Below are 53,410 nucleotides of genomic sequence, written 5' to 3' on the forward strand. Positions count from 1 at the left end.
TTATGCTTTAAAGATGGAAAGCCGTGATCCCCCCCCAAAAAACATGATCATCAGGTACTATGATTATACTAGGATAAAGTAAAAAAAAAAAAAAAAGAAAGTATACGTTTAGTGTAAGTTTTATGTGGCCACACCCACCAATTCATTAAGTATGCCCAGTTTTCAGGTGAACTGAACAACAGTTGTTGTTGTTGTATATGATAAAGGGGAGGGGTTAGGGGAGGGGATGATATTGTGATGTCACTATAACGTGATGGTATTTCAATTGGGCCTTTTGACTCAAAGGCTATCAGTTTTCAGGAAGAAACCAAAAAGTACACAGGGAAGACATATTTTAATGTTATAACCACACCAATGCAACTTATTGAGTCGCAATGAGTTGTAATGGTGTGGTTGACCTTAAAACAGTTTTGTCCCAGGGAGTCCCTATACCGGTGTGGTTTGGGTCTTTAAGTAATAATTTACTTTAGCTACTTTCCAACACTGACTGCAGGAATACCACTGAAAGTTAAAATGTCCAGATGTAATCAGGTACAGTAAGAAGTTATCATGAGCTTTATAAACCTTTCAGCTGTTTAATAGATTGTAAGCAGTCAGTTATGTGCACACATTCTGGCTAATATACACTATCTTACAATGTCACTATATTACACTTAAATTAGAAAGGTTTTCCTTACAAAATATTGTTTGTGAAGTTGACCAGCAAACTATTTGTTCATATTATGCTCTAAAAGAAATATCTTTCACTAAATCCCATCTCACCAGTGTCTGTATTTGTGATCTGCATGTAGCTGAAAACTTGTAAACCATGGGATGTCCTTCTCTATACATTACAAAACTGTAACCAGTGCCATCCGGTCTAGAGCCCACTCAGCCCACTTATATTAATTTCAAGGACATCCAAAATGTATTTGGGTGCAGATACCCATCTGAAAAATATTTTGTTCCATTTTGTTGAGTTAAGATTTAAGTTTAAAAAGATATATTAAAAGATCTTCATGAGTTTGAATGACTGTGTGCATAGTGTGTGTGAACGGTATAAGCGAATTGGTTCCATCTGCTGGATAAACACAGCACACTCTTATATGTATAGACCTATACTGTGAATTTCTTATATCACGGTTATTTTAGAAGCAGCTTGACTTGACTAAACAACTCCAAATTCTATGAAAGTGTTTCAAATGCTCCACACTACAGTGTGGAGGAAAACATAAGCTATTGAGACAATCAGATGAAAATCATAGTATTTATTGTTTCAGGAACACCAGACAAAAAGGTTAATTATAAAGGTTAATTAAAGCTCAGCAATTGTCCTTGTTGTGACTTCAACTTCCATCAGGCTCTCCAGTGGCATTTTCAGAGAACTACAACCGTAGGTGTAAAAGTGCTGTAAACACAAATACTGTCAACTGCATCCTATCTCTCAAGACCAAAATTGTATAAATTCTTTATTTGTTAACAAATTAGTTCCCAGATTGACAGCACCCCAATGTTTAGGATAGCAGATTCCTCCCTCTGGTTTGAGACTAGGATTACTGACATGAAATGGGATGATGGCAATCTAAATCCTAAATTAAATTGTAATCAATTTGGTAAGCATTATTAGGTCAGTCTTGGCTTGCTAAGTATTTTTTACATTTTCTGAGTAGTGTCAAATGTGACCTTAAATAAACCCACATCTGGGCCTGCTTAAATAATCAATGTAGACAGTAGAACTTTGCACGTTTTTATATTATGGATTTAGAAGCTTAGCAGCCTATTGGGTCCTCTGAGACCCAAAAATCTGTGACAGAAGCCCTGATGGCTCTCTAGTGAATATAAGACATAGGAGGAAGAGACACCTAACTGTATACGGTCCTCCAGGGTTTCAACCACATTCAACCCGTCATGTCTCAAATCATGAAAAAAGTTGAACTACAAGCTCATACAGTAGTGTGTGCAGTGGTGTCATGCTCGTAGAACGCAGTACTACGCCGTGGTACCAGGACGGAACGGTGCATGTGCGTGCACGCTAGAATGCGTCCCCTATAGATTCAAGAGAAGACGCACCAAATCAAGCTCGCGTCACCACCAGACTTTCCAAGACGCACTAAGTACCCAGTGGTGCGTGCACATGCGTGCGCACGTGGCGTCATTAAAACACTGTGGTACCAGTAAAAAAAAAAAACACCATGACACCACTGAGTGTGTGCAACTGTGCATAATATGAAACTTTATACGAGTACTACAGAGTAATCTTTTTCCACTATAGTAAAGGTCTTCGCTTCAATTTCAGTATAGCTAACTGCTGGTCATGAAAAGTAAACACTGGTGCAGGGAAGCACTTATAGCCTTAGCACCTGCCATGGGATACAGCTAATAGAGCCACCAGGCACAGGGCCAACAGGCAAAGATTGTTTTTGTCAGGAGAAACAATACAATCTAGAACATATAAAGGGTTTGTTTATTAAATATGTGGTCTTCAAACTTCTCCATGGACATGTTTTATGTGAGAATTACAAATGAAGACAGCATTTAGCTAAGGCAGAACAAAGCACACAATTTTGTGCATGAATATTTGACAGATTGATGGTGGGTTCAGTTTAGCTGAATTTAATTTAGACAATTGTACATTGCACAGAACTGTGTTGGTCTTAACTGTATGTCAACCACTTTTAATAGCGGTTAATAGCTTTTAATACTACTTCCTCCAAACATTGCCATATTTGTTTGGGAACAATACACATCATTGTGTAATGTCTGTTTTCCGTATATACTTCCTCACTCAATGGTGAACATGTGCAAGGATCCCTGCACATGAATAGAACATGTAGATAGTTCTATTAAAACAAACAATATGAGGTCCACAACCATTACTAAATGAAAAAACGTCGACTTCATCCAGACAGCTGAAATTGAGAAACGGGTTATTTCTCAGCCAAGGTCGTCCTGCGATGACAAGAGTTTCTAGAACCACCACAGATGGTGATAAAGGTAAAGGCTCTGATAAGAAGTCCGTTGGAATAGGATTGTCAAAGGGCACTGCTTATAACCGAGGTGACCCAATCTGTGTGTGCATGTTTGTTTGCACAACTGAGTGTAAAAATGGACCCTAAACATAAACTAACACTGAGGCTTTAGCTGTGCACCAGTTTTAGAGAGCAGGCATGTATTTCCATACCACCAATGGGATTCAGTGTGAGGCTGCGTGTTTACAGGGTATGTGGGCTGTTGATTCATGTGAGTTCTGGTGTGCGTGTTGACTCTACCACAGAGTCCACGGAGGTTGCTTGAGGGGGAAAGAGGCCAAAGAAGAAACGTTGACAGGAATGGAGATAACAGCCCATGGTAGTGCTTGTCTCTGGAGAGACCGTCTGATCATCAGCCTGGAACAAATGCATATGAAAATCGACATGAACATCACCAAATGTGAAAAGGTGATTAGTGTTATATTATTATACGTATGAAACCAGTAACGCATCACTTTTCAAAATAGCCAATCACTGTGGCACCAGACACTATCGTACAATACCACTAAGTATAAATCAGGGTAGTGTTCATCTACAGTATGTCAGGGTGTGTGAGAGTGGCTGTGTATCTCTCTTATTACCCGTCTCTTCCCAGTAGGAACAGTGCAGGTATGCTGGGTCTGGCTGTGCTCCCATCAGTAACCATGTCCAAATACTGGCTGTCGTTATCAACTGCATCATCAGCAATCAACACTGCTTTGCCCCCTGCCTCCTCCACTAGTCGAGCCTTATGGACAAAAGAACAGCCCCTGCAGTTCATGCAGATAGAAGAAAACATTAAAAAAAAAAAATTCAACATGTGTGAGAATGACAGGAAAGAAGTATGTAGAAAACATCTTCATGGTGATACACATTGACACATGTTAATAACAAAATCAGCATTTTCTTTCATCAGGAGAGTTCCTCCTCGTTGACATTGATAATGATAATCATCATATGTGTTGATCAAATGCCCTTTTCACAATTTTACCAGTACCAAACTTTTGGGTAGAGCTAGGATGAGAATGACATCAAGATTCTGTCTTAACACAAACATTAAATGCAATTTAAATTTACGTCATATGTATCTGAGCAAATCGGCTGGCGGTATGCGTATGTCGGTGGAAACCCTTAGCCAATAAGGTACCACCATTCTTGGTGACTAAGTAGCCCCACAAGTCAGAACCCAATGGTACTGAAGTTTCTGACATTTTTGAGACCCAGTACCATGGGGTCCTATTCCACCGCTACCCTGCTACCGGGTACGCAAACATAAATAAACATAAATACCTTCGGATACGTCGTTTCTGCGCCGTTTGAGTGCTTCTGTTCGTTTGAGTGATTCTGATTCTAAGAGCTATAAGTTACAACGGATACCGCTGCGAATTCTCCTGTGCCGTGGACGCCGTTAAGTATTTTTAATCTTTGTTTAACCGATTTGGTCGCTTTGATTCTTCTCTTCCTTCCTTGTTTATGGACACCTCATTGTACCGCCTATCTGGCTAGCTAGTGGCTATAGCTATGACAGAGCAGATCAGAGGCAGGAACGTAGCCATGCACAAGCCAACACCGCAGCGGGAGGCGGTACAATAAACGGTAAATAAACAAGGAAGGAAGAGAAGAATCAAAGCGACCAAATCGGTCAAACAAAGATTAAAAATACTTAACGGCTTCCGCGGCACAGGAGAATTCGCAGCGGTATCCGTTGTAACTTATAGCTCTTAGAATCAGAATCACTCAAACCAACAGAAGCACTCAAACGGCGCAGAGACGACGTTTCCGACGATATTTATGTCTGCGTTCTATCATTTACATACGAAAACACATCAACACACAGGGACCCCATGGGTCAGCCCGGTTCGGCACGATAGATTGGGCTGACCCAGAGGGTTCCGAGAGGGGCTAGTGACTAAGGTATGTTTCAAGGTTGGTATAAGGTCAATAATTGATTAGAGCGCCCTTCACTTCACACAGGTGTTTCAATATGGAATTAGCTTATGTAAAATCAAATGTATAGACATGAATTGTTCCTGGATATCATTTACTTTACTAATTTGCTACAAATATAGCACATGCATTGCACACATAATTACCCTCGTTCCAGTAGGATTACTTGTCCCTGAATTAATTCTCTGTTCCTCATTTCTGAGCAGCCGTCTGCTGGCTCTGCTGGCACAAGTAAAATCTCATCATAAGAACAAGTCTGGGTCCCAGATGAGAAAACAGAGAAGTGCCGGAGAGGATGTAGGAGGTAATGAAGACCAAAACACAAACAGAAACGACCAAAGACCACCACCGAGAAATGTGAGGGAGAGATAGGAGAAAAAGATCGAGCATTAGTGGGGTATGAGGGGCAAGAGGTCAGACACTTTCTTTGGTGAATAATATATCCCAACAACAATTAAGTACAGAGTAATATTACTTACAAAATCTCCACCAAAGTCTTTTGCAGGAGCTGCACTGAAGATGTAACCTATGTCCTCAGGACTGAGAACTCGGAAGTAGAGCAATTCATTGACCCCAAGACCTGGAACAGTCCAAATTGGAGACACGTCAAAATAAATTGATGTTCACTTTATGCATAAACTGCATAATGAATGATGACGACTCGACGAGTCGAGAAGGTAAGTGAAGTTTACGTTATTATATAAACAATCGGCCAGTCATTCAAAATAGCTCAGTGTATGTAGCATTGTAGCCTGTGTTACAGATCACCTACTGTGTATGCTAATGTTTAGGCTACTAGCCATAATATGCAGACGTTGGCTGAAACGCAGCCATGCACCCGTGCCTTTCTCACCTGATATGTAACTAAAATGCATGAGAATACTCCACAGACAAATAATCCACGATGTTTCAGTCATGTTAGCCATGTTGAATACATTTGCAGCCGCAATGTTCTGTACATACATTGATATGGAAGGACCAGTTTTAAGTGAGTAATAATAAGTGCAATTTCCGGTTGTGTATTTCAAAATAAAACCCTATGGATAGGTCCAGCAGAGGGGGACGGTCCCCAGGCCCCAGCATAGAGTAGGGGGTACACAGGTCTTTGCATTTCGTGAACTAATTACATATATACAATGAAAATGTATTTTTTTTATCACTATTATTTCATAAAATGCTTTTATTTTGATGGCTAACTCGATCTCTACTTGCGTTACCGCTGTGGTTGGGTATGCTGTTTACGCATGCGCGCTAGCCACCAAAGTACTTATTTTTTTCCTTTATTTTATTGACAAGAAATATGGTACAGAGAATTCAGAGAATTAATCAGCACCAAGTAACACCAGTGTTATGTCTCACTGACAGCTGTTCGATGGTGCTGCGCTTATTGCATGTTCCTGCATGCTTGTGATGATTGGGGGGATTTCTGGGATCTAGTACTTCAGTCTGATATACAAGATGAGTGTATGATGTTGCTGCTTCTCCGTTTGTATGATTACTCTGAGTTTGAAAGTAAAGAAGAGTTGTGTTAACCTGTGTCATGGTCCACTGATTCACAAACACAATAACCAGATAAACAGAAGAGTATACTCTATGGTCTAGAAGACTAACCTTGCGTCACCAGACTTTCCACCTCGGAGGAAACTGCATGTCTTCTAGACTGATTGATTGATTGATTGAAATATTTATTAACAGTTTGTAGAATTTACAGTACATTTTAAGCACAAACTCAATACAAAGACTGTCAACTGTGAGTGGACGACCCAATTAAGCATTACACTTGCTTACAACAGGGTCCACATTGTTCAATTCATCAAAACATTTAAAGACATACAAACATTTAGAGACATACAAATAGACATTTCTATGTAGCTAAAGAACAGAACAGGAATTCATCATATGGGAAGCAAAAAAGGGAAAAGATACAATATACAGTGAGGGAAAATGGGGGGGGGGATTCAGATTTTACAGAGGCCAGTTTCGAATTGCAGCCATCCGTAGGTGCCCTTTGAGAGCGGTTTTGAAGGAGTCAAGGGATTCACATGTCTTAATGACTGTTGGTAGGGCGTTCCACATTTTGGTGGCATAGGAGCAAAAATAATTTAGTCCCTTGTTTGTGCCGAATCTGGGTTGCACATGGTTTGTTGCACTCCCTCTGGTGTTGTGGGTGTGGACTTCGTTTACATTAAGGAAGTATTTAGACAGGTACATGGGTATCTTGGTGGTGTATCGAATCTTGTGGACCAGACCCATTGCAAGATGCTGTACTCTGTCGACGACCCTAAGCAATCCCAGCCTGTCAAAGTGGGCAGGGGTGAGGTGGGTTCGGGGGGTGAGGCCAAGTAGGAGCCTGACCAGTTTGTTTTGGGAGGTCTGGAGCCTTGTTTTGAGGGCCTTTGAGGTGCTGTGGTACCAAGAGGTGGATGCATAGTCAAAGAAACCTTGTACGAGGGCTCCTGTTAAGGTCTTCAAGGTGTTTTTGCTGACCAGTGAGGAGATCCTGTAAAGGAATCTTGTTCTTTGATTGACTTTTTTGATTACGTTGGTGGCCATTTTATCACCGGAAAGATTGGCCTCCAGGATGGAACCTAGGTAGGTAATTTGATCTTTTCGTGTGATAATATTGTCACCCACTCTAACCAAGAAGCCATCTGCCTTGTTGAGGTTACAATTTGATCCGAAGAGGATGGATTCAGTTTTTCCCAGGTGTAAGGATAGTTTGTTATCAGCGAGCCAGGTGCAGATTCTACCGAGTTCAGAGCTGAGGGTCTTTTCAACCTGCAGTTTGTTCCTGTCCGAGACCAGCAGTGCTGAGTCATCTGCGAGACTGCGAACAGGAACAAGTTGCAGTCACAAGCTGAAGTCATGTCGTTAACATAAATTAGGAACAGTAAAGGCCCTAGTATGCTTCCTTGTGGGACGCCACACCTCACTGGGAGGGGAGGGGACAGTGTTCCGTTCACCTCCACCATCTGTTCTCTCCCCTCCAGGTAGGATTGCATCCAGCTCACTGATGTGCTATCAAAACCAATAGCTTTAAGCTTGTTAACCAGTATGGAGTGGTTCACGGTGTCAAAAGCCTTTTGGAGGTCCAGCATGACCATGCCGCAGTATTTTCCAGCATCCACCTCGTGTTTGATGTGATCGCTCAAATAGAGGAGGCATGTGTCAGTGGAGTGGGATGTTCTGAAACCAGATTGGAACTCGTACAGCAATTTATTAGTGGCAAGATACTTTTCAACCTGTTCATAGACTATTTTTTCCATCACTTTCGAGATGGAGCTTAGAATAGAAATAGGGCGGTAGTTGCCGGGTTCTAATTTACTCCCTTTTTTGTACAAGGGGGTTACTTTGGCCAGTTTAAAATCTTGGGGGACCTGTCCCTGTTTGATGGAGAGGTTAACTATGTGGGTGATGACTGGAGCTATGGAAAAGGCTGAGTCTCTGAGAAATTTGGAGGGAATATTGTCATGGCCAGTGGCCTTGTGGGGTTGGAGGGCACTCAGTTTTTTAAGTACCTCCTCGGTTGTTACCATTGCCATTTTAAAATCATCTTTACAAACACCAAGGTTTTTGTAGAAGGCTTTGATGTGCTCTACACCAAAACGCCCAGAGTGGGAGGGCAGTTTGCTAACCAGCTTTGTTGCAATGTTTGTAAAGAAGATGTTCAAGTGGTTGGCTACATCGAGTTTGTCAGTGATGAGGGTGTTATTCGATTTGATGTTTATGTTAGTAAACCTGGTTTTAAGTTTCCGACCACAGCCTAGTTGGTTGTTTAGTAACTTCCATAGCTCCCGAGGATTGTTTTTGATTTCCTCTGCTTTATCATTGATAAAGTTACATTTGGCTGATTTGGTCATGGCAATTACACCGTTTCTTAGCTTGTTACACTGGGCTTTTAGGTTGCGCAGTTTGGTTTGGAGATCACTGTCGAAGCGCTTGCACTTGGCTAGTTTGGACTTAAGTTCAGAGCATTTGTTGTCTCTGGCTTTCATTGCAGTCAGTATGTCCGAATTCATCCATGGCTCCGAGCGGGTTTTGACCCTGACGGTTCTCAAAGGAGCCATGATGTGCAGTACTTTCATCCGACGGAGCATTGGTCCGAACGACAACCTACCTCCTCCCTCACCCTAGCCCTAACCTCCCCCGGGGCAGACACCTAAACCTAACCGCAACCCTCTCCCGACCCGCAGCGCACCTCGGAGCAATGCTCTGTCGGATGATAGTATGCCTCCCCTTCTGGACTAGAGATGTTGAAATGATGAAATCAAATTAATCAAAGCATTTGCAGCCTTATCCTCTACACGTCCCTTACTCCCTTTTACTATTATGCCCAAAGCATTTAACCAATTGACAGTAATATTAAGTAAATGGAGGGAGTCTAGGGAAAAATGTTTTTGGACAGATTTATTTCTTTATTTTATAAATGCGTTAGCGAGCTGTAGCCTACGATAATATCTGAATTCCCAGAAGTTTCTTTTCAAGCACAACTCAATACAAAACAGTTAACTGTGGACGATACCATAAACAAAGCATTACACTTGTTTACAATAGGTCTACCGCATGTTCAATTCAACATAACATTTAGAGACGTACAAATATACACACCAAAAAACAGGAAATCATCATAGAGGAGGTAAAAAAAAGGGGACATATAGTGACTGTCAGTGAGGGGAACAGGGTCAGGGTACTAACGTATAATTTGTTTTTCTCTTCAAAATAAAATTGAGAAAACAAGAAAATATCACGTTTTATTTTTAAACCTAAAATGAAACAACAGAACACAGGCCTGTTTTTCGTTATTCTGAATGTCTGTAAACATTGGAAATCAGCGCCAGGTCCACGTTCGTGTTCTGTTTTGTTGATTCAGAATGGAAAATAGAAATATAGAACACAGGTTCAGTGTTCGAAGTTGTGGACATTGAAGTGATGCACATCAGCGTCGGAGAGGAACAGGCACTGTCAGATCAGTTACGCAACTTTTGGGAAATCGAATCCCTTGGAATCCACATGAAAGAAATGCATTCGTGCATATCCACGGATACAGTTGAGTTTTCAAATCAGCCTCATGGTGATTACAACAGGCCAAGTTGCGTCTCTCACACACACACACACACACACACACACACACACACACACACACACACACACACACACACACACACACACACATACACTGTATTTTTAAAAGAGGAAATACATTTTCAAGAATTTCACCATTCTCTTCACCTACAGAGTAGCCTCTCCTCGATACCCAGGCTTTCATTTAAAACAGGGGTTTTCAACTGGTTTTGATCCAAGGAACCACCATTCTGACTAGCAGCAGCCTGGGGACCACCACTGTTGTCGGGTGGGTTCATCGTAGATCTAGGATGGACCCACCCGACACAATAGTGGTGGCCCTGGTGGGGCATTCATGCACCATGGGTTAAGATTGATTTTGTTTTATTCTTACTTGTTACTCACTAATCACACTATCACAGGCTACATTCATGAGCTGGACAAAAAAAAACTATGTTTCAAAGTATTTTATTATCAAAAGTTTTACTAAAGTGTTTTTTACTTGTACTAAGCAGGACTCAAAATAAGTCTCAAAATAATAATCCATTTCAGTTAATCACCCAAACACTGAAGACACATTTGACACTTGGTGCATTTGACAGTCACAGTATATAGGTTTGTTTCTGACAACCCCCCCCCCCCCCCACGCGCGCACACACACACACACACACACACACACACACACACACACACACACACACACACACACACACACACACACACACACACACACACACACACACACAGAGAAACAGAATATATAATTTTATCTTATTCTATTTTAATAATCTTCTCTTTATTTTAACCAACCTATACAACCTGCACTACATTTTACTAGGGCCTTATACAGTACCTTTCTAACAGACAGAGGGAACTGTTCATTGTGTACCGTCACTTTAAAAGCGTAATGTATACATCGTACGACGGTGTCACGCACCAAAAATAGCCAATCTACAAGCTCACACCGGGGCTCCACCGGGCGCGTTGCGCCTCCGTCGTGTGCGTCAAAAAACGAACCGGCCAACCGGGACAATTTGAATGCATTTGAACGCAACACAACGTGGGCAGTGGAGCCACCCTTCATTGATTAAAACGGCAACGATAGACTGAGAAGTTGCACATTGAATAGTGAATACTAGTATTATGTGAGACTATTCAATCGATCCGCGGCAGATATTATAACTCTATGGCAGGGAGATTTGACTTTCCCAAACGTATTATTATGAATTGAATGAATAATTTATGGCAACGTCTTACCGTGCTTGCCTTGGGCAGCAAGCACGGTAAGCATGCATGCGTTGGGTGGAAGAGCAGGATGGTTGTTCCGCTGGCAGCTGATGACTCCGTCAGCTTTTCTTTGGTTTATTTGACACCTTGAGCACTTGACCTTTTGAAATGTTAGATTCGACTTAAGTTATTATTATTATTATTTACAAACAAGTAAAAAGAGTGCAAATAAGTTTTATATTAGAAAGGTAAAAAAAAAAGTAAAGAAAAAAAAGGCAAAAATATAACTTTTCTGAATGCTTGGCTGCGGACCACCAGCAGTACCTCCGCGGACCACCAGGGGGCCGCGGACCACCGGTTGAAAACCCCTGATTTAAAAAATGAAACCTACAGAGTAAACTAAAAAGTCAGTCTTTCTAAGACAAAAACAAAAATAAATGTTACCATTCCATCATTTTCTGTACTAATAATAAAATTTGTTTAAATTACTCCTAAACATTTTGCCAAACATCACACATTCTCCTATCCTCCTGGTGGAGACCTGTGCCCAGAAGGGAACTTTTTCTAGTTAATTTCTGCATCTCGTAGGGGCCGGTGTGGGTACCGGATCTCTTTTGCATTTGGATGGCAAAAATGACAGATCTTCAAGTTCAGTGTCTTGAATGAGATGTGCTGTGAGTTTGCATATCTGCTATTTTCCAGCATAGGACCGTTGCACAGTGAAGTATAAACAAGGCTTTAGGATTTATAAATCGGAAAGATAAGGAGGGATTTGGAAGCAAAAGGAATGCCCATAGTAGATGTACTGTACCCATCACCATCATAGGGATGGATGCAGTGGAATTAGGAGTCCTAGCTGTTTTGTTGATTCAGAATGGAAAATAGAAATCCAACCCTAACGTCCCCGTCGTGAGAGGTGGAAACAGGTAAAGCTGGCTAATAGGGAAATGGTAAAAAGCACTCATGGAAGAACAAGAGAGAAGAGATGCGACCCGGCCTGGAGGAAGCCCGGGGCCCCCCTCTGGAGCCAGGCCCGGAGGAAGGGCCCGTCAGCGAGCGCCTGGTGGCCGGGCTTACCACGGAGCCCGGCCGGGCACAGCCCGAAGAAGCAACGTGGGCACATCTTCTCCGCCACGTGGGCCCACCACCCGCGTCAGGAAGCAGTGGGGTCGGGTGCGCTGCCAGACGGGTGGCAGTGACACTGGAGTGTTTGGACGGACCAGACCTGGACAGCAGAGGCTGACTTTGGGGACGTGGAACGTCACTACACTGGTGGGGAAAGAACCGGACCTGGTGCGGGAGGCTGAGCGCTACAGGTTAGACCTGGTGGGGCTCACCTCCACACACAGTAAGGATTCTGGAACCAAACTCTTAGACAAGGGGTATACCTTGTTCTTTTCTGGAGTTGCCCAGGGTGTGAGGGCTCAGGCGGGTGTGGGGATACTCACAAGCCCCCGTCTGAGTGCCACTACGTTGGAGTTTACTCCGGTGGACAAGAGGGTCGCTTCCCTCCGCCTTAGGGTTGGAGGGGGGAATACTCTGACTGTTGTTTGTGCGTACGCACCGAACGAGAGTTCAGAGTATCCGGCCTTCTTGGATACCCTACATGGGGTCCTGAATGGGGCACCTGTGGGGGATTCCATAGTCTTACTGGGGGATTTCAACGCACACGTGGGCAATGACAGAGATACTTGGGCTGGCGTGATTGGGAGTAACGGTCTCCCGGATCTGAACCCGAGTGGTGGCTTGTTATTGGACTTCTGTGCTAGTCATGGATTGACCATAACAAACACCATGTTCAAGCATAAGCATGTACTTGGTACCAGAGCACCTTAGGCCAAAGATCAATGATCGATTTTGTAATCGTGTCAGCTGATCTGAGGCTGTATGTTTTGGACACTCGGGTGAAGAGAGGGTCTGAACTGTCAACTGATCACCATCTGGTGGTGAGTTGGTTCAGATGGCGGGGGAAACCTCTGGACAGACCTGGCAAACCCAAGCGTGTAGTGCGGGTGAACTGGGAACGTCTGGAGGAGACCTCTGTCCGGAAGGACTTCAACTCCCACCTCCGGCGGGACTTCTCTGGCATCCCTGTGGAGGTTGGGGACATTGAACAGGAATGGGCAATGTTCAAAGCCTCTATTGCTGAAGCTGCAGCTGTGAGCTGTGGCCAGAAGGTCATAGGTGCCTCAAGGGGCGGAAACCCTCGAACTCCCTGGTGGACAGCGGAGGTCAGGGAAGCCGTCCGACTGAAGAAGGAGGCCTACCGGGATATGTTATCCCGGGGGACTCCGGAGGCAGTTGCAGGGTACCGACAAGCTCGAAGGGCAGCAGCCGCGGCTGTGACTGAGGCAAAGCAGCGGGTGTGGGAGGAGTTCGGGGAATCCATGGAGAAGGAGGCACCAAAGTTGTTCTGGAGGACCGTACGACACCTCAGGAGGGGAAAGCGGGGAACCATCCAAGCCATGTACGGTAAAGATGGGACTCTGCTGACTTCAAATGAGGAGGTCGTAGGGCGCTGGAAGGAACACTTAAACCCAATAATATCAGACCCACCCTCCCTGACAGGAGCAGAGCCTGAGGATGATGGGGGATCGTCGGAAATCTCCCAGAAGGAAGTCACTGAGGTAGTTAAGCAGCTCCACAGTGGCAAAGCTCCGGGGGTTGATGAGATTCGTCCAGAAATGCTGAAGGCACTGGGTGTTGAGGGGCTGTCTTGGTTGATACGCCTTTGCAACATTGCGTGGAAGTCTGGGGCAGTGCCGAGGGAGTGGCAGACCGGGGTGGTGGTTCCACTGTTTAAAAAGGGGGATCAGAGGGTGTGTGCCAATTACAGAGGTATCACATTACTCAGCCTCCCTGGGAAAGTCTACGCCAAGGTGCTGGAAAGGAGGGTCCGGCCGATAGTCGAACCTCAGATTCAGGAGGAGCAATGTGGAACAACTGACCAGATCTATACTCTTGCAGGAATCCTGGAGAAGGCCTGGGAGTATGCATATCCGGTCTACATGTGTTTTGTGGATTTGGAGAAGACATATGACCGGGTCCCCCGGGATGTCCTGTGGGAGGTGCTGCGGGAGTATGGGGTGAGGAGGACCTTATTGAGGTCCATCCAATCTTTGTACACCCAAAGCGAGAGCTGTGTCCGTGTGCTCAGGAGTAAGTCCGAGTCGTTTCCGGTGGGGGTTGGCCTTCGCCAGGGCTGCGCTTTGTCACCTATCCTGTTTGTGATTTTCATGGACAGGATATCGAGGCGTAGTCGTGGCGGAGAGGGTATTCGGCTCGGTGACCTAAGGGTTGAATCACTGCTTTTTGCAGATGATGTGGTCCTGATGGCACCATCGGTCCAAGACCTTCAGCTCTCACTGGACCGGTTCGCAGCCGAGTGTACGGCGGCTGGGATGAGGATCAGCGTCTCCAAATCTGAGGCCATGGTTCTCAGCAGGAAACCGGTGGATTGTGCAGTCCGGGTAGGGAATGAGGCACTACCCCAGGTGAAGGAGTTCAAGTATCTCGGGGTCTTGTTCACGAGTGAGGGGAGAACGGAGAAGGAGATCAGCCGGAGAATCGGAGCGGCAGGGGCGGTATTGCAGTCGCTGTACCGCACTGTTGTGACGAAAAGAGAGTTGAACCAGAAGGCAAAGCTCTCTGTCTACCGAGCAATCTTCGTTCCTACTCTCACCTATGGTCATGAAGTGTGGGTCATGACCGAAAGTATAAGGTCACGAATACAAGCGGCCGAAATGAGTTTTCTTCTACGGGTGGCTGGCATCTCCCTTAGAGATAGGGTGAGAAGTTCAGTCACACGAGAGAGACTCGGAGTAGAACCGCTGCTCCTTCACCTGGAAAGGAGTCAGCTGAGGTGGTTCGGGCATCTGGTTAGGATGCCTCTCGGGCGCCTCCCTAGGGAGGTCCTCGACGCATGTCCCACTGGGAGGAGACCCCGGGGCAGACCAAGGCGCAGTTGGAGGAAATACATCGACTCACTGGCCTTGGAACGTCTCGGAATCCCCCAGGAGGAAGTCACTAATGTTGCTCTGGAGAGGGAAGTCTGGAGCTCTCTGGTGGAGCTGTTGCCCCCGCGACCCAACTACGGATAAGCGGTTGAAGATGGATGGATGGATGGAGAATGGAAAATAGAAGTATAGAACACAGGTTCAGTGTTCTGTTTTGTTGTTTCAGAATGGAAAATATAAGTATAGAACACAGGTTCAGTGTTCTGTTTTGTTGTTTCAGAATGGAAAATAGAGCAATAAAAATAAAGCAATTATTTCTTCACTGTTAAACATTCATAATTAAATATGTCAATTAATACACAAACATTTTATGAAACATTTGAGTAATTCAAAGTGATGATTTCATATTAAACTTATTGAGCTAAAAATTAGGTGAGGGCTGGGATATCATCAGCTTATGATGCCTCATAGTGAGACAGACACATGGTGAATTTGAGAAATTGACATGGCGATGAAAGAAAGAGTTGAGACAGTAAATTTACATTATGACATAATAGTAGAAATGCAAGTACAAGTAGATATCCAGGGGCTCCACTTGCTCCAAAGTCTGACCATCTGCAGGGAGTCTCTGGAACGTGCTCTCAGTTTGGTAATTCCCTTTGGTATATCAGTCGATGTCGAGTGCCCCGTCTAGAGTGAGAGAGATTGCATAATTAAGTATACCCAGTAGAGAAACAGTGGGTGGAAGAATGTCAGAGGACTATGTGTGCACGTGTGTGCGTGCGCGTGTACATATTTGCGTTTTCATGTGTCTTGCTGTACTGTACCTTGCCGTTGTCCCTATACACATATTCTATCTCATGTTCCAGGCTGAAGTAGCTATGAGGGGAAGACCAGCTGGATGCAGGAGTTATATTCACTTTCAGGTTCTGTCCTGGCATTTCCTGGCAGGTCAGTCTCTTGGGAGGGTCTGGCTGGACTGTAGGGGTTAAAAAAAACACCACAGTTCTATTGTGAATCAGCACCATCAAAATCACAATTTATATTTATATTGTTTGTCATGTTCAGACCAAAAAAAAGATCACCTGAAATACAGTACTTCAAACACTGTACTGTACTGTACTGTACTGTACTGTACTGTACTGTACTGTACTGTACTGTACTGTACTGACCCCTCAAATTATTTTGGGGGGTCCCCAGACGATTAAAAATAATAGTGAAAATAGTTTTTATTGGCAAATGACTTAAGATATAATGTAATTTTGTCTAGCAAAAATATTGCAGCCAGTGGTGTATTGGTGATTTATTTCCCGGCGGTACGGCATTTAGATTAAAAATGCAGCCCTTATTTGACAGTGAATTAAATTAGAATTACCAATCTCTCTGAGATAAAACCTCTTGGTAATCTTGAGGTAAGAGTAGTGGTTGATGGCCTCTGCAGTGACTTCCAGCTTGTTATTTTCCTCTTTGCATGGGTCGAGGGAGTGGGTTATTTCAAACTCTAATCCCCCATCTGAGTGCTGGCCAGTGATCCAGGTGCAGGACTTCTCACCGTCAGTGCTAGAGTTGCATTCAATAACATTAACAAATTAAATTTGAAATTGGGAGTCGACCAGCCCCCTGTCTGTTATGTAGATATACTGTATCTCTAGCACAAATGAAATAACAGAGGTTGCCTCTTGCCAGTGACTGCTGGCTTATTTGAATCGGTCTGTAGGAAAGTGAGAGTAAACAGTAACAGGAGAGAAGGTGCCAGAGCAATATCAAACCAGCAATATCAGACCAGCAAGGATACATCCAGAGGAGACCAGACTGTTGCCTATTCATGCAGTAAATTGTCTTACCAGGAATAGCCCAGTCCCAAGCGTACTGCTGTGAAATCACTATGACTATGGTTCCATTTGCAGCTGAAGTTACAACTATATGATTTTGCACGGCAGTGCAAGGACCCTACAAACACAAATATGGTAATCATTTATCACAAAACGTGCATTTTTGTGATTGTTTATTATCTGGGATATGAAGTGGAAATAACACTACATTTCATCTCTGTAAGTTATTTAGCACAGTAGGCCTACATTTCAGGCCTGTTCAGTTGAGCATTCAGTGTTCTCTGCCAGCCATTAATGAAAGAAATGAAAATAGACAAGATAGTTTTCCAGACATTAAGGGCTTTGTTATAGTTTTTTCTATTTATTAAGAATTATGCAAATAATGTTGTCTGCTTTTGGTTGAGAGGCTCAATGTAACATTCTGTGTATCGACAAGACAACCGGACAGTCGGCCTCATGCAGTTCAGTGCAGCAAATGCATTCTGATTGCAGAATATTGATCAGTCATGGACCATAGGCTTCAGCTATCATACACATTCTAGTGTTAAGTGTACCTGTTTAATATTGCACACAAACAAATATCTTACCGTATTCCTCGTCGACAGCCTCAAACCGCAGATAGGCTGATGATAGCATCTCCACTCCGTTCCAACAGCTGTATTCTCCCAGCATTGGAACATCCACATCACTCACAGTCAGATTGAAGCCATCGTGATTATCTGCTACTTCCTCGTCCTCGCCATCTGTCGTAAACCTCCATGTGACTGGTCCGTTAGTCTTCACGTTACATGGTATTGTGACTGAGTTATGTTGTTTAGCCACCACCACTTTAGACACAGACACAAACCACAAACACATAGACAGACTAGAAAAAGTGCCCTTCCGGGCACAGGTCTCCACCAGGTTATCCACAGATCCGTGCAGTTAGAGGTAAAAACACTTTTCGGCCAGTTATAGCGCCACCTTGAGGCTGAGTTGAAATTGTTCATGTGGCATTTCGTCCTCGGCCTAGTGGGAATGTGGGTGCACAATTTCACGGAAATCATGCGATGTGTTCATGATTTGCAGCATTTTGTTTGAAACTGAGCACTCCTGTGAACTTTGGAAGCCAATCTTAACCAATCAGGATGGAGTCTGATAAATGTGAAAGACCCGTTTCGTTGAATGGCTCTAGAGAGACTGTGTACCAATTTGCGTGATGTTTGGACAAAATCTGTAGGTGTACTGTGCAAAAACTTGTTTTGCACAAAGCGGCCTCCTGGTGGCGCTATAACAGGCCGTTCTGGAAAGTTTGGGGCAGAGGTTCATCGTTGGCATCCAGGGAGTGTGTGTGCAAAATATGGCATCGACCGGGTTAACGGTGGCCGTTTTGCACAAAGCGGCCTCCTGGTGGCGCTATAACAGGCCGTTCTGGAAAGTTTGGGGCAGAGGTTCATCGTTGGCATCCAGGGAGTGTGTGTGCAAAATATGGCATCGACCGGGTTAACGGTGGCCGAGATTAGCTGTTCACGGACACACGGACGGACACACAAACGGACACACAAACGGACGGACGGAGTGCAAAACATACTCTCCCCACATGCCTTCGGCCTGGTGGAGACAATAAGGAGTATGCTAATAATTCAGTACATGTAATCAGAGACAGCCTATACAATATAGTACTATGCTCTCAACGTTGGGTCCAGGGTCCCTGTGGTCCTTGAGGGGGTTCCAGGGGGTGCCCAACTAAATTAGTTTAATATAACCAAATGGGTTTTTATCAAATCGGGGTCCGTGGCCTAATGCATACCAAACTGGTCCTTGAAGGTTGAGTCTACAAGTGTAATTAGTGACAAGTGTGCTATTATTAATGTACTTACTGTACATACATACTATTTCTCACCTTTCTACTGTGTATATGTTGAGGGACCAAAACCAAATAATTTTGCTCGTGTACTTCTGTACTGTTTATGAGATATAACAAATCTCAAATCTTATTATGAAACTTACCAGTGTCAGGAAATGTGCTATGTCCATACGCTACTGTGAGGCTGATAAGGAGTACGACGACGGATGATGATAGAGTCTTCTGAAACAAAGAGTTAAAGAGAGAGGGGTGGTAGAGAGAGATATTGAGATCTAATATTCACTGATGCTGTCTTTAAAAACAATATTAATTGTTATGAACGGTATTGCATCTACTAGTAGTAACAGAGGAACAATATTCCTCTGCTACAGTGATCATGGAGCACTTTCATTGGATGCATTAATTTTATTTTACCTCTCTTAGCAATGTGAGTTAATAGTAAAAAAGAAAAAAAAGCAGTACTGATCAAAAACAAATAAGTTGACAATATATGCCTGTCTCATTATACCCATGTCCCAGAGAAATAAAAAATAATGTAAACTTCCATACCAGTGACTGTAAAATAAGATAAGAAAATAACCAGAGGTTATACATTTTTCGTTCAATAATCATTCATCACCTCACTTTCACGTACCATTTTGTAGACTGCGATGTCCCTTTGAAAAATCTTTGCCCAGGCTTAATACTCCTGCTGACTTGATGAAATGCCTCGTTGGACTGCATCCTTTAAATCTTTTGAGAGGTGGGTGACTTGTTCAAAAAACAAACCACATATCATCATACCCATGTGGGTAGAGAAAGAGTGGATGGGGGATATGGTCATGGTACTCCCCCCAAGACTGTCAGAAGACTGTGTGTGTGTGTGTGTGTGTGTGTGTGTGTGTGTGTGTGTGTGTGTGTGTGCACTTTATTTCAAATATAGTATGAAGAGAGGCTGCAAATTTGTGAGTATATTCTTTTTACTTGAAATTCTTTTTTTTGGAATACCCCTTGAGATACACTATCTCGTTTTCGAGAGGGTCAATGTCAGTGTGGCCATGGATTGTTCCAAATACGAGTGCTTTCCTCTAAAATACCAGTTTGTCAACAAAATCTCTCAGATAAACAAAATATTATCACATAAACACATGCATGTGCACGCACGTGCACACACACGCACGCACGCACGCACGCACGCACGCACACACACACACACACACACACACACACACACACACACACACACACTGTATTTTTAAAAGAGGAAATACATTTTCCCAATTTCCCAATCACCCTCACCAAAATAAGTGCATGTCTTTGTCAAAAATAAAACATGAAACAAGTGTCACTGAACAAGACACATAACCCCTAACTGCTCCCATAGGTACTATATTAGTATTAGTACTAGCATTGCTCTAATAGCTGGGTAAACTGTAGGACAAACATTTCTGTGACCAAAATATTCCAAAGTTGTGGACGAAATTATTATTAAATATAATTAAATTATAAAATATTAAGCATGACTATTTATGACCATGTTCATTTGGCCAATTATTGTTTAATAAATAAACACTTTACACTTTGTGCAAAATATCACAATTACAATGTGATTTTATCACATTCACTGAGGTTGGTGGACATTAGAAGAGTTTGAAATTAAATTACTTTCTTATATTCTATAATGTAGAGAGTATTCTATAATGGCACACGTTTAAGGACTCACTGTATAGAGCGGCGCAGTCCCTCCCCCTTTCAGAACAATGAACGGCCCAGGAAATGAAAACGCAATGCATTTCCCCATAGGCAGTTTTTATTTAATTTATTTAAAGACCTTTTAAGCGTCGTACGAAGCCAACTCTTGTCGTGACAAATCATGACAACACACACAATATTTTGGACCAAACAAATAATTACAAAGAAGAAAAACAACAAAAAAAGTGTTGTAACCTGCCTTTTTTTTCTACTTTCTAATTCTTTGTTTGGCCCGAAATATTGTGTGTTGTCATGATTTGTCACGACAAGAGTTGGCTTCGTACGACGCTTAAAAGGTCTTTAAATAAATTAAATAAAAACTGCCTATGGGGAAATGCATTGCATTTTCATTTCCTGGGCCGTTCGCTGTTCTGAAAGGGGGAGGGACTGCGCCGCTCTATTACAAATCTATTTTCCATTGCTTTGCAATTATGCCGGTTTTTAAACCCTGAAGCACTTTGAGATTTCTAAAAGTAAAAGTCTGCTACAAATAAAATATATAATTATTATATAATTATGTTATGAGAAATGAACAGAGCTCGTACAATATAACTTCCACAAGTGGCATTTGTAAGCTCTATGGGGCTACACTAAAATCCAGTAGTTTGTAATGTAATGACTTCGGTGTGAACCTACCTGGAGAATGTAGCAAAGGCTGCCTGTACCACCATAGGCAGTTAATATTGAGGATGCCAGAGAACATCATTAAATCCTTGTACTATGGTCCCATTGAACTGCATATTAAAGCTATAGTCAGTCAAACACATCACCACAGATTTAATAGCTCCCAATTAATTGGGTAACACAGACATGGGATTAGGTGGCTGCTAGGCACTGTAGGCCAGGGGTATTCAATTAGATTAGGCCGGGGGCCACAACTGTAGAATGATTGTGTGTGGGGGGCTGCACAGTGTGCGCGCGAAGCGCGGAAATTTGTGGGTTCTCAAAATGCTTTTTGTGCTCAAACACGAAGATTTATGTATATTTCCACACAGTAATGAGCAGGATAATATGTCTATACAGGTATATGCTACCTTAGAATATATGTAGGCCTAGACCTATTTGACAGTGCATAAACAGCATTGCTTTGACATTAACGACCATCAGCTGGACGGACGGACACACACACACACACACACACACTCACTCTGCTGTGGGCAGTTCAGAAACCCATCCACGACCACCAGTGACATTAGGCAGATTGTTTTTTAAACAAGATTTATTTACGTGAGAATAGTTTATCAGACTATAAAGATCAGATTACATAGAGCCGTGATTCCTAAAGTGGGGTTCGGGGTCCGGGGACCCCCAGGGTCCTTGAGGCAGTTCCAGGGAGTCCCCAGGGAAATGATGGTTTGGAACCAACTGGACCCTTATGGGTCTGTAACAAATGGAACCAAATGGACCCTAACAGGGTTTATTATCGTGAGAATGATGGCTTCCATTTTCGCAATGCAACTTGTCAGGACTAGAAAGCCTTCAGTTTCTATTAGCTTGGATTCTCCATTGATGTCACTGTTGGGTGGGTTTCTGAACTTCCCACAGCCCTCCTATGTGAAACAGACCGAGTAGAAAAAACGTGCCATTTTATCATGATCATTAGTGAGGACCTATTATATGAAGATAGGTTGAAAAGTGGTCCTTTAATGATTACCATCATTATGGTAATCTCACAATTAATATCGCACACACCATACCTGTAACTTTTATTAGCCCTCTTATTAAATAAATAAAAAGGGGGGGGGGGGGGGGGGGCGGCTCCGCAGGCCGCCAATTGAATACCACTAGGCGGTGGTGGCTCATGAGCACATCGTTTCACCTTAACTGTGGTAAGGCCGGGATTCGATCATAGATAAAATGGCAGAGACTTGTGTTATATGAGCCTCATCATTTATCTAGATCAACACCATCCTCACCCTGTGTGGCATTATTAGCTATCAAAAGCCATTAACATTTTAAGCAATAATAATAAATAAAATACAAATTAGTGCCTTTTATCAAGTTTTATGTAATTTTTATTACAAGTATAATTCCACCAATACACGATTTGTTGGTATTGTAACACAGGAGAGGCAATGCGAGGAAGGACATGGTTTCCCAATTAATTAAATCATGTTATTGGTACAAGCTACAACAGAACAAGGCAAATCAGACAAAATGGCAAGTAAAGGCTGGCATGAGTAATACTTCACTCATGTCATTTGTATGGGCCTAATGGTCAAGAAGAACTTCTACATATATAGCCATAAGGGAGACAAACGGTTATAAAATAAAAGCAGTTTTTTGAGAGAAGCATATGTCAAGAAGTGCCGTGAGAAGGTTTCTGATGTTCTTTGTTAGTTTGCTTCGTCTTTAGATGCCTCGTCAAAGTTCTCAACAAGATCTGAAAATGAACAGATAGTGGAAGAGTAAATACGACAATGATAGACAAGGGAGAAGAAGAAAAATGTCAGAGTAAGAGTAATTAATGATGTCTCATGTAAGCGAGGTGTACACCTAAACTTGGCTTAGGACTGTTGCCCAAAATAACAAATAATTACATTAATTGGCAAAACATTCGCCAATCAACAATGGAGTCTGGACTGTACGTTTCTGACTCACCAGAATCTGAGAAAAGTAAATGTTATGTCTGAAACCATAGTGATACCGAGGGGTTATGGCTTCTGGTACATTGAAAGAACATTATGAAACAAAAGTTATTTTCCAACAGTTTTGAAACCCTAACCCTCAAACTCAATGCTATTGCCCCTTATAGATCATACCATAACTCAACAAACATTAAGAGAATTTTAAGTACATCCTTAAAAACCGTCATCCTATTAAATGCCTACAATTTGAAGATGGCACACTAAATGGTGCAAATAATGAGAGCTTGTCTCAATCATGTTAAACTTGTTTTAGTGGTTGTTGACATGACTAGTAATGGAGAGAAACGTTTGTCAAGGCTCCGACAGAGAAATACTGTTGATGCCCATGTGCCTTGGAGGGTTTCAATGCCATTTCCAAGGTATGTGAAGTTAATCATTCCTCTGGACATCATCCGTTAACAGAGAACCTTTCTACAGTAAATCTCCCCAGGCAGATTTCAAGTCCAACAGCTGACAGTAAGATGGAGAATTCACCCCAGGGTTTCAACAAGGGATGTACAGGTGGATAATGGTAGATATATCTCCTGTTGCTAGTTTTGTAGTTATAATCTGGGTCAAACGTGACACAAAACATGAGATGAAAGGACATAGTCAGTTAGTCAAGACAGTCAGCTTGGTAATGGTAACCTGACATTGGCTACGTTTACATGAGCAGTTAAATCCCCTTTTCATTCCGAATAGAAGTTCAATCCTATTAAACGTTGTTATGTAAACACCTACAAAAACTTACATCCGAATGAAAACGCTCGATGCGATCTAAAAACCATTCCGATGTCACTGGCCGGATTACTCCGATGTTCAATGTGATTGAAAGAAAATTGTATACACTGCTTCGGATGTAAATTAATTCTGGTCTTTCTGAGCATGCTCATTTCCATTGCGCTCCAACTCCAAGGCGCTCATAAGCCTCATATCCAAGGCGCGCCGAGGAGTTTGCACATAGAGCGCGTTATTTCGTGCATTTTGTGTGTGTGTGTGTGTGTTCAACGGTCTCTCTCTCTCTCTCAAAAATAACGAGCGACCCGATACAATAATAATCAGTGTGTTGCGTGCCCTGGCCGTGCTGTAGATAATAAAGTAGGCTACACCTAAAAACGAGATGATCACCTTCCCAGCGGAGAAGGGGAGGCAGCAGGTGGGGAAAAAAAGACGGTAAACATAATATGTCCGTCCCTATCCAAGCAGCAGCCTCAAAACTACTGCGGAATGAAATGATGGGATTTCAAAGTGTCGTGTTTCGTCTGAAAGTCACAATGAATGAACTGCCTATATTTTATGTGTCCAACAGATGGCGTAGTTTCACGTGAATTAACATGTATCATGTCTTCTATCACTTCTCCATATAAACACTCATTCGGAATGACCATTTCCCATGTAAACTCGCTGCAAAAAACATTACATCGGATGTATTTTATTCGGAAGTATTTATTCGGAATGATCACCCTTCATGTAAACGTAGCCCTTGTCAGGATCTGATAACGATCCGAGGTGAAGTGAGTTACATGTACAGTCTTGAGAAGAAATGGGCCTTTATATTATGATCATAATTTGTTTATGTGTGCCCCAGTGAATTTGAGATGGGAGACATGTATGCACTGTGTGTGTCCCAGTCAATTTGACTGTTGGTTAGAACAGGCTGTCAGAATTATTGAGTTCATCACAATGTTCAGTCGATGGATCACTCAAGTAATCATCAATCAGCCTGTTGAATGTTCCCACACAAACACTCTAGAGTGTCCAACAGAAGACAAGATTAAGTTTCTACAGGACAGCAATAGAAAGACAGTAAATCTCCCCAGGCAGATTTCAAGTCCAACAGTAAGATGGAGAATTCACCCCAGGGTTACATCAAGGGATGTACAGGTGAGTCAAAGTGAGTCATTGGTGAAATGAAAACACGAGCAGAGGAGAAGCTTGAGTGTGACAGACATGTCATATCCTCTAGCGTTCTACTCTCATTCTAAATTTCTACAGATTTTGATGGAGCTGCAGGGATATAAATAAATAAAAACTTTAAATTGTCTTGGAGATTGTTTTTTTTTATGTCTTTCAACTGAAAAAACAAAATAGTAAAACAATTGTTTAATTGTTTTACTAACCTGGAACATCGTCATCCTCGTCTTCAGCAGCAACCATTGGGGCTTTAATCTCTCCAACTATAGGGGACAACACAGTAATATCCAATGTTATTATTGGTGAGGATCACCCAATAATAATACAGTTTATTTATATTGCACTTTGCATTTAAAACAAATGTCAAAGTGCTACAGTACAGAATAAAAGCATTTGCATATAAAACAACATATCTAAAAAATATTGTAAAACAAGCCAAAAAACCTAGGTGGTAAAACCAGAATAGAAAACTGAATGCTTTATTTGTCTTCTAGATAAAACAATTGTGTGCCTCTAACCTGGTTTAGGAAGGGTCTCTGCTAATCTCCTTAGGCTGGTGAGACTGTCGGCTCCTAGTTGGTTGAGGATTCCTGGTAACATCTCTGTGAGCTGCTTATTCTCAGCGTGCCCTGTAATAGTGAATGTGTTGGCAGCCAGAGAAGCCTGTACTTTGGGGTTGTTGAAGTGGATCACTGTTCCCTGGTTTGTGAACATGTTCACCTGTGGTAATGGGAGAAGGGGACGGAGAATAAGTTGGGGTCAAATATGACAACAAAATGGAGCACCAAAAAGAAACTATGGTGGTGGCAAGTAGGGATGATCCACTGTTACAATTGTTTTCAATCAAATTATTCATTATTATCCTCCAATAGATTATGTAATGTCCTCTTATCTTTATCTGACACAATCTGTTTAGACTAGTCATTGGTTAGACCAGTAATTATTAGTCCTACAACCTATCTCAAACCCTCACCCTAACCTCTCACGGGGCAGCACATCTAAACCTAACCTTAACCCTCTCACAACCCTTAACACACCTCACCAACCTTAATCCGGTCGTTTTAACACACCCCTCACCAATCTTAATCCGAACATTTTAACGTACCCCTCACCAACCTTGTCTAACCAATGACTAGTCTAAACTAAGTATGCACCCCCTAGTATGTAGTCCCAAAACCAATAAGTGAAATTTGTAATTTAAAGAAATCCATTGATAATCTGCAGTGGGAAACCATCATGGGAGTAACTTCTGGCTTGACCTACAAAAAGACGTCATCCCTGTAGCACTCACATCATGCGAGTATTGATGGAAGTGATGGAAACATACACAGTAATAATAATTATTTTTTTGTCAGTGGTAGTATATATATACTGTACTAGACAGCTACTGTACCTCCTCGATGCCAGAGATGTTATTGACTCCTAGTTTCTTGAGTGAGAACTGCAGTTTCTTGTCATCTGCTGTAGCTGTTCTGTGCACCACCTTCTTCTTTCTGCGGGCGGACCCCTGTGAAAAACGACAGTTAACAGTTTATAACACAATTGTTAGTTAACAGTTAATAAAACAATGTGTGAAATCCATTGACAACTAATGACAAAGACTATGTTTCATCACACACCTTTCCGCCTATGCGAACTTGCGCCTGCAGTTTGGCAAGCTTCTCCTGGTTCATTATCGTCTCCTTCATCTGCCACCCAAACAAGAAACAAACCAAAATAAGTGTTACTACTTGTTATACTACTAGTGGAACGACAAGGATTCAAACCAGGGTCTGCCGCATAGAAATCCAACCACTAGCCTAAAGGGCTAAGTGGTTAATAAATATAGACTTAACGGTGAATATAAACACATACAGAACAGCACTGCAATTACTTTAATGAATGACATATAGATGGGGGGGTTCAAACAACGACTATGTGATTGTGATTACATATATGTGATTACAATTAAATTACACAAATGTGCCTTTTTCTGCTCATTCAGCATATGACCGGCACAAGCCTAGTCGAGTCAGAATAAGGACATGTTGTACCACGCCTAGGAAGGGAGGCCATCACTGAAAACACAGCTCCCATGGTAACGTGGACAATATGATTATTTCTATAGCCATGGCATGGCTGCAGTTTAAAGGACAACTTTAGTTTTTTTCAACCAAGGTTCATGTTTTAGGTTGTTATTAGAGAAAGTAAAAGATGAGTCTTATAGTGCAAATAACATGCATTTTAAAACTGTTTTTAATATTTAATATCATATTGTCTATGTCCCTCAAAGTTATTTCTAATGGTTTGAGCATCAATCACCACTCTGATATAACCAGTCCTTGCCATTTCTTTCTGGACTTTGAAAGCAGTTTTAGCTGCAGTACCACAATGTCCTGAGGTGGTGGGGGTGCTGATGTACAGATTATTTCATATTCGAGTCATTATAATACTGATGCTAGATAAAACCATGCTTGTTTCCATTCCATGCCAGCTTGTAAAACCAACAATGGTGGACATTGTAAACAAAGTGGAAATGCAAATTTGTAACTGAAGACTGAAGAAGAGGAGGAATTATACAACGTAGGGTGACATTGATGACATCACGATGAGGCCAAAATCAGTTGAGCTGTTCCTGAGAGCAATTTCCATTAAAACACCCATATGATATGAAAGCCTGATTGTTCAAAATTGGTTATTTGTGGGGATAGAAAACACATATGGGAGCCCCAAAAACACAAAAGAAATGGAAAAAGTTAAATTTTGTGTTATAGGTCCTTTAATTGTTTTTCATTTGCTGCTTTCTTTCGTTTTAGGGATTTTAGCTCTTTTTGACAGGGGGGCGGGGGCATTCGAGCATGGGGCTAAATATGTATTTCTTTACAACATTTTATGGTGATTTATTTTTTTATTATTTACTATAGTCCTAATAAACCCCAGGAAATTATATCTGGCCACAGCAGATCACAGGATCTACTGAATGTGAAGGTAGCCTACTGGGGGAAGGCTTATACTGTGTGTATAGGCTCAATATGTCAGTTTGTCACATTCAATAGATCCCGTGATCTTTTGTGGTCAGATGTAATTTCTTGGGGTTTATTAGGACTATAGTAAATAATAAAAAAATGAATCGCCATAATATTTTGTAAAAAAATACATATTTAGCCCCATGCTCGAATGCCCCCGCCCCCCTGTCAAAAACTGCTAAAATCCCCAAAACAAAAGAAAGCAGCAAATGAAAGAAAATCAACACTCATCTTTTACTTTCTCTAATAACAACCTAAAACATGAACCTTGGTTGAAAAAAACTAAAGTTCATTTTAAAGTAAAATAAAGTTCAAATAAATTGTAAGCAATATGTGCATTCTGCGACATAAGTGTCTTCTTGGGACACTTATTGCATATACAATAAGTATTATGGTTTCTAATCTTAATGACAAACAGTATCAGACAATCTTGCTCTCTTTATTAACAGTCTTAGTCAGCAAAGAAGCACAAGAACGCACAGCTGTCCCATGGACCATGCCCTAAAATAGCTGCACACCACTGCTCTGCACAAAGCACCAGTGACAACTAAGGCCCGTTTCACGTCGATCTGGTGGCTACAGACTGGAGCAGTGGATTCCAGGGACTCTCTGGGTTCATTTATGGGGTTCTAAATTCACACTTACAAGTCTGTATGAAAATGTTCCCGTTAGAGTCCATTTGGTAATTATATACCGTCAAGAGTCAAGGGGATACCTTGAAATGTAAAAGTTTTAGACCTACTGGACTAGAGCAACAGTTAACCATATCTGATCTGTCTCCAACGGTCCTGTGACTCTCTGGGTGTGTATGGATATCAAGGCTAGGCTGACAGGCAGCTAGGATATGTTTGTCTACTGAAGACGTGCTGTAGTGTGTGTGTGTGTGTGTGTGAAATATATCAAACATGATCACAGACCAGCTTCGTTAAGAGACAGAATGAGGAAAGCCCTGAAGAACATGCGAGACAAATGTTGCTGTGAACAGATTAGCATGGTGCTAACAGCTAACGCTAGGCCCTGCAGTGTGGTGGGTTGGCTATACGAGTACTACAACCATCACCTTTTATCAATACTGGAACATACACGGCGCTGCGAGAGCGCGTGTACCGCAGGAAAGCAAAGCATAGCGGGCCACATAAGCGATATACAGTGTTATTGACTGGGCTCTGACCTGGGAGGTGTAAACACGCGGGTTACACTGTTGGTGGAAGCTCGAAGAAAGGAAGGAGAGCCGGAAGTGACGCAATGACACCGACTGCGTCCAGTACCGTAGGGCGTGTCCTGGACTGGACGCACGTAAAAAAATTAATCATATTTATAATTATATTGAGGTGAGGTCGTACAACAAGCCAAGGTATATGTTGCATTTTTGGCATTTATTTAAACTTAAGTACAAAATGTGAATAGTGTATAATTATAGTTATAAGAACTGATATTGCTTTATAACACATTTATAAAGCATTCTGACTACTTATAAAGTAAAGTATTATAAATATAATACTTAACTTCCTAACTGCTGGACACACTTTTTGGGAAGGATAATGTATTATAATCAGTTGTAAACTTGTAATACATGCGTTAATGTGTTTAGTCATTGCAACTTAAGTGGTATATGGGCGCTTTAAGTAATTATTCCTGAAGGAGTGCAAAAATGTAACATATTTGACTTAGATTATAGCACTCATTAAAATTACTATCTAGTGAATTCATACAACATAGCGTTATAAAATCCTTGTTACAACTATAACATACGATTCTTTTCTAAAGAGAAAGGCAAAGGAGTGACGACAAGTAATTATGAAGATGGTACTTTACCGTACAAGTTATTATAAGAGGCTTTGTGTTGTGATTGCATTATACCTGCAATTATGCAGTGTTATAAGCAAATTACTTTGCATTTAGACATGGGATGCACAGCAGTGTTAACCATCAGTGTGATCATAACGTAATTTAAATAATAGTCATGTCATTCTCACAATTTTCAATATAAGATTTATTCCAGCTTTCTTACATGGAAAATGCACACCAACCCCCACCCAGTACAGGGTAAATATCAGACAAAACATTTACAGTGAAAAATATTACGTGACCAATAGAACATCCTCAAATCTGTATGTATATTAATTTATGAACACTCATGGTTTCATTGACCAGTGGTTCTCAACCTTCTCAGGCCACGAACCCACCCAAACAATTGCCGCTTTCTTATATTATTTGACAATTTGGCCAATGTTTGACCAGTTTAATAGTTTGTTGATTACTTTTGATGCAGTAATGGTCTCTTCACTGTCATCTGGGGACACCCCCAACATCCAGACCCACAGGTTGAGAACCACTGTCAGAGACCACAAGCTAAAATATTGGATGTCATTGGTGCCATGTTTTCGGTCTCTTAAATCTCCTACATAAAAAAAGGTTTCATGTTCAGGCTTTTAATGTCCACATAGTGGCATTTAGCATCATGAGAGTTTCTGTCACTTGTCTGTTTGGTGAAGTGAAGTTCTAACTAGAGGTTCCAGTTACTGCAGACTGCCACGGTTGTGGCGCTGAAGCCCCCGTGCCTGCTTGAGCCAGGCCATTGGGTCTGCTGATTCCTGGGCATGGCACATCTTTCCTGGGCAGGGACGAGGTGAACAATGTGTCTAACATTCCGAGCACCTCCACAAGTTCCTGCTCGTACTCCAGCTCTTTCTCTAGCAACTCCTGCAGACGTAGCAGCTGTCTGTCTAGAACTGGGGACTGGCCAAACACTGGTTGATAGAGATCCAGGATCATCTCAGTTGCCATAACGAGAACGGGGCTAAACCTTGGGTCGAGCAAATACCTGTAAAATGGAAAAGAAAGAAAGAAACTTTCACCTAGCACTTGACAAAAGTACGGCCTGGTCATTTGAGTTTGTGTAGAGCCATTCCAATCATATGACTTTTGGAATGGTTGAGAAATGTGCTGTCCGAGACTCACGCTATGAGGAAGCTGAGCAACTGGCAGAGCTTCCGTTCTTCCCTTCCTGCCAAAGCATTTTTCAAAGCCCCTCTTCGATCCAATTCTTTCATGACAGCAACCGGGATCTCTGGCTTTTTAAACCTGACCCAAGACTACATAAAAAAAACAGATCATCTTTCAGTTGCATTTTTAGTACAACAATACCACCACCAGTACTTTTTATTTTTAATATCTAGTTTCATATTATTTTTGAGTAATTATATACAAAATCATGCCTGCATACATGCCCAACTGTTTCCAAATCCAGAGTAGAAGAATACATTTCCATATCATTGTACTTAGCTTCACAGAAGATGAACTAAGTCAACAATATTTCATCATCAAGAATGATGTGATGTACATTATAGTGGAATACAGATGGGATGTACCTCCATAGCTGTATCCAAAGCTTTGGAAACACTGAAACGCTTCAGCTCCTTGTCAAACTTTGCCAAATGTTGTTTTACTGGTTTACTGACCAGGTAGTCATCCTGTAAAATAGAAGAGAAGTAGTAATGAATTCCCAATGATGCGGTAAAAGACCCAAATCACGTGTCATGCAACAAAAAGAAATAAATTAAACTAAATCAAACACTTTGTCACTAAAGCATAAACTAGCATTTAAGTTGTACATAAATAGGTTTGCAAAAATAAGACAAGCTGGTTGTTGTCATACAGTTTGAGGTCATCTTTTGTAGCATTCACTCAGATGGATCACTCAGGTATAATCACTCAACAGAACACCACCACGCATTGCACCACCAACCAAGTAGTAGACTTGACTCCTTGCCTGTTTGGGGGTGTAGTTCTTCCCCTTCACAAAGACACGGTACGCCGGTCGTCGTCTGTGTTGACCAGAGGTTTCCTTTGTCTGTTCGGGGCTTTTCCTGTATTTGACACTCATAACGCTGTTGGTCATCCCAACAACAATGGACTGATCACCAGGCTGACGAGAGACACATTTGTTAGTTTTATGAAGTGCGACGACAAAGCTTAACATCCTCCCTAAAGGCCTCTACACACCAGGGTATCACGTTGCAGTGAATTTGTCAGCCACTGAGGCTGACAAATTAGACATGGTTTGTACACCGTCTGCTGCCGTTGGCGGCAGTCAGCCATTAGTGGGGGTCATATCACACGAGTATGTCCAGCCCTGATGGAAGACCATAACCACACAACCACAGAAAGCTAGTGTCAGTTTTCTGTGTTGTGGGGAAAGCTTTTACTGAAAATAGCCGATCGACAAGCTCACAACGTGGTGTGAGCTTGTCCATCTGCTATTTTATAATTGAGTGAGACTTGCAGGCACCAATTTTATGGAATGCATAATTTCTGGCAGAACGCCACGATTGTTAAGATGGTAGACATCCTTTTATCTGTAATGGTAGATATATCTCCTGTTGCTAGTTTTGTAGTTATAATCTGGGTCAAACGTGACACAAAACATGAGATAAAAGGACATAAGTCTGTTAGTCAAGACAGTCAGCTTGGTAACCTGACCTTGTCAGTATCTGATAACGATCCGAGGTAAAGAGAGTTAAGCCCGACACACACCGTCTGCGGCGCGTTGCCGCGCGGCGCCGCCTGGAAAATAGAACTAGGTTCTATCGGCGCGACGCGGCGGACGGAGCTGGTGTGCGTTAGGTTCATTGAAAATAATGGAGGCGGCTGTGTCCGCCGCGCGGACGCAGCCGGTGTGTGGTGGGCTTCACATGTACAGTCTTGAGAAGAAATGGGCCTTTATATTATGATCATCATTTGTTTGTGTGCCCCAGTGAATGTGAATTTGAGATGCACCGCGTGTGTCCCAATGAATTTGACTTTTGGCTAGAACAGGCTGTCAGAATTATTGAGTTCATCACAATGTTCAGTCGATGGATCACTCAAATAATCATCACTCAGCCTGTTGAATGTTCCCACACAAACACTCTAGAGTGTCCAACAGAAGACAAGATTAAGTTTCTATGGGACATAAATAGAAAGACTGGCAGTGAAAAGCAGTAAGGTATACATTATACACAAGGTCTAATAGCAATGGGAAAGGAGTCAATTGCCTATTAATGTGGGGTTTCCAATGTATAAAATGTAGGTGGAAAAGGGGTATATAACATGGCAAGGACATTATTTCCTCCACACAGGTGTAAAATCAGCTGACACTGACTACTGTCAGCTGTAGTTAGTCAATACAAGACCGCTTGGTCTGTAGAGGCACACAATTCCAAATGTGTAAATTCAATTCATATGTTGTACCCCATGTCATTTGACTGCCTTACAGTAGGTTTGAACCGGACACACATGACACCTTCAGTAGCAGCATTTCCAGTAAAAATATATTGAACCAAACGGAAACGGGTGTGCCACCGCAGCTGCCAAGAACCGGGGACTACAGTTATGCCTACTGTTTAAATCACCATTTTGAGGTAAAACAGAGCACACAGCTCTAAAATAAACAATTAAAAAAAAATGTCTTCATGCATAGAGTAGTAGTTTCTTACAGCCAATCCGAGACTAAGGATGGAGGCTGGGTAGTCAAAGTTGTGGACCACTTTATAGTTCGTTGTGTTGTACACTTTCACATGCCTGGAAGGAGGGAGAAAAAAAAAGTTATACATGGTGACAATTAAAACCGCTTCTAAATTGTGAGTTACATGACAGTCTTAAGAAATGCGCCTTTATGTTATGATCATAAGAGAAGCGTATGCATTGTGTGTGTCCCAGTGAATTTGACTGTTGGCTAGAATTATTGAGTTCATCACAATGTTCAGTCGATAGATCACTCAAGTAATCATCACTCAGGAGGGAGGAAAAAAAAGTTATACATGGTGACAATTAAAACCGCTTCTAAATTGCCTTTGTCATTTTAAACACACACCTGTCCAGTGAGGCAGACAGTAGTCTCTGCCCGCTGCTGCTGAGACACAAACAGGTGACGGTTTTATGGTGGTTCTTCAGTGACACCAGAGGCTGACCACCTTTCAGCAGATCCCACACTTTCACATAACGGCCCCCTGAAACAAGAAGAATAATATGGCACAGCTTTATTAAACAGACAATTTGATTTAGAATAGGCTGTGATTCGCAAGTTGTGAGAAGGGAAATCTTAAAGGGTACTAAATGACGTTCAAAAGCCGACAACCTGCTGAGACGAGAAGACCTTCCGAGGGATACAGAAGAACACTCTCCACTGGCTGGCCGTGGTCCATGGTCATCACACTCTTACCCGCTCTGCCATCGAAGAGTTTCAATGTGTGGTCGTATGAACCTACAGTACAATATCAGTCAATTACAAAGACCTTAAGTAAAGCCCCTCCTTCCAAAACATATATAAATCATATATGCAATATGCTTTATTTGCACACAACTTAAAACTCATCCAGTGCCACCAGTTGGATACCAGTTTTTGCCCTTGTTGACACCGAAGCCCATTATAAATGAAAGAAAGAAAATTAAATTATATTGTGCATGTCATCACCTGTACACCAGATTAGAGGAATATTCAAAAAAATATATATAAGGCGTCCAAAGGCGCCATTGGCACTCTCGGCCACCAGGGGGAGGCATCCAAAGGCGTCAGGTGGCTTTTCAGATGGCGCCTAGTAATTCATTTGCAACAGAGTTTATTTGAATGCTTCTGTGTTTACGCCAGGGGGCGCAATCTCCCATAAGTGAGCAGTCTTGCGATGCTGATTATTAGAACAGGCAAATGTGCTGGTAAGACGGATGGGAGAAGCGTATGCACTGTGTGTGTCCCAGTGAATTTGACTGTTGGCTAGAACAGGTTGTCAGAATGATTGAGTTCATCACAATGTTCAGTTCACAATGTTCAAAAAACAAACTTTGTTTTTGGTGGCCGAAATTCAGTTCAGAGGTGTCATTTACTTACCAGTGATAAAGAGATCTCTGTTGAGTTTGCTAGTTGTTCCACAGCGGATGTAATCTGTATGTTCTTTGTATGAGGTCAGCTCAGTGGAGCTGGGAATGTCCCAGAGTCGACAGGTGTAGTCATCTGACCCCGTCAGGATCTGATAACGATCCGAGGTGAAATCTGTTACATGAACAGCCCTAAGAAATGGGAAAACATCATTTTAATGTCATAATTTTTGCTTCTGTGCCCCCTCCTCCCTCCCATCAGTGAATGACTGCTGTCTAGAAGAGATTGTCAGAATTATTGAGATCATCATATGTTCAGTCGATGGATCACTCAAATATTCATCACTCAACCCGATAAATGTTCTCTTTTAACTCTAAGAGAGAAGAGAATTTGTCCAACAAACATGTCTCTGTAAGTCAAGTTTTTAAATTCTAAGCTGGACAAGCATGTGACAATTGGCACATGAGCATAAGTCACAGGAGGATACTTACTTTGTGTGTCCTTTGAACATCCTGAGTGCCACTTTGCCACTAACATCAAACAGCCGCACCACAGAGTCCTCACATCCCGCAACAAGGAGCTGTCCATCGGACCGGAACCTCCCACAATACGCTGTGTCCTTGAACTTTGTAAATGATTTCACAGGCTCCTGGGAGAACGGCCCGTAGATGTGGATCTAAGATCAGACAAAACACATTTCTTTTAAGATAATTCAAACAGTTCTTGTCCCCGTTCTTTACATACCAGTAGACCAAGATTTTTTATTTAAAGGTATATTCAGTGATTTCACTTAATTCAAATATCACTTATTTTTTTGTTTTGTTGTGATAATCCTCCCTACTATAGAGTGTGCTGGCCATATAAGGAGTTCCTCCCTGTCCCCAGTTAACCCCTGGGGGTCAAAAAACCTTAGGTTTCGTTTTTGACTCTCTATCCTGATTGGACGAAAGGCTGGGTCCCACAGCCAAAAACGAAACCTATGGTTTTTTGAGTGAAATCACTGAATATACCTTTAACATGTCATATTTCATCAAGCCAAACCATATATCCATCTTTGCATGACTTGTAAGTGTCTTTATACTTAGTTGATTTTTAACCTGCCATCCCCATTTTGGGCATATCATAGGACATAAATAAATAGATTTACAAGCTCACAATGCCAGTTTATAGATCTGATCATCAATATCTCCAATTTATTGTAGAACAAGGTATATAGGTTAAGTGGCTAACGTGTGTTATAGTGGTCTTCAAGAGACAAGAAGGTGGCCGCACACTGGCAAGTGTCAATACGGGACGCAGATTAAGAAAACAATGTTGCGGCAGGGTACGATCATACCCTGTAACTGCCTTTTGGCAGTTACCTGCCGAAACATTGGTTTCTTTTAGAACAGGTTGTCAGAATTATTGAGATCATCACAATGTTCAGTCGATGGATCACTCAAGTAATCATCACTCAACCTGTATCGGGACATCTCCAGTTTTTCCACTGGTTTTCTGAAAAACACATCCAGTCTGCAGCCAAGGACCTCAACAGAGAATTTGTCCAACAGAGGTAGACAACTGGCAAAGAGTGCGCACAGGACAATTTCAGGGTATCATACCCTGAAGAAGGCAATTACCTGCCAAAACGGTTTATTTTTACTCTACGTCCAAAAATAAAGTATTGGGACTTTGGCTACCAGTGTGTGCGGCCAACTTCTTGTCTCTTGAACACTACCATTTAGATTATTCACCACTACAAGGACTGTGGTGTGCATAGCATTCTCGGAGGTTGATGGCCAGACACACCTGCCTTTTAGTTTCCAGGTTAACTGGCATATGGCCAGCCTAATTAACAGTGGATTGTTTCACACGGCAATCCTATAGTATTATACCCAGTCCTGATGGTGGCGGTAACGTCACCATTATGACGATTATACAGCGAATCTGGCGATGTCACTTCCGGTTTAAGGAACAATAACATCCGGTACCAGCTTTGGACTGTGCAGCACTATCAGATGTCCGGAATGCTAAGTGATCATCGTTGATTTGAATAACTAAGTCAAATTAAGCTCTAATCAAGCCCAAAATATCGCATTTTACGCAGCGATGCACCTGAAGACTCATTACGTCAATAGCCATAAGGGGGTTAAGGAGAAAATTCACATTATGCATTCCAGAAACTATTGTTAGCACAAGGTAAAGTCACATAAAATAAATCATAGCATCTTAAATTAACAACCATGGGCCAATACGAAATCAGCATTTTACACTAGGCAAATAACATGTGGCCTAGTGGCATCTTAGTGGCAAAAACTGCTGCGTTTTTTTTATTTTTAGCAGCGGTTTTCCGCCGGTTTTCAAAAGAAAACAAACACATCCAGTCTGCAAGAACCTAATAACTCACCCTTGTGAATGCTGTCACAGCATAGTTATGTGGAGCCAAGGGAGAATAGTCTATGCTTGTGACTGCTCCATATTCTTTTATCTGGACTGGAGCCTGTCAAAAGCGCAACAAGAAAGCATAGTTAATTTAAAAATGTATTGACCAACTGCAACGATTAAAACTGTTTAAAAAAAAGAAACATACATACCTTGTAGTTTTTCCAGTACAGTGTATCTTGTGTAACCTTCTCTCCTAATTTGGGATACACTTGGATTTTCGTAGGTTTGAATGAGGCCATGTCTGTTACTGGTTACTGATTTTTATCTGTCACAAAAATGGTTAAAAGTAAGCCAAATATTGCACATGAGACAAGAAATCGATTAGACTAAAATCATTGATCAGATTTTAACACTGATGTCCATACACAGACACAATGTGTCCATGGCCAGACTTATTAGTTTTAGACTGTTTTCAGATATTATAATTGTTCTTATTTTGATCATAAGACGCAATTACTGAATATAAAGTCTACAGGTTTTCTTCTGAATAAGTACGACACTAATTTACAGTAATTTAACTAATTTTAAGAATTACAGTACTTCGAGCACAACTCAATACAAAACAGTGGACGACAGTCACGACAACATAAAGCATTACACTCGTTTACAATAGGGTCCACCATGTTCAATTCATCATAACATTTAGAGACATACAAATATACACTTCTATATAGCCAAAAACAGGAAATCATCATAGAGGTAAAAAGGAGAGAAAAACAGTGAGGGGAAAAAGGGGTGGGTGGGGGATTCAGATTTTACAGGGGCCAGTTGCCTAGTTTCGAATTGCGGCCGTCCGTACTCCGTAGGTGCCCTTTGAGAGCGGTTTTGAAGGAGTCAAATAATAATAATAATAATAACTAGCTCCGTTTCAGGCAAAATCTGACATTGTCCATGACAAAAACTAGCTCTGGTCCACTCTGGTCCACTCCTTAAGGCTGGACCAGAGCTAGACAGACAAAAACTAGAACTTTGACCCCCCCCCCCCCCATTAGTCAAAAGCCGCCATGGCGAATAACAGCGATGAGCCGTGGCAAATGTAACCAAAGTTAACTGATACTTATACATTTGTAAACTCTTAGTTAACTTATTCGATCATTTAGAACTAAACATATAAACGGTGGACCATAAGACATAACATACCACAAAATCGGCAAGCGTGTTCTCTTCAGCAGCACTTAGCTAGCCAGCTAACACATGGTTCAGCAACTGCCAACTACATCCACTTCGAAGGCTTCTCAGACACATGAATTTCTATACGAAGGAATATGTGTAGTAATATGTATTACTGGCTTTAAAAAAAGAGAGATTCGTTATGTGGACAAGAGAACAAAAGCTGTTCGTTTAAAGCTTTAAAGGGCTTATCACGTTGTCTCTCGTCAGCCTTGCAGGGGGACGCCATGATGGAAGCACCAATGAAGAAGAAGATGGTGAATAAATACATGAAGAGATGTGAAACCAGCGCCCCCACGCGACCAAAACACACCACAATGGGACTGGACTGTATTCTTTTACAGTCTATGGACTGGACTAACCTCGCCTCACCAGGCTTTCCAAGGAGTGGAAGGCAGCTATCTTTATTCTTTACAGTCTTTTTACGTTGTTTCGCAGTTTCGTACGACTCGAGACACTCAAGACACTTGATGTAATGTAATGTGGCATATGATATATTTTAATTCTTCCACCATCTTTGCACATCCAAGTGTGTCCAGCAGCAGTCATCATAAGTCAAAGCAATATTATTATAATATAACTATAACTATACAGTATTATAAGCAGTATTCACATTTTGTACATAAGCAAAAGTTAGAAATACCACAATGTAGAAATACTCAGTTACAAGTTAAGTACCTTCAGAAGATTTACTTGAGTAAAAGCACAATATTGCCTCTGAGATGTAGTAGAAGTAAAAGTATTGAAAACTATAAATACTCCAGTAAAGTTAAAAAAGAAACGAAAAAACAAAACAAAAAACACTCAACATTGTACTTTGTATGAAATACTAGTAGTTACGGTACTTTCCAGTACTGATTTTAATGAGATTACCGGTATTCTGCATTAAAAATGTGCAAACTATTCTTTCTCCACGAGAGGTCGCTGTATCCTAAAGAAATCAAGCCAGTAAAAGAAAGTATGTGGTACTTTTGGCTCCGTCTTTTGAGCTAATTTAGAACTTCCTGTCTGAGAGCTAGCTAATTTAAGACATCCGGTTGCCTTCAGAATAAAATAAGGTTATTTAATTAATAATTATTACATTACATTATTAGTATTATATATTATTATTACATTACAGTTATTGTAAAGACACACATTATGTTTCTGTGTAAAAATAAGTAATTAAATAACATCAAAAAGTTATCTAAATGGATAAATGCTATTCACTGGAGTGAATATTCTATTATATTCTAAAAACGACTTATAAATCCTAAAGCCTTGTTTATACTTCACTGTGCAACGGTCCTATGCTGGACAATAGCAGATATGCAAACTCACAGCACATCTCATTCAAGACACTGAACTTGCAGATCTGCCATTTTTGAACACACTATAAAGTTAACCATTTATCATGCTGCTCTACGTGGCACTGCATTCTGTGACATTAAACCAAATGGCATTTTCCACTCTATGACACTACTGTTCTACATTTTTGTCTAATAAAATAGGCTATTAATTTAATCAATCAAACTGCATTAACTAACAGAGATACTACTAACCAAGCTATCCATGTCAACATGCTCTATAGGAGTCTCAATAACAGGTATAAGTAACGTTTAATGTTTAGTAATGTTTAATGTAGCAGAAGAGGCCATTCATTGAACAGAGTTTTGCACAATTTTAACATCCCAGATCGATTGAAATATGAATCTACTGTGCTGTGCTACACCATGATATATTAAGAGTACAATAACATTCCATTGTGAATAAAAACCTATTAACCACAGTGTAATGCTAAAGGTTTCATCACAGGGCTGTCTGCTTCATGTAATATCATTAAAAGTGTTGTTGGTGACAGTTATATGAGTTGGAAGCATTAAGACCCATTTTAACCCTCAATGGCTTCCTTTCTGACAAATAACGTTATTGTAAAAAAAAAAAAAAAAGATTCACGCGTTCATATGTAGCTATTTTGCATTAGAAGCGGATGGGACCAAGGGACCCGGATGTAACGTAAGAGGACTACAATAGATTCGCGGTTAAATCTCGCGGGCGTGGCCTCACACCGGAAGGAAGTGCTCGCGGTTAAATCTCGCGGGCGTGGCCTCACACCGGAAGGAAGTGCCGCCGCCCTCAAATACGGAAGAGACGCGTGGAGGTAGGTTTGGTCAGTGTTTGTTTGGAACGTGCCACGTCACCATCGCGGGTCCGTCTTCGGAGCAAGTAAGTGATTAAATGTTATTTAATACTTAACGCTGTTGTTGTTTGTGTGTTCAAACGTCTATCACTTGAAGTTACTTGTTATGATGTTTATATATGATGTTTGTACGAAACTGTAAAACAGTGTTTCAGTAGCCATGGTTAGTGTCGAAGGTTTATAAACAACTATGCCCGGCCTCAATGTTTACTAACCGTCGACAGTACCCACTCGACTACCGAAACACGGCTTTAAAGAGTAGTATTTACATATCTAAACACAACAAGTAACTTCAAAAGTGATAACATGTTTGAGCCACGGACCACCATTTCACATTAATAGACTCTCACAATGGTGGTCAGTGGCTCAAATGGGTCTGAGAGACTATATGGCCTCAAATGGTGGTCCGTGGCTCAAACGCTGAATAAATAATCGACTAGAGGTGAAAATAGTATTGTTTGGTAGGTAAAAGGACAAACATTCTGTGAAAATTGGCACGAAGCAACAAACATTCTTTGAAATTGGTGGGAAACGATCCCGGGCACTCATGTTAACAAAGCTCAGTCACTAACCACTATGCTACAATCAGCATTATATAATCAAAGGATCAAAAGTAGCAATCTTCTACATTCTCTAATTGTGTAGTTTTTTTGGAAATTAAGCAGATGCTTAACAACAATTGAACTATTGAGAGTGTAAAGATCTACTATTGGGGTCAATTTGGTTACCTAAATTAAATTGCTCTGTATTGTGACAGTAATCATTGCTATAGTGTGTGTTCAGTAACAGTGTTAAATAGCTCTATAGTGTGACAGTAATCATTGCTATAGTGTGTGTTCAGTAACAGTGTTAAATAGCTCTATATTGTGACAGTAATCATTGCTATAGTGTGTGTGTTCAGTAACAGTGTTAAATAGCTCTATATTGTGACAGTAATCATTGCTATAGTGTGTGTGTTCAGTAACAGTGTTAAATAGCTCTATATTGTGACAGTAATCATTGCTATAGTGTGTGTTCAGTAACAGTGTTAAATAGCTCTATAGTGTGACAGTAATCATTGCTATAGTGTGTGTTCAGTAACTTGCAACACAGCAGCCAAGTATATGCAGAACACATATACACGCATTTGACATAACACAAACAACAAGACAATTTACATACATAAAGACACGAAGAAAAGAGCAATATCCACCGCTTAGATTATCCTGTGGCTACTACAACTCCTGATTAAACCCTTTTCTATTTATTAAAGAGCTGGAGAGACAGGAATATTCCTGTTACTGAACACACACTATAGCAATTATTACTGTCACAATAACTTTGTACTTTTGCTACTGATGTTTGTGTGCAACATTTGAGCTGGTGTCAAGTCACCTTAATTCAAGTGATAGATTATATACAGGGGCATGCCATATGGTCTACCTGCACAGCCTTTGTGATTACTGGTAGATCACGATGTACCTTTTGGGCACCCCTGCAATACAGGATTCCTGTCCAGAATTGTTTTTTATTAAATATAGAGGGTTTAAGTGTAGGGTTTGTCATGTTGGTGTTCTCTATAACCTTTCGTCCTGGGCATGACGTTAAACTGTCCAGTGTAACTCCAAGTTACATGGGGTGGGTATGGTTTGAGAGTTTGTGATGCTCAGTTCTTTTTTTGCGTCTCGGTTCCTCAGGTGGAAGCTGCATAGTTGGGTTTTTGATGGGTTGGGTTTCAAGTGGCTGGTCGTTTGTTTAGATATTGAAAAGGAGGGGGGCGAGCGCGCTACCTTGTGGGAGGCCGTTCTTTTCGGCTTTCCATTTACTCCTCTGGTCATTTAACTGAACATAGAAGCGCCTGTTGTTGAGGAGGCTTTTCCTGACCATTGTGCGGTGTTGGACAGTGTCGTAGGCAGCAGAGAGATCTCTGAATGCTGCTCCAGTTATTTGTTTCCCCTCAAACCCATCCTCAATGTGTTGGGTGAGGTTGAGCTCTGTCCAGCACAGGAGCGGCTGGGACGGAAACCAGCTTGGTCTTTAGTCAGCTTGGTATCTATGAGTGGCAACAAGGCATTGGAGTAGCAGCTTCTCATATAGCCTTGTAGGTGATGCAGAGGGAAATGGGTCGGTAGCTCTTTGTGGATAATGGGTCTATGCCAGGTTTAGGGATTGCAACCACGTTGGCCTTTTCCCAGACAGAAGGGATGGTTTTCTGTGCTATGCATGTGTTCAGCATCCCCACAAGCCAGGTCTTTGCGTTGGGTCCCAGGTGCTGTAACATTTCTGCCAGTAGGTCATCAATCCCTGCTGCTTTTCCGGGTTTCAACTTTCCCATTGCAGTTTCAAGTTCTTCTAGGTCGAAGGGTTTGGTTTGAGGGCTGGCTGATTGTGGTTGGTCTGATACCACTGTGCGATGGTATTCTCCTGTGGGTCGGTGGCGGTCTTGGTCACAACTGGTGGCCAACAGTTGTAACCAACACCGCCACCGACCCACATAGAATACCATCGCACAGTGGTATCAGACCAACCACAATCAGCCAGCCCTCAAACCAAACCCTTCGACTTAGAAGAACGTGAAACTGCAATGGGAAAGTTGAAACCCGGAAAAGCAGCAGGGATTGATGGCATACTGGCAGAAATGATACAGCACCTGGGACCTATCGCAAGGACCTGGCTTGTGGGGATGCTGAACACATGCATAGCACAGAAAACCATCCCTTCTGTTTGGAAAAAGGCTGGAGTAGTTGCAATCCCTAAACCTGGCAAAGACCCATTATCCCCGAAGAGCTACCGACCCATTTCCCTCCTCTGCATCACCTACAAGCTCTATGAGAGGCACTACAATTTCTGAACAGACTATATTTACATCAATATGTCTGGGTCCCCACCTACTCACTCAGGGTTGACGTGTCACACCTGCAGTGATGGGAGGGGCACCAAAATGTGGTATTTTGATTGTTTAATGGGGGCACTCCCTTAGTATAAAAGTGTATGTTTTGTGTACACATGACCTGATGAAGATCAAATGGATCGAAACGCTGTCAGTATTTCAACAAAGAACGTCTTTCTTATACCTGTGGTGTGCGGGCTCCATCCAATACCTACACCAGTTGTGATGCAACAGAGTTTGCTGTGACCGTTGTGAATTATGGGTGGTGTGGTTTTTGCCAAGACGGTGGATTGTGGCCCATGCCTTCCTGCTGTTATTTGACATGTTGGTGTTCTCTATATCTTTTCGTCCTGGGCATGACGTTAAACTGTTCCGTTCGAGAGGACCAGCGACCCTCGAATGTAAACGGCCACGAAAGGAAATTATGTGTGTGTGAGGTGTTCTCTATAGGTTGTGTTTCAGGTGGTTGTATTGTAGTAGCTTGACATTTCTTGGAGGGCACTTTCAAGGACAGACTCAATCTTCTGGAAGTCTGCTTGTTGGGTCGTAATGCAGAGGTTGTCGGCGTAGATGAAACGCTGGCATTAGGCATTGGGTAGTGGCTGGTCGTTTGTGTAGATATTGAAAAGGAGGGGGGCGAGCACGCTACCTTGTTGGAGGCCGTTCTTTTGGGCTTTCCATTTACTCCTCTGGTCATTTAACTGGACATAGAAGCGCCTGTTGTTGAGGAGGCTTTTCCTGACCATTGTGCGGTGTTGGACAGTGTCGTAGGCAGCAGAGAGATCTCTGAATGCTGCTCCAGTTATTTGTTTCCCCTCAAACCCATCCTCAATGTGTTGGGTGAGATTGAGCTCTGTCCAGCACAGGAGCGGCTGGGACGGAAACCAGCTTGGTCTTTAGTCAGCTTGGTATCTATGAGTGGCAACAAGGCGTTGGAGTAGCAGCTTCTCATATAGCCTTGTAGGTGATGCAGAGGGAAATGGGTCGGTAGCTCTTTGTGGATAATGGGTCTTTGCCAGGTTTAGGGATTGCAACCACTTTGGCCTTTTCCCAGACAGAAGGGATGGTTTTCTGTGCTATGCATGTGTTCAGCATCCCCACAAGCCAGGTCTTTGCGTTGGGTCCCAGGTGCTGTAACATTTCTGCCAGTAGGTCATCAATCCCTGCTGCTTTTCCGGGTTTCAACTTTCCCATTGCAGTTTCAAGTTCTTCTAGGTCGAAGGGTTTGGTTTGAGGGCTGGCTGATTGTGGTTGGTCTGATACCACTGTGCGATGGTATTCTCCTGTGGGTCGGTGGCGGTCTTGGTCACAACTGGTGGCCAACAGTTGTAACCAACACCGCCACCGACCCACATAGAATACCATCGCACAGTGGTATCAGACCAACCACAATCAGCCAGCCCTCAAACCAAACCCTTCGACTTAGAAGAACGTGAAACTGCAATGGGAAAGTTGAAACCCGGAAAAGCAGCAGGGATTGATGGCATACTGGCAGAAATGATACAGCACCTGGGACCTATCGCAAGGACCTGGCTTGTGGGGATGCTGAACACATGCATAGCACAGAAAACCATCCCTTCTGTTTGGAAAAAGGCTGGAGTAGTTGCAATCCCTAAACCTGGCAAAGACCCATTATCCCCGAAGAGCTACCGACCCATTTCCCTCCTCTGCATCACCTACAAGCTCTATGAGAGGCACTACAATTTCTGAACAGACTATATTTACATCAATATGTCTGGGTCCCCACCTACTCACTCAGGGTTGACGTGTCACACCTGCAGTGATGGGAGGGGCACCAAAATGTGGTATTTTGATTGTTTAATGGGGGCACTCCCTTAGTATAAAAGTGTATGTTTTGTGTACACATGACCTGATGAAGATCAAATGGATCGAAACGCTGTCAGTATTTCAACAAAGAACGTCTTTCTTATACCTGTGGTGTGCGGGCTCCATCCAATACCTACACCAGTTGTGATGCAACAGAGTTTGCTGTGACCGTTGTGAATTATGGGTGGTGTGGTTTTTGCCAAGACGGTGGATTGTGGCCCATGCCTTCCTGCTGTTATTTGACATGTTGGTGTTCTCTATATCTTTTCGTCCTGGGCATGACGTTAAACTGTTCCGTTCGAGAGGACCAGCGACCCTCGAATGTAAACGGCCACGAAAGGAAATTATGTGTGTGTGAGGTGTTCTCTATAGGTTGGGTTTCAGGTGGTTGTATTGTAGTAGCTTGACATTTCTTGGAGGGCACTTTCAAGGACAGACTCAATCTTCTGGAAGTCTGCTTGTTGGGTCGTAATGCAGAGGTTGTCGGCGTAGATGAAACGCTGGCATTAGGCATTGGGTAGTGGCTGGTTGTTTGTGTAGATATTGAAAAGGAGGGGGGCGAGCACGCTACCTTGTTGGAGGCCGTAATTTTGGGCTTTCCATTTACTCCTCTGGTCATTTAACTGGACATAGAAGCGCCTGTTGTTGAGGAGGCTTTTCCTGACCATTGTGCGGTGTTGGACAGTGTCGTAGGCAGCAGAGAGATCTCTGAATGCTGCTCCAGTTATTTGTTTCCCCTCAAACCCATCCTCAATGTGTTGGGTGAGGTTGAGCTCTGTCCAGCACAGGAGCGGCTGGGACGGAAACCAGCTTGGTCTTTAGTCAGCTTGGTATCTATGAGTGGCAACAAGGCGTTGGAGTAGCAGCTTCTCATATAGCCTTGTAGGTGATGCAGAGGGAAATGGGTCGGTAGCTCTTTGTGGATAATGGGTCTTTGCCAGGTTTAGGGATTGCAACCACTTTGGCCTTTTCCCAGACAGAAGGGATGGTTTTCTGTGCTATGCATGTGTTCAGCATCCCCACAAGCCAGGTCTTTGCGTTGGGTCCCAGGTGCTGTAACATTTCTGCCAGTAGGTCATCAATCCCTGCTGCTTTTCCGGGTTTCAACTTTCCCATTGCAGTTTCAAGTTCTTCTAGGTCGAAGGGTTTGGTTTGAGGGCTGGCTGATTGTGGTTGGTCTGTTACCACTGTGCGATGGTATTCTCCTGTGGGTCGGTGGCGGTCTTGGTCACAACTGGTGGCCAACAGTTGTAACCAACACTGCCACCGACCCACATACTGTAGAATACCATCGCACAGTGGTATCAGACCAACCACAATCAGCCAGCCCTCAAACCAAACCCTTCGACTTAGAAGAACGTGAAACTGCAATGGGAAAGTTGAAACCCGGAAAAGCAGCAGGGATTGATGGCATACTTGCAGAAATGATACAGCACCTGGGACCTATCGCAAGGACCTGGCTTGTGGGGATGCTGAACACATGCATAGCACAGAAAACCATCCCTTCTGTTTGGAAAAAGGCTGGAGTAGTTGCAATCCCTAAACCTGGCAAAGACCCATTATCCCCGAAGAGCTACCGACCCATTTCCCTCCTCTGCATCACGTCTTTCTTATACCTGTGGTGTGCGGGCTCCATCCAATACCTACACCAGTTGTGATGCAACAGAGTTTGCTGTGACCGTTGTGAATTATGGGTGGTGTGGTCTTTGCCAAGACGGTGGATTGTGGCCCATGCCTTCCTGCTGTTATTTGTCATTATGGTGTTCTCTATATCTTTTCGTCCTGGGCATGACGTTAAACTGTTCCGTTCGAGAGGACCGGCGACCCTCGAATGTAAACGGCCACGAAAGGAAACTGTGTGTGTGAGGTGTTCTCTATCATTTCATTCCAGACTTCACTGTCTATCTCCTGTGTTTTCCATTCATCTTGAGCGTTACACAGTCGTCTGATGTGCGGGGGGAGGTGCCGGCTAGCGCATAAAGGCACGGACGGGACAGGTGTTGTCTTGACCCATCCCGTGATGATGCGACAGGTGTCATTTAGGGCTGTGTCGACCAATTTGGTGTGACGTGATCGGCTCCAGCTTGAGCAGGCATACTCTGCTGTAGAGAAAGACAGGGCCATGGCAGTTGCACGGATTGTTTGTGGGTCTGCGCCCCACTTGGGAGTTCACTAGTTTTCACAGGATGTTATTGTGGGTGTTGACCGTGGCTTTTGTGTTCTCCAGGTGTTTTTTTGAAGAAGAGTGTCCTGTCCAGTGTAACTCCAAGATACATGGGGTGGGTATGGTTGGAGAGTTTGTGACCATCCCAAGTGACGCTCAGTTCTTTTCTCGCGTCTCGGTTCCTCAGGTGGAAGCTGCATAGTTGGGTTTGTGTGTCTTTCTTTTTCTGTCTTTCTTTCTTAGGACGGAGATCAAGGTAGACGCCATAGGAAGGCTCAACACTAGCCGATGCCCCTAGAGATCCATCCCAAAGCTTCCCTCAGGGAGCACAGCAAGCCAGCTAGCCAGCAAGCCTGCCCAGTCAGCCAACGCAGCCAGTCAGCTCCGCCAGTCAGCCAGTGTAGAAAGTCAGGCTGCCAAGCCAGAGCATATCAGCCCTTGCAGTCAGCCATTGCAGCCATACCAGCCTTGCTCAGTCAGCTCAGCCAGGCCTCTCTTGAGGCCTGGCTCTCTGTCTGCCTGGCCCGGTCTGCCCTGCCCTGCCTTGCAGCAACAGAACCAGCCTTTCTGGAAAGCCAGCCAGCTCAGAATGCGAGCTGAGCAAGCCAGTGCAGCAGCAAGCCCAGACTAGGTTACCGCAGCCTTACTGTGCAGCCACAGCCACTCAGTCTAGACCAGCAGGAGCTGGCCAGGCTCCAACCCTTGCAGCGCAGCCTTAGGCCGGACAGTCCCCCTGCCTGCACTTTGTTGCCTTCCTGGCCTGTCTGCCTGCCTAGGCGCCTCGGTCTTCCTGTCTGTCTGCCTTGGCCTGCCAGTCTGAAACTGGTTTAGACTAACTGCGTGCTTGCCAGCTGCGCTGGCTTGCTGAGCTCGTATTCTGAGCTGGCTGGCTTGCCAGCAAGGCTGGTTCTGTTGCTGCAAGGCAGGGCGGGGCAGACCGGGCCAGGCAGACAGAGAGCCAGGCCTCGAGAGAGGCCTGGCTGAGCTGACTGAGCAAGGCTGGTATGGCTACAATGGTTGACTGCAAGGGCTGATGTGCGCTGGCTTGGCAGCCTGACTTTCTACACTGGCTGACTGGCGGAGCTGGCTGGCTGCGTTGGCTGACTGGGCGGGCTTGCTGGCTAGCTGGCTTGCTGGACTCCCTGAGGGAAGCTTTGGGATGGATCTCTAGGGGCATCGGCTTGTGTTGAGCCTTCCAACGGCGTCTACCTTGATCTTCGTCCTAAGAAAGAAAGACAGAAAAAGAAACACACACACAAACTCAACTATGCAGCTTCCACATGAGGAAGGCAGGCAGGCACGCAGGCAGGCACAAGCTGCCTGCGTGCTTGCTTCGCCCTCCAGTTGCTGCTCCAGTTATTTGTTTTCCCTCAAACCCATCCTCAATGTGTTGGGTGAGGTTGAGCTCTGTCCAGCACAGGACGGGACGGAAACCAGCTTGGTCTTTAGTCAGCTTGGTGTCTATGAGTGGTATGAGGCGTTGGAGTAGCAGCCTCTCTTGTAGGTGATGCAGAGGAGGGAAATGGGTCGGTAGCTCTTTGAGGATGATGGGTCTTTGCCAGGTTTGGGGATTGCAACCACTTTGGCTTTTCTCCAGACAGAAGGGATGGTTTTCTGTGCCATGCATGTGTTCAGCATCCCCACGAGCCAGGTCTTTGCGTTAGGTTCCAGGTGCTGTATAATTTCTGCCAGTATGTCATCAATCCCTGCTGCTTTTCCGGGTTTCAACTTTCCCATTGCAGTTTTGAGTTCTTCTAGGTCGAAGGGTTTGGTTTGAGGGCTGGCTGATTGTGGTTGGTCTGATACCACTGTGCGATGGTATTCTCCTGTGGGTCGTGGCGGTGTTGGTTACGACTGTTGGCCACCAGTTGTGATGCAACAGAGTTCGCTGTGACCGTTGTGAATTATGGGTGGCTCCCTGAGGTCCTTGATCGCCATTGGGTCCAACAGTGGTCATTGAAGCGTGCACACACATGCACACATGCACCTACACACACAGGGGCACATGCGTATGCACACCTGGACCTTTAAATGAACAACAACACAAAAACTAAGGCACTGGTGTCGGACTTCTGGTTTACCGGAACGGGGTTCAACTCCCTGCAGTGCCCTGCTCAATGTGTTGTATTTCATTCATTGGTCCATGGTCTCAGGTCATTGAGCGGCGCGCTATAGTGTGCGATTCTTCATCATTGTTGAGGATTTTTTAAAGGTGAAAATCAAGGAAAAGCAAAAGGCTATAGTCCATGGTCACGGACCGCATACTGGTCAAGGTCATTTATACTGGTGAAGATCATTTACTAGTCTTCTAAAGGTCATTTATACTGGTGAAGATCATTTACTAGTCTTCTAAAGGTCATTTATACTGGTCAAGGTCAATTACTAGTCTCATGAAGGTAATTTATACTGGTCACAGTCATATACTGGTCACGGTCATTTCTACTGGTGAAGGTCATTTATACTGGTCAAGGTCATTTGTACTTGTCAAGGTCATTTATACTGGTCAAGGTCATTTACTAGTCTTATTGAAGGTAATTTATACTGCTCAAGGTCATTGATATTGGTCAAGGTCATTAAGTGGCACGCTATAGTGCGCGATTCTTCATCATTGTTGAGGATTTGAAAAAAGGTTAAATTGCAGAAAAGCGAAAGGCTAAAGTCCATGGTCACGGAGGGCATACTATAGTATGTTGTTTTTCTTTTTTTTGGTGGTGTGCGGGCTCCATCCAATAACTACACCAGTTGTGATGCAATAGAGTTTGCTGTGACCGTTGTGAATTATGGGTGGTGTGGTCTTTGCCAAGACGGTGGATTGTGGCCCATGCCTTCCTGCTGTTATTTGTCATGTTGGTGTTCTCTATATCTTTTCGTCCTGGGCATGACGTTAAACTGTTCCGTTCGAGAGGACCGGCGACCCTCGAATGTAAACAGGTGTTGGGACAGGGTCAGGTGTTGTCTTGATGCATCCTATGATGATGCCACAGGTGTCATTTAGGGCTGTGTCGACCAATTTGGTGTGACGGGATAGGCTTGTAGGTGATGCAGAGGAGGGAAATGGGTCGGTAGCTCTTTGGGGATAATGGGTCTTTGCCATGTTTAGGGATTGCAACCACTTTGGCCTTTTTCCAGACAGAAGGGATGGTTTTCTGTGCTATGCATGTGTTCAGCATCCCCACAAGCCAGGTCTTTCCGTTAGGTCCCAGGTGCTGTATCATTTCTGCTAGTAGGTCATCAATCCCTGCTGCTTTTCCGGGTTCTCCATCCAATACCTACACTAGTTGTGATGCAACAGAATTTGCTGTGACCGTTGTGAATTATGGGTGGTGTGGTCTTTGCCAAGACGGTGGATTGTGGCCCATGCCTTCCTGCTGTTATTTGTCATTTGTCATTATGGTGTTCTCTATATCTTTTCGTCCTGGGCATGACGTTAAACTGTTCCGTTTGAGAGGACCGGCGACCCTCGAATGTAAACAGCCACGAAAGGAAACTGTGTGTGTGAGGTGTTCTCTATCATTTCATTCCAGACTTCACTGTCCATCTCCTGTGTTTTCCATTCATCTTGAGCGTTACACAGTCGTCTGATGTGCGGGGGGAGGTGCCGGCTAGCGCATAAAGGCACGGACGGGACAGGTGTTTTCTTGACCCATCCCGTGATGATGCGACAGGTGTCATTTAGGGCTGTGTCGACCAATTTGGTGTGACGTGATCGGCTCCAGCTTGAGCAGGAATACTCTGCTGTAGAGAAAGACAGGGCCATGGCAGTTGCACAGATTGTTTGTGGGTCTGCGCCCCACTTGGGAGTTCACTAGTTTTCACAGGATGTTATTGTGGGTGTTGACCGTGGCTTTTGTGTTCTCCAGGTGTTTTTTTGAAGAAGAGTGTCCTGTCCAGTGTAACTCCAAGATACATGGGGTGGGTATGGTTGGAGAGTTTGTGACCATCCCAAGTGACGCTCAGTTCTTTTCTCGCGTCTCGGTTCCTCAGGTGGAAGCTGCATAGTTGGGTTTGTGTGTCTTTCTTTTTCTGTCTTTCTTTCTTAGGACGGAGATCAAGGTAGACGCCATAGGAAGGCTCAACACTAGCCGATGCCCCTAGAGATCCATCCCAAAGCTTCCCTCAGGGAGCACAGCAAGCCAGCTAGCCAGCAAGCCTGCCCAGTCAGCCAACGCAGCCAGTCAGCTCCGCCAGTCAGCCAGTGTAGAAAGTCAGGCTGCCAAGCCAGAGCATATCAGCCCTTGCAGTCAGCCATTGCAGCCATACCAGCCTTGCTCAGTCAGCTCAGCCATGCCTCTCTTGAGGCCTGGCTCTCTGTCTGCCTGGCCCGGTCTGCCCTGCCCTGCCTTGCAGCAACAGAACCAGCCTTTCTGGAAAGCCAGCCAGCTCAGAATGCGAGCTGAGCAAGCCAGTGCAGCAGCAAGCCCAGACTAGGTTACCGCAGCCTTACTGTGCAGCCACAGCCACTCAGTCTAGACCAGCAGGAGCTGGCCAGGCTCCAACCCTTGCAGCGCAGCCTTAGGCCGGACAGTCCCCCTGCCTGCACTTTGTTGCCTTCCTGGCCTGTCTGCCTGCCTAGGCGCCTCGGTCTTCCTGTCTGTCTGCCTTGGCCTGCCAGTCTGAAACTGGTTTAGACTAACTGCGTGCTTGCCAGCTGCGCTGGCTTGCTGAGCTCGTATTCTGAGCTGGCTGGCTTGCCAGCAAGGCTGGTTCTGTTGCTGCAAGGCAGGGCGGGGCAGACCGGGCCAGGCAGACAGAGAGCCAGGCCTCGAGAGAGGCCTGGCTGAGCTGACTGAGCAAGGCTGGTATGGCTACAATGGTTGACTGCAAGGGCTGATGTGCGCTGGCTTGGCAGCCTGACTTTCTACACTGGCTGACTGGCGGAGCTGGCTGGCTGCGTTGGCTGACTGGGCGGGCTTGCTGGCTAGCTGGCTTGCTGGACTCCCTGAGGGAAGCTTTGGGATAGATCTCTAGGGGCATCGGCTTGTGTTGAGCCTTCCAACGGCGTCTACCTTGATCTTCGTCCTAAGAAAGAAAGACAGAAAAAGAAACACACACACAAACTCAACTATGCAGCTTCCACATGAGGAAGGCAGGCAGGCACGCAGGCAGGCACAAGCTGCCTGCGTGCTTGCTTCGCCCTCCAGTTGCTGCTCCAGTTATTTGTTTTCCCTCAAACCCATCCTCAATGTGTTGGGTGAGGTTGAGCTCTGTCCAGCACAGGACGGGACGGAAACCAGCTTGGTCTTTAGTCAGCTTGGTGTCTATGAGTGGTATGAGGCGTTGGAGTAGCAGCCTCTCTTGTAGGTGATGCAGAGGAGGGAAATGGGTCGGTAGCTCTTTGAGGATGATGGGTCTTTGCCAGGTTTGGGGATTGCAACCACTTTGGCTTTTCTCCAGACAGAAGGGATGGTTTTCTGTGCCATGCATGTGTTCAGCATCCCCACGAGCCAGGTCTTTGCGTTAGGTTCCAGGTGCTGTATAATTTCTGCCAGTATGTCATCAATCCCTGCTGCTTTTCCGGGTTTCAACTTTCCCATTGCAGTTTTGAGTTCTTCTAGGTCGAAGGGTTTGGTTTGAGGGCTGGCTGATTGTGGTTGGTCTGATACCACTGTGCGATGGTATTCTCCTGTGGGTCGTGGCGGTGTTGGTTACGACTGTTGGCCACCAGTTGTGATGCAACAGAGTTCGCTGTGACCGTTGTGAATTATGGGTGGCTCCCTGAGGTCCTTGATCGCCATTGGGTCCAACAGTGGTCATTGAAGCGTGCACACACATGCACACATGCACCTACACA

The 53,410-nt window shown here is 43.4% G+C and overlaps 4 protein-coding genes across 5 annotated transcripts; all 4 read right to left on the reverse strand.

Moving 5' to 3' along the window:
- Nucleotides 1-1,738: 1,738 nt before the first annotated feature.
- Nucleotides 1,739-5,910, reverse strand: LOC310871632 (protease-associated domain-containing protein 1-like). Of its 2 annotated transcripts, XR_014570317.1 has the most exons (6): nt 5,788-5,910; nt 5,414-5,514; nt 5,081-5,190; nt 3,590-3,757; nt 1,876-3,365; nt 1,739-1,804 (listed from the first exon to the last, which is right to left on the reverse strand). XR_014570317.1 is itself a non-coding variant. In XM_083783251.1 (5 exons), the coding sequence occupies exons 1-5, from the start codon at nt 5,897-5,899 to the stop codon at nt 3,245-3,247; spliced, it is 612 nt and encodes a 203-aa protein (XP_083639377.1). In that variant the 5' UTR covers nt 5,900-5,910; the 3' UTR covers nt 1,739-3,244. The 2 variants fall into 2 exon arrangements, 1 of the variants encoding a protein (XP_083639377.1); XM_083783251.1 differs by having other exon boundaries at nt 1,739-3,365.
- A 9,723-nt stretch (nt 5,911-15,633) lies between these two features.
- il12b2 (interleukin 12B 2) lies at nt 15,634-19,679 on the reverse strand (the record flags this gene model as incomplete). The annotated part of the gene is made up of 5 exons (XM_083783357.1): nt 15,634-15,642; nt 15,791-15,868; nt 16,006-16,157; nt 17,598-17,837; nt 19,640-19,679. The coding sequence occupies 5 exons, from the start codon at nt 19,677-19,679 to the stop codon at nt 15,634-15,636; spliced, it is 519 nt and encodes a 172-aa protein (XP_083639483.1).
- Nucleotides 19,680-22,579: 2,900 nt separating this feature from the next.
- Nucleotides 22,580-29,361, reverse strand: LOC310872067 (transcription factor BTF3). Its single transcript, XM_083783761.1, has 6 exons — nt 29,305-29,361; nt 26,748-26,816; nt 26,522-26,635; nt 25,647-25,848; nt 25,335-25,391; nt 22,580-22,970 (listed from the first exon to the last, which is right to left on the reverse strand). The coding sequence occupies exons 2-6, from the start codon at nt 26,814-26,816 to the stop codon at nt 22,924-22,926; spliced, it is 489 nt and encodes a 162-aa protein (XP_083639887.1). The 5' UTR covers nt 29,305-29,361; the 3' UTR covers nt 22,580-22,923.
- A 748-nt stretch (nt 29,362-30,109) lies between these two features.
- utp15 (UTP15 small subunit processome component) lies at nt 30,110-38,811 on the reverse strand. The gene is made up of 12 exons (XM_083783759.1): nt 38,551-38,811; nt 37,560-37,675; nt 37,373-37,465; nt 35,478-35,662; nt 34,999-35,177; nt 34,252-34,377; nt 33,988-34,123; nt 33,611-33,695; nt 31,906-32,061; nt 31,505-31,606; nt 31,095-31,228; nt 30,110-30,957 (listed from the first exon to the last, which is right to left on the reverse strand). The coding sequence occupies exons 2-12, from the start codon at nt 37,647-37,649 to the stop codon at nt 30,636-30,638; spliced, it is 1,608 nt and encodes a 535-aa protein (XP_083639885.1). The 5' UTR covers nt 37,650-37,675; nt 38,551-38,811; the 3' UTR covers nt 30,110-30,635.
- Between the last annotated feature and the right edge of the window lie 14,599 nt (nt 38,812-53,410).

Source organism: Protomyctophum parallelum, assembly GCF_964188405.1.
Source record: "Protomyctophum parallelum genome assembly, chromosome: 15".
Classification (NCBI taxonomy): domain Eukaryota; kingdom Metazoa; phylum Chordata; class Actinopteri; order Myctophiformes; family Myctophidae; genus Protomyctophum; species Protomyctophum parallelum.

What these genes read in the sequence shown, in the direction of transcription:
- LOC310871632 (XM_083783251.1), bottom strand. Translation starts at nt 5,899, where the DNA reads ATGTATGTACAGAACATTGCGGCTGCAAATGTATTCAACATGGCTAAC. An exon ending in GCATTTTAGTTACATATCAG is followed by an intron (nt 5,515 to 5,787) that starts GTGAGAAAGGCA and finishes GGACTGTTCCAG; the next exon opens with GTCTTGGGGTCAATGAATTG. An exon ending in GTAATCCTACTGGAACGAGG is followed by an intron (nt 3,758 to 5,080) that starts GTAATTATGTGT and finishes CATGAACTGCAG; the next exon opens with GGGCTGTTCTTTTGTCCATA.
- LOC310872067 (XM_083783761.1), bottom strand. Translation starts at nt 26,816, where the DNA reads ATGAAGGAGACGATAATGAACCAGGAGAAGCTTGCCAAACTGCAGGCG. An exon ending in AGAGACCCTTCCTAAACCAG is followed by an intron (nt 25,392 to 25,646) that starts GTTAGAGGCACA and finishes TGTCCCCTATAG; the next exon opens with TTGGAGAGATTAAAGCCCCA. An exon ending in CGAGGATGACGATGTTCCAG is followed by an intron (nt 22,971 to 25,334) that starts GTTAGTAAAACA and finishes GTTCATTTTCAG; the next exon opens with ATCTTGTTGAGAACTTTGAC.
- utp15 (XM_083783759.1), bottom strand. Translation starts at nt 37,649, where the DNA reads ATGGCCTCATTCAAACCTACGAAAATCCAAGTGTATCCCAAATTAGGA. An exon ending in CTGTGACAGCATTCACAAGG is followed by an intron (nt 35,663 to 37,372) that starts GTGAGTTATTAG and finishes GTCTGATCTTAG; the next exon opens with ATCCACATCTACGGGCCGTT. An exon ending in TCCTTAGTCTCGGATTGGCT is followed by an intron (nt 32,062 to 33,610) that starts GTAAGAAACTAC and finishes GTCTCTCGTCAG; the next exon opens with CCTGGTGATCAGTCCATTGT.